The sequence below is a fragment of the Castanea sativa genome, chromosome 9 (assembly GCF_040712315.1).
Source record: "Castanea sativa cultivar Marrone di Chiusa Pesio chromosome 9, ASM4071231v1".
In the NCBI taxonomy this organism is placed as follows: domain Eukaryota; kingdom Viridiplantae; phylum Streptophyta; class Magnoliopsida; order Fagales; family Fagaceae; genus Castanea; species Castanea sativa.
In genome coordinates, this window is record NC_134021.1 from 17,214,743 (window position 1) to 17,286,831 (window position 72,089).

The window sequence follows — 72,089 nt, forward strand, 5'->3', positions numbered from 1 at the left end:
AGAGAACATGGATGATAAGAACAAACGAAAGCGAAGACTGGCTATACATAAATATGAAATGGAGGAAAGTGATTTTATTATATATTTGACATGAAAATTGTTCTCAAATCACATATGATCTAATACAACATACATCCCTCAGTAAAGGAGATCTAACTCCAATCATTTGTGCCGCTGACACAGGAAGAGAAATTGTGGTGCAGATCTTGCAAAATAAGGCTGCCATCTAGCTTGCTCTCTTTGTTGTATTTTTTGTTCCCCCTAATTTTATAAGAAGCCACGCCTTGAGGCTTGATGCGTGGGGCGTGACCGTGTGACTTACCCCAGACTTGTTTGTACCGATGTTTAATTGGTGCTATTATGCTTACCATAAACCAAAAACAAAAGAATTGAACCAGAAAAAAAGTAAAAGAAAAGAGAAATAACACATAAATGGACGAGTTCATATTGGATTCATTATTCACCAAATTAAGGTTACTGTTCCAGCAACCTAAATTGATGAGTTTGAAGTAGGTTCACCATTCACCAATTCAAGGCTACTGTTCCAGTAATCTAACTGGGTGAGTTTATAACCAGCCAAAACAGTCACTGAAAAGCTAAGAGCATTATCCAGTAATCTAACTAGGTGAGTTTATAACCAGCCAAAATAGTCACTGAAAAGCTAAGAGCATTATCATCAAGAGTTTTAAAATTTTTAGCATTTAACACTTAATACATCACTTTACAATACACTTAACATCAAAACTTCTATTTGTTTTACCACTTCATTAAAATATTATTTATTTATCATTTCTTATTCTTTTTGAGAGAGAGCAGAGAGTGAGATCTGAGGGGAGAGAGAGAAGGGGAATAAAAAATAATAGAAAATGAGTAGTAACTTGCTACAATAGGGTGTTCGCAATAAAATCTCACTGTAGCAAGGTGCTAAAAAATTTAAAATTTAGCACCGTTGATGTAGGGGCTTTTTTAGTAGTTTTGTTGCTACAAAAAGCTTTTAGCATTTGTCCCACCTTTGATGAGAATGGTCTTCTAAGGTTAGATCCAGAGCCAAGGAGCAAGGCTTCCAAGGCCATAGCCCGGAGCAACATTCTTTTCAATTATTTTCTGCATCAATTCCATTGCTTTACAAACCAATCCTTTTTGACACAACCCAAATATTACCTCATCAAATGTCTCACATCGTGGACCAAAAAACTTCTCCAACATTTCCTCATACAAAACACAACTTCCATAATTTCATCTTCACCAACAAACCTTTCAGCATGATCCTATATGTCCGAAAGTTGAATTCAACACCCTTGTCTATCAAGTTCCTCACAAGCTCCCTCATCCTACTCAACTCCCCAGCCTACACAAGGCATCCAATATAGTATTACAAGTAATCATATCGGGCTTGCACCCCAACTCCTCCATTGAACCAATCATCTTAATCCCAGCTTCCACACTATTCTGCTCATACAAACCATAAACATACACATTATAAGTATAAACATCAGGAGCCAAACCCAACACAAGCAATTCATCAAACACCTCATCTACTTTCCCAAAATCCCCTTCCACAATAACCCCTTTTAAAGCCACAGTATAACAAACAATGTCAGGCTTAATCCCATCTACTTTCATCTGATTCAAAACCTCCTACCCTCCTTTCACCAAAACCCTTATCACATTAGAATACTCCATTATCCCAGGAAAAAAACCAAAAACTTCCATTCTTTTCACAAACCCCATTACCTCAAAACCACACAAACACTCCTGTTCATACAAAGTTCTCAATATCAAAGGACAAACCTTGGAATCAAAATCATACCCATCATTTATCATACAATTCAAAATCTCAATAACATATCCTACCCTTCGATCCTTACATTCATTTTCCATTCACTGTGTGACTTATGTCCAAAATATCTTTAACATTGAATGGTTTCAGCGCTAGCTTGCAATCTATGTAGAATTCCTAAATGAAACTCTTTTAACTGATAAGTTTGAGACTGTAACAAGAAGTTTATATATCTTATCTTCTCATCAAACATGTAAACACAATAGTCATTTGAATTTAGTAAAAGCCCAATAACAAGCTTAAGTATGGGTTGCACTAGTTCAAGTCCAAAAACAGCAACATTTTTCCTTATATTGTCTTGCCGTTGTTTTCTGTGCAATTTACCATGTAGGGTTTCAATCTAGAAAGTCCTTTTCTTCTTTTGCAATATCAAGGGGAAAATTCCCAAATTAAAAACAAGCTTACTAAAAACTAGCATAATTGAAGGAGATGCCAAATGCAAATTAAAGCTTCAAGCATTCTTCCAGATACCATATGAATAAACTCAACATGGCAAAAACAGCAAATGAATTACGCAAACATGGACCTAGTTACATATGCAAATAGGCATATAGCCATACCACAAGATATTACAGCAAAGCATGTGACATGCAATATCAAAGAAGAATGAACCAACATGCCACATCATGCAAAATATCCATTGTCAAATACAATTTGACAATTCTGAGAGCTCCTGTGAAACTTGCTCAATCCCTTGTGAAACCGAGGCCTATTCTTTAACTTTGGAATACTGCAAACGGTGATTTTCATTGTCTGTAGTACTCTTGCTGCCTTCAGGATTTGTCTAACAAGTTCCATCTCAATCTCGTACCCCCCAAATCCTCTATAAAGACAAGTAGTAAGGTGTGATGACATACATTCAGGAACATTGAGTGGCTCCTCCAAGAAAGGGTTAGGTTTATTAAGATTAGAGCCAAGCAGAAATGAATGTTCAATGTTAAGTTTCTGTAGCTTTGGAGCCTGACAAAGCAAGAGCCGTACTGCATGCCATGCATACCACTCAAACCAAATGCTACCACAAAACTTCAAGGAGGACAAATAATGAAATGTGGGCCTATCTTCATGATTAGAACCATGGCAGAGGATCTGTGCAGTTACTATGCTCAATTCCATGGATATAACGTTACAGAGTTTTCCCATGAAGTCCCATACTCTCTTTGCATAATCATTAATCGAATCACAATCCTCAATTTGAATGACAGATTCAACCACGTTTGGGAGGTTTTCTAACACATCATCCCCGTTCAAATAACCGCTGAAATGAAAGTACTCAAGAGCTGGGGTGTTTATCTTGAATATGTACTTCGACGAAGGCTGAACATTCCAACGTAAATGTAATCTTTTCAGCGTAGCTACAAGTACAATGACATTGAACTCGTTCAAAATTTTCAAGTATTCCTCATCTACATGGAGGGTTAGATCTAGAAGAACTGGGCAGGCATTGAGGATGGTGGAGAGAGAGTCGTGGTTTGCAAATGTAACACAATTTAGTAGTAGAATCCTGAGACAAGGGAGAACAAAAGCAGAGGGTGGATTGAGATGAATTGCAAACCTCAATTTTAGAACCACTAATGAGGTAGAAAAGTAGAGAGTACGGGGCAACTCCATGGGTTGATGAGGAGAAGTGAGTAGGTGGAGATCAAGCTCTCGCAAATCACGCATATTGGTGGCACGGAGGCATGTGTCAACATAGAAGGGAAGACAATTGTAATACCAATGAATGCACAATTTGTGTAGTGGGGGGATTGGGTTGGAAATGGCGTTTCGAAGAGTCCAGATTCTAGACACTATATCCACAAACTTAAAATTATCATTCTTTTCACCAGAATATCTATTTACAAGTGCTACCTGGTTCAAGTTAAGAAAAGGGACAAGAGCCCAGAGAGGCCTCCACCTGCTCGACAAAATGCTTGTCGAGACAGAGTCTCGGATTGGGAGAAAGGAGAGGATGTGGGTGAGGAGAGAGTCTGGTAGACTGCTAATTATGTCTTTGTTGTCATCAGCGTTGGTTTGGGCATTTTGTCGAACAGATGATAGGCAAGTCTCACTGCTCACATTTCTCCCTTCTGCTCTCTCCACTCTTTCAATTCTCTGCCTCTCTCTCCTCTCCCTCACCTCTGTTTCTATCCTCTGCCGCTTCATGCTTGAGTGAGTGAAAAAGGGTTTCAATTTTGGGATGGTATCAGAAAGTAGGTGGGTTTCTACTTTCTACTCGCAGAGAGATACCAATATCATATCATATGGCCATGGGGGCCAAAAATAAAGCAAAACACAAAATCTTCTTCAACCCAGTCCAAAGCGTTTCATTAATTGGCGAGGCATAATACGACAGCGTTTTGATTGGTGATTCCTTTTCTTAGTGGAGTCGATTAAGGTAGTTAACATTTGAATAGGATTTTTTTTTTGAAGCCTACATTTGAATAGGTTTTAAACTTTGTTTTAATTATTATATGTCCATTTAATAAATAAATAAATAAAATATTTACGGTGTGCTTTATATTATCACCGTGAGATTTGACGTATTTATCAAATGATAGTGTCATGATATCACTACCAGGCACCCAACTCAATTTGATTGTCCTGAGTCTTCCAAAAAAAAAAAAAAAAAGAAGCAAAATGTGAGTAAGGTGTATTACAACAAAAGCAATTACAAGTAAATTTGAGGGTATATGGATTGAGAAACACATCAACCGTTATACCGGTGCTTAAAAGAATCTCAAGCTAGACATCTATAGAGGCAAAGTCTTTTCGAAATCAGCACATTCCATATAGTTTATAAGAACCGAAAAGTTCCATTTATCTTAATTCAAAGAGGACATGGATGATAAGAACAGACAAAAACGAAGACGCGTATGCATAAATATGTAATGGATGAAAGTGATTTTATTATATATTTAACATGAAAATTGTTCTTAAATCACATATGATCTACTCCAAGACACATCCCTCAGTAAAGGCGAACGACAGCCTGATTAGTTTGAACCACATTTTTGTCTGCATGCAGTTACCTCATTCAGCTCTGGGCTTCAATTATTTGTCACTCACACAGGGAGAGAAATTATTTGTCAATTCTCCATTGAACCAATCATCTTAATCCTAGCTTCCACACTATTCTGCTCATACAAACCATAAATATACAAATTATAAGTATAAACATCAGGAACCAAACCCAAACCAAGCGATTCATCAAACACCTCATCTGCTTTCCCAAAATCACCTTCCACAATAAACCCTTTCAAAGCCATAGGATAACAAACAATGTCAGGCTTAATCCCATCTACTTTCATCTGATTCAAAACCTCCTACCCTTCTTTCACCAAAACCCTTATCACATTGGAATAATCCATTATACCAGGACAAAAACCAAAAATTTCCCTTCTTTTCACAAATCCCATTACCTCAAAACCACACAAACACTCCTGTTCACACAAAGTTCTCAATATCAAGGAACAAATCTATAAATCAAAATCATACCCATCAAAATCAAAATCATACAATTCAAATTTTCAATAACATATCCTACCCTTCAATCCTTACATTCATTTTCCATTCACTGTGTGGCTTATGTCCAAAATACCTTCAACATAGAATGGTTTCATAGCTAGCTTGCAATCTATGTAGAATTTCCTAAATGACACTTTTTAAACTATTAAGGTTGAGACTGAAACAAGAAGCTTATATATCTTATCTTCTCATCAAACATTTAAACACATTAGTCATTTGAATTTAGTAAAGACCCAATAACAAGCTTTAAGTATGGGTTGCACTAGTTCAAGAAACTTCTGAAGTTTCATTAACATTCAGCCACAAGGACGCCATGAATTTTCCTTTTCTCCTTCCTAATCCCCTCCACTTTTCCTTGAGAATTTAGTCATGTACCTTGCAGACTAGGTTGAAAAACATTGAAAACATAGTTGTTAAAAGGCTGAAAAGGTACCCATTGTATTCATCAAAAAAGAGAAGGTGTGCATTGTATCTTTTTATCCTCTACCAAAGGAGAAAGTATACCATGTTTCGGTAATACCAACTCAGCATATGTTTTGATAATTCCTACCCAATAAATGAGTGACACCTGTTCCAAAAGAACTGCATCAGACTACTTCACTAATCCAAACAAAAAGACCGTCTTGACCCTGAAATTTTCAAAACCATGCCCTTTGACTCCTCTCTTTCTCCTTCTTTCGCTTTTTGGAATCTAATTCACAAATCAACTCTACTCTTCTTTAGTTCCTCCCTACCTCTCTCTCTCTCTCTCTCTCTCTCTCTCTCTCTCTCTCTCTCACCTAAACTCCATTCTACCAGCAACTACAGCTTCCATTTCCTCGCCGCACTGCTCTCCCCAAGCTCCAGTTATGACCACCACAAACTACAGCCATTACCTCCAGTTCCGACCACCACAAAGCACCGTCACTACCTGCGGTTCCGACCACCTCTAGGTATTCTCTCTTTGTGGTAATTTTCTCATATTTTTTTTTTCTTTTTCTTTTTAAAAATATCCATATACACTGATAGCCCTCATCTCTACCTTCAAAATGTATTCAAATGTATAGATGAAGAAAATAGCAATTTGTGGGTAGGTTCGGATTTGGCCAAAAATTTGAAGTTACTATGCTTATCTACTATTTTTACCCATTATATTTATATGAATGTGTAGTCTAGATTTGTAACGTAAAGATCCTTTTATGGTATTGGAGAATTAGAAGACTAAAAGTTACAAAGAAATAATATAATCTGAAACTCTAAGCCCAAATTACATTTGTTTTTACTATAAATTTTCTGTTGATTTTGTTTCCATTATCAGTTATGTTAATAAAATATTTTTATTTTCTGTTGTTTATTTCTTTGGTATTTGAAAATTTAAGGAGTGGACTATCAACCTAACGTGGTGTTAGTCTCAGTAGAGTTAGTGGTACAAAAGAAAAGGTTGTTGCAAGGAAGTTTTGTATGCAGAGAGCTCATTGTAGGAGAAGGTGGGCAGTCAATGGATAATTTTGATAAGAGGAATTAGACATATTCTTTGACAAGTACAATACTTTGTCTTATTTTACTGTTGGTAAAGCCGTAAAGGTATGATATAACACATAACGTGCTTATTAACACGTTTGATGTTCTTAATTGTGTCTTCAATGTCATTGTTGCTGGTGATACTTACTACACAGCTATTACCATTTTCTTTCATGACTGTTTCATTGGTGGATATCATTTTCGTTTTACTGAATATATACATTTCATTTAGTAAAAGTTTGGGGTTTAATTATTCCCAAAATGAGTGAATGAAATTCTGTTTTCTTTCTTTGAATTTGCTTTTGATACCATCAGATTTGTTGGTAATTTGTAGTTGCAAAGTTATTCATATAGTTTTTGTATTTTACTCTACAATTACTAGTACTGTTTAATGCCTATGATTGTGTTAGGTACTTTAATTTCTTATTCTTGTGTGAGTGCCTTTTTTTTTTTTTTTTTGCACAGATAAATCTCCAAGGCTGGAGCTTAAATGCTGTAAAACATTGAAAGAGAATATCAAGTAGCTTATACTGGGTTATTGATGGAAGATGTGATTTGCAAATTGTCTCACTATCTATATTTATGAATGTTGAGAAAAGAAGACATTTGAGGTCTTCTACCTAGGCAATTGTATTATCGCAAGTTGTTTTGAGAGCCATAATTTAAGAAAAGAGTCTTATAAGTAGATTGTTTCATTTCATGTTTGTCATACAACTTTCATATATGAATAGTGGACAATTATATTGTTTTCAAGTTTGTTTTTTGCTGAGATATTGTTTTCAAGTTTGTAATTGCAAATAATATCTTTAAGCCAATTAGGATACAATAAAGCATGCTTGAGTTTTCATCATTATATATAGAGGTGGACCTTGCCCAAATGTGAAATAAAAATTCTGAAGTAAAGACTGATCTAGTTTTAAGCAGAATTTTATGATTGCACAACAATTTACTCATAAAGCTCAAATTCAAATTTGATGTATTAAATTGTTTTGTAAATTGATTATAATTGTTGGATTTGAGAAAAATTGAAGATTGAATGGCTAAACATTTTGGCAACACAAATTAGAGAGCACATCAATGTATTTAGTTCATCTTAATACAATTAAATTTTGCTCATATTGAACAAAAGTCCTTTGTAAGGTTAATTTTAAGCAAAAGAAAATGAGAACTCCGAAGTCATCTCCAAGACTATTTGCAAATTGTCTAGATGGGAGGAACTGTAATCACCCTCCCAAATTATTAGCCTCTCCCTTAATGAATTTTACGACCTTCATTCACAGTTGTCTTATTCAAAGATGCACGTATAGAAATGAACTTTACCATTACATTTAAAAATATTCATCATTTTCATATAGAATTTAACATTTTTGTTTAGCCACATTAGTTACAAAATGTATCCAAAAGAGTTGTTACAAAATGTATCAATTGCCCAAATTGTTAGATATCTCATCTAAAAAACTGTCCAAGTTAAATATATTGCCCAAAAATATTGTCCACTACTTGTGCATATATTTGTGCAGTTTTCTATTCCAAAAAACTGTCCAAAAACGTTGTCCAGCATTTGTCAGAATCTTGTGGTAGACTGGTAGGGCCCTGGAAAAAAATTTTATATGTTAAAGGGCCTTTTTTTCCCTTCCTAATGTAAAAAAGTTTATAAAGTAACATATTGTACCTATTAGAAAGTGACTAATGATTGGAATCAATTCCTCCAGCAAACCGAATAGAACAGAAGCATCACATCCCTGCACCAATGCCAAATTCAAAGAGAGACAGATTAGTTTCAATATCCTGATGAGCTTCTTAAACTCTTTGTTTCACAAAAATTGGGATATATATCAACAATAAACTTCATGTTTAGGCTATCACATCTACAAGAAGTTTCAGGTTCTAGTATTCCTATCTATCTCATTTCGACGCTAAAATGAGCCTTTGCATTATTTTGTGTCGTGATAAGTGAAAAAACCCATCTATAGTTGCAAAGAAATAAAAAGAAACTGAAAAATCGATCTCCTTTCCACACTCAAATGTGCCTCCCATCTTCTAAACTTTTATCAGAAAAGAAAAAAAAGAAAAGAAAAAGTGTCTCCCATCCGTAGTTGCAAAGAAATAAAAAGAAAATAAAAAATTTGTCTCCTTTCCACAGTCAGATATGCCTCCCAGCAGTAGTTTGCAAGTAAATAAAAAGATAATGAAAACGAAGATGTGAAAAGCTATTGAAAAGAAGCAAATAAAAAGGAAAATTATCCCTTTGCGTTGTTGGGTGTCGGAATTGGTGACTGAGAAAATGGTGCAGGTTTTGACAATGATGCTAGAAATAGAATAAATATGATTTTTAGAGATTTTTAGAGGATACAAATTCCAATCTCATAAAAAATATGAGAAAATTACCACAAAGAGAGAATACCTAAAGCTGATCGGAACCGCAGGTAGTGACGGTGCTTTGTGGTGGTCAGAACTAGAGGTAATGATTGTAGTTTGTGGTGATCATAATTGGAGGTTGGGGAGAGCGGTGTGGCAAGGAAATGGAAGTTGTAGTTGCTGGTAGAATGGAGAGAGAGAGAGAGAGAGAGAGAGAGAGAGAGAGAGAGAGGAACTAAAGAAGAGTAAAGTTGATTTGTGAATTAGATTCCAAAAAGCAGAAGAAGGAGAAAGAGAGGAGTCAAAGGGCGGGGTTTTGAAAAATTTCAAGGTCAAGATGGTCTTTTTGTTTGGATTAGTGGAGTAGTCTGAAGTGGTTCTCTTAGAAAAGGCATCACTCATTTATTGGTTAGGAAATACCAAAACAGATGCTGAGTTGGTATTACCGAAATATGGTATATTTTCTCCTACCAAAGTGCTGTCCAAAAGCAGCAGCCTTTTTCCTTATATTGTCTTGTAGTTGTTTTCAGTGCCATGTAGGCCTTCAATCTAGAAATCCTTTTTTTTTTTTCCCTGTTGCTGTATCAAGGGGAAAATTCCCAAATTAAAAACATGCTTACTATAAACTAGCATAATTGAAAGAGATCCCAAATGCAAATTAAATCTTCAAGCATTCTTCTTGGTACCATAGTGTTAGGGACATATTTTTATGTAATTGGCATATCTTTTGACAAAACGCACTTTACTTGTATTTGGGTAAATCTAGGTAGGTTCAAGATGATCATTACAAGTGGTTAAATTGAAGACATGAAGATTACTCAACAACTGCTCAAGAAAAGTGTAATCTGCAAATCTCGATACCTCATCGACTGAACCTCGATCTGTCGAGATTCATTAAAGCTCGATAGATGTCTCGATCTATTAAGCTTACGAGATTCAGACTATAGCCAGCAAACTTTTTATTCTAAAAGGCTATTTGTTTGTGGGTTTGTATAATCCTCATAGGACTAGGAAAACCCAAACTTTGTGGGTTTGTATAATTCTTATTGGACTAGGAAAGCCCAAGGTTTGTGTAAACCTATTTGGAATAGGAGAGCCCATTAAGCTCCTATTCAAAAGGAGGTGGAAAAAGAAAAACCTAATCCTAGAAAGCTTTATAAGGTTTTCTTTTTGAAACCCTAGTCTCCTCCTATAGAAGAAAGAATTCTTGCTGCGTTTCTTGTATGCCTTTGGATTCTGTAACCAAGCAAAGTCTTTTGCACTAACATTGAAGATCTTATTGGTGTTTCTATGTGAAGCTGCTGCAAATCAACTACAACAATCAAAGGGTTGCTGTGGAGCTAGTCACGTACTGAGATTCGTGCAAAGGAGTAAGCCGTGTACTGGGATCCGCGCATCAATTGATTAGTCACGTATTGGGAGCTGTGCATTGAAAAGGAGAGATTGTCACTACAGAACAAGTCCAATTGGGTATTAGGGTAAGAGTTCAACTGTAGGTTGGTATAAGGTACTAGAAATCCTTTACTTGTAACCGCTTGTTGTGATAATAGTGAATTCTCGGGAGTGGTGACCTTAAAATTACCTGGTGAGGTTTTTTTGTTTTGGAGGTTTTCTCTATTCGTAAATAAATCACCGTGTCAACTTTATTTTCCGCTGCATTATATTTAGTTGGTGATTTGTTTGTGCTGTCATGTACATTGCATGTTAATTTGATTAATTAATAAACTTTGGTAATTAATCAATTAATTCATCATAAGGGGTCAATACATTCTTGGCCTATCACATAGGAATAAACTTGACATGGCAAAAATAGCAAATGAATTAAGCAAACACGGACCTAATTACATATGCATATAGGCATATAGCCATACCACAAGATATTACTGCAAATCACATGACATGCAATATCCAAGAGGAACGAACCAACATGCCATATTATATGAAATGTCCTTCGTCAATTACGAATTGACAATTCTGAGTGCCCCTGTAAAACTTGCTCAATTCCTTGAGAAAATGAGGCTTATTCTCTAAGATTGGATATCTACTGGAAACAATGATTTTCATTATCTTTAGTACTTTTGCTGCCTTCAAGATTTGTCTAACAAGTTCCATCTCGTTCTCATACCCCCCAAATCCTATATAAACACAAGTTGTAAGGTGCGATAACATACATTCAGGAAGATCGAGTGGTTCCTCCAAGAAAGGGTTACGTTTATTAAGATAGCCAAGCCAAGATGAATCTTCAATGACAAGTGTTTGTAGCTCTAGAGCCCAACAAAGCAAGAGCCATACTACATGCCATGCATACCACTCATACCAAAGGTCACTGCAAAACTTCAAGAAGGACAAATTATGAAATGTGGGACTATTTTCATGATTAAAACCATGGTAGAGGATCTGTCCAGTAATTGTGGTCAATTCCATGGGTATAACATTACAGATTTTTCCCATGAAATCCCATACTCTCTTTGCATAATCATTAATTGAATCACAATCCTCAATTTGAATGACAGATTCAACCACGTGTGGGAGGTTTTCCAACACATCATCCTCGCTCAAATAACCGTCGAAATGAAAGTACTCGAGAGCTGGGGTGTTTATCTGGAATCTGTACTTCGACAAAGACAGAACATTCTAACTTAAATGTAATCTTTTCAGCGTACCGACAAGTACAATGACATTGAAATCGTTCAATTTTTTCAAGTATTTATCATTTACATGGAGGGTCCAATCTAGAAGAACCGGGCAGGCATTGAGGAGGGTGGAGAGCGAGTCGCGGTTTGCAAATGTAACACATTTTAGTTGTAGAACCCTGAGACAAGGGAGAACAAAAGTAGAAGGAGGATTGAGATGAATTGCAAACCCCAATTTCAGAACCACTAATGTAGTAGAAAAGTACAGACTACGGGGCAACTCCATTGGTTGACAAGGAGAAGTACGTAGGTGGAGATCAAGCTCTTGCAAATCACACATATTGGTGGCACGGGCCCATTTGTTGACATAGAAGGGAAGACACCTGTAAGTGCACAATTGCACCTGGACCCAAAGATAATCACGGGCTCAGGCCCAATGAGCCTTAAACAATGAAATTTGTAGAGTGTGGGCTTGAAATCTAGATTAGAAGTACTGGGAACTTGATAACAGGCTAAAAGTTACAAACACTTGTAAATAATAAACGATAATTGCAAATAGACCTCCTCGGACGTGAGCCGAGGACTACTTTTGTATTATTTCTCTTTCTTTCTTAAAGGTTACAATTCTTCTTTTTTTCTTTTGTTTCTTGGACCTCCTTTCTCTTTGGCCTTCACCCCCTTTAAATACTTCCTTCCTTGATGCCTTTTGGCTAGTGACTAGAAGTTTCAGCCCTACTGTTTAGGGGTCACTTCCCCATTAATGCGGCCAGGAAGGTAGATGCAGAGTCTTTAATGCGGAGGTGGCAGCCTTTGCTCTAGATATTTTCCTTAACACTGGTGCATCGAGAAGGTTCAGTTTTTCCCCTTTTAACCATTGGACTTTCGAGAGTTGTGCTTTGACCTTCATAATGAAGCTTTGAGTTCTCTTGGGCATGTCCGAGGAGAAGCTTGCCCTCGGCTGTATCCTCAGACCCTCGGCGTATGGGCCAATTCGTAGAGTTTAATTCTGGCGCAGGTCGGTCCTCCATGCTACAGTCCAAAGGCCCATATGCCCATTTGGGTCCTTTTATCCCCCACAACACCTATAATACCAACTATGTAGCACGGGTGTGTTTTCGGATTCGGGTGCTGGTGTGGGTGTGGGTGCGGAACTTGGCAATTTTTGAAAAAGTAGGGTGCAGGTGCCACTGGGTGCGGCAATTAAAAAATTATTAAAAAAAATTTTATTTATATTATATATATATTTTTACTATTAAAATATTTTTTTTAAAATACATTAGATTCACAAAACAAAGAAAAAAGAAAGTAAGAAACACAAAACAAAAAAGAAATGTCTTGCAGTCTCACTTAATCATGCCAGGTATCAACAATATCAGATAAAATGACCAAAACAGCCGCATGACTTGGGGTGCAACTAGGGGGTCCAACAGAATACAAAACAAAGGGCATTTTGGGTAGTCACAGTTTATATTAAAATTCAGAGGCTCAGAGCAGCAGTTTCCATAAAAAAAAAAAAAAAAAAAAACAAAGTAGCAGACCCAGCGGCTATCTCTCGTGGGTTTCAACTCAGCAATAAGGCTTAGGTTTCAGTTTTTGGACAGCAAATGCTTTGGTTTCAAGTTTTTGCAGGTGCAATGCATGATCCAAGGCCGATTTCGGCTGTTTTGGTCAGTTTCGGCCACCGGCTGATACGTTCTGATTTGGTCGATACGACCTAATTTTGGCCGAATCGGCCCGGTTCAGCGTGAATCGGTGCGAATCCGAAAAAAAAAAAAAAAAAACTGAGACGCGGCACCAATGCTCGGGCAGCGGTGTCACTCGCGCGTTGTTACGTCGGACCGCGTCGGACGTGGGTGTGGCACCCATTTTGCCGCACCCGTGCTTCATAGAATACCAATGAATGCACAATTTGTGTAGTGGGGGGATGGGGTTGGAAATGGTGTTTCGATTCTTTCGAAGAGTCATGATTCTAAACACTATTTTTACAAACTTAAAGAACGAGGACAAGAGTTCAGAGAGGCCTCCACCTGCTCGACAAAATGCTTGTTGAGACAGAGTTTCGAATTGGGAGAAAGGAGAGGATGTGGCAGAGTAGGGAGTCCGGTAGATTGCTAATTATATTTTTGTAGTCATCGGTATTAGTTTGGGCATTTTGTCGATATAGGCAAGTCTCACTTCTCACATTTCTCCTTTGTGCTCTCTCTGCTCTTTCAATTCTCTGCCTCTCTCTCCTCTCCCTCTCCTTTGTTTCTATCCTCTGCCGCTTCATGCTGTTCAATTTGAGTGACACTGAGTCAAGTAGGTGGGTTTTGACTCAGAGAGATATCGTATTTCACAGAAGTAGCTCTCAAGGCTCAAGCAAAAAAGGCAAATCTCATTGCTAATCTGTAACAGAGCTACCAAACGTAGCGTTCATTTTGCCAGAGACAGCTATCACAAAATGCCATAGCGTTTTGTTTAAGTGGTGTCATTCGTTGATTGGTGATTCCCTTTTCTTAGTGGATTCGGTTAAGCCGTTAAGGTAGTTAGCAGTTGAATTGGGTTTTTAAACTTCATTTTAATTATTATTTGTTCATTAAAAAAAAAGTACATTGTGCTTAATTTTCATCACTATGGCCTTTGATGAATTGCCCCAAAAAATTTAAACAATCCATCGAGTAGCATGTATCAAATCTTATCTCTCTCTCTCTCTCTCTCTCTCTCTCTCTTCGAGAGAGTATAATATGATTCCAATACTATTTTATTAGGTTTCTAAAATCACCATTTTTGTAAGTTGCTGTTGAAGAAGGTGTTCTTGAAGCAGCCCAAGGTTTTCCTATGGTAAGATTTGACATTATCCTTCCAATAGGGCTATTTTTATACTCCTTCTCAAGTGAAGATTTTGGTAACATGCCTTAATCCATAGCCAAGTGTTAATCTTTTATTAGAATACTAGTTTCATCTATTTCTAAATTTTTAAATAGAAGGAAAAGAAAGTCATGGCACCTCTTTAGCAAACATGTTAACATTTAATTACAACATGCCTTAGTGTATATTGAAAGATCTTCAAGTGATGCCTTTCACTTAAGGTTCATTTAAAATTAAAATAATTTTGGTGTGAGAATAATATGGTGAGGATGGACAAATGTAGGGCAGCAATCGTATAAAATAGCCTAGTTCCATTGTGCATCCAAATGGAACATTTAGATGCTGGTAAAAATTTTACTTGGTGTAAAGGGGATAAAATCTTTTCAAATTGAAACTATCCATGAATTTCTTATCCTGCACTATCCATGAATTTCTTATAGCAATGCAGGACCTTGTAGAATTGTAGTTGCTAGCATGCATTTCTACTGGAAGCATCTATGGTTTACAATCTACACAATTATAATATTTATGTAATTTTGGTTTGACTTGTTTGTGCTTCTTTTATTCTTAAAATTCACTTTGTAATTTTTTTTTTAACATATTATGTTTCGCTTATCTCATAGTTCAAATGCTCTTTGCATAATTAGTTGACATTACTAGTTTTGAGGCATGTGTAAATCACCATTAGATAGTGCCATTGTATCATATGTATTTAATCGCCTGATAACTTCCTCCAATAAAAGTGAACTTTATCTAAATAATATGTGAACAACCTTTTTAAAAAAAAAAAAAAACAAAAAATAACTTAAGTATACAATTTAGTCAAGTGGATCTCAAAAGCAAATTCAATGGGTTCTACTACCTGTATTTATCAAATGATAGCGTCAAGATATCACTACTAGGCACACAACTCAACTTGATTGTCCCGACTCTTTCCAAAAATAAAGAAAAAAGAAAAAAAGAAAAAATGCAAAATGTGTGTAAGGTGTACTACTACAACAAAAGCAACACCAGTGCTTAAAAGAATCTCAAGCTAGACATCTATGGAAGTCAAGTCTTTTCACAATCAACAGATCATATAGTTTCTAAGAACCGAAAAGTTCCATTTATCTTAGTTCAAAGAGGACATGGATGCCAATCAAAAAGAAGAAAATGACGGCATGGATGATAAGAACAGAAGAAAGCCATAACATACTATACATAAATATGAAATGGAGGAATGCGAACGACAGCCTGATTGACTGCTTACAGTTACGTTAATCTGGACTCCAATCATTTGTGCCACTCGCATAGGAAGAGAGATTATTGTGCAGAACTTACAAAATAAGGCTGCCATCATGCTCACTCTTTTGTTGTATATTTTGATCCCCCTAATTTTGTTAGAAGCCACCTTGAGGCTGATGCATGGCCAGCATGGGGTGTGAGTGTGTGACTTACCCCAGACTCGTTTGCACCGATGTTTAATTAGTGCTATTATGGTTCCTTTACATCAAAAACAAAAGAATTGAATAACCAAAAATGTAAAAGAAAAGAGAAAAAACACATAGATGGGTTAGTTCATATTTGATTCACCATTCACCAATTCAAGGCTACTGTTCCAGCAATTAACTGGGTGAGTTAAACCAGCCAAAATAGTCTCTGTAAAGTTCAATATAGATCCAAAGCTACGGAGCAAGGATTCCAGGTCATAGTCCTAGGAGCAACATTCTTGCCAATTATTTTTCTGCATACATTACAAACCAATCCTTTTTGGCACAACCCAAATATTACCTCATAAAATATCTCACATCGAGGACAGTTCAAATTGTCAACATTTTCTCAGACAAAACACAAGCCATAATTTCACCTTCACCAATTAAACCTTTCAGCAGAATCCAAAACATTTGAAAGTTGAACTCAACACCCTTATTTACCTGTCCCTAACAAGCTCCCTCATCCTAGATCCTAGTAAACTTCCCAGCCTTAGAAAATGCATCCAATATTATATTGTAAATAACCACATTGTATAACAGACAGTGTCAAACCCAACACAAGCAGTTTTCATCTTGGGTTTGCACTTTGCACCCCAACTCCTCGATTGAACCAATCTTAATACCAGCTGCCACGCTATTTTGCTTACGCAAGCCATAAACACACACATTATAAGTACAAACATCAGGAACCAAACCGAACACAAGCAATTCATCAAACACCCCATCTGCTTTCTCAAAATCCCCTTTCAAAACCATAGTATAACAAACAATGTCGAGCTTAATCCCATATACTTTCATCTGATTCAAAACCACCAGAGCATCAAAACCCTTCCTTTCTTTTACCAAAAACCTTATAACATTAGAATAATCCATTATCCCAGAACAAAAACCAAACTTTTTCATTCTTTCCACAAAAGTTTTCTAAAAAAAAAAAAGCCCTCTTGTTCATGCAAAGTTCTCAATATCAAAGAACAAATCTTTGAATAAAAAAACCCAATATTTATCATACAGTTCAAAATCTCAATTGCATATCCAACCCTCCTAATTATACATAGAGTTTTAGTCATTATCTTAAAAGTTGACCCTTCAACCATTATATTCATTAGCCATTCAGTGTATGGCTTATGTCCAGAATATCTCTAACATTGAATGGTTCCATAGCTAGCATGCAAGCAATATAGAATTACCTAAATGACACATATTAACTAATAAGGTTGATACCGTCCCAAGAAGCTTATATGTTGTCTCATCAAACGTGTAAACACAATAGTCCTTTAAATTTAGTAAAAACCCAATAACAAGCTTGAGTATGGGTTGCACTAGTGCAAGAAACTTCTGAAGTTTCTTTTACATTCAGCCACAAAGAAGCCATGATTTTCCTTTTTCTCCTTCCTGATCGCCTCCCCTTTTCCTTGAGAATTTAATTCCAGAATGACTAAATATATTTGAGACTTATAGACATGTAACGTGCAGACTAGGTTGAAATAATTGATAATACGTTGTTGTTAAAAGGCTAAAAAGGTATGCATTGTGTTCATCAAAGAAGAAAAGGTGTGCATTGTATCTTTTTATCCTCTGCCAAAGTGCTATCCAAAAGAAGCAGGCTTTTTCAATGTTGTTGTCTTGCCATTGTTTTCTATGCAGTTCACCATGTAGGCTTTTAATACAGAAATTGATTTTTTTTTGGTTGGTTGGTTTCTATATCAAGGGGAAAAATCCCAAATAAAAAATATGCTTACTAAAACCTAGAATAATTGGAGAGAGCAAATACAGATTATATCTTCAAGCATTTTGCCCTGCAGCATAGGAATAACCACAACATAGGAAAAACAGCAAATGAAGTACACAAACATGGACCTAATTACATATGCATATAGCCATACCAAAAGATATTAAAGCAAATCATGTGACATGCAATATCCAAGAGGAATGAACCAAAATGCCAGATCATGTGAAATGTCCATCGTCAAATGCAATTTGACAATTCTGAGAGCTCCTTTGAAACTTCCTCAATTCCTTGCGAATACAAAGCTTTCTCCTTGAGCCTAGATAACTGAGTAAGGTGATTTTCATTGTCTTTAATACTCTTGCTGCCTCCAGGATTTTTCTAATAAGTTCCATGTCTGTCATAGTCCCTCTTAATCCTTTATAATGACACGTTGTAAGGTGTGATGACATACATTCAGGAACATTTAGTGGCTCTTCCATGCAAGGGTTAGGTTTATAAAGATTAAAGCCAAGCAAGATTGAATGTTCAAAGGTAAGTATTTGTAGCTTTGGAGCCTGACAAAGCAAGAGGTGTACCACATGCCACGCATACCAGTCAAACCAAATGTCACCACAAAACTTCAAGGAGGACAAATTATGAAATGTGGGAATATCTTCATGATTAGAACCATGGAAGAGGATCAGTGCGGTAATTATGCTCAATTCCATGGATATAACATTATAGATTTTTCCCATGAAGTCCCATACTCTCTTTGCATAATCGTCACTCTTCTCACAATCCTCAATTTGAATGACACATTCAACCACATTTGGGAGTTTTTCCAACACATCATCCCTGTTCAAATAACCTCTGAAATGAAAGTACTCGAGAGCTGGGGTGTTTATCTGGAATATGTACTTCGATGAAGGCTGAACATTCCAATGTAAATGTAATCTTTTCAGTGTAGCTACAAGTACAATGACATTGAACTCGTCTAAATTATTCAAATATTTATCAACCACATGGAGCGACAAATCTAGAAGGACCGGGCAGGCATTGAGGATGGTGGAGAGAGAGTCGCGGTTTGCAAATGTAACACATTTTAGTAATAGAATCCTGAGGCAAGTGAACACACAAGCAGAAGGAGGATTGAGACGAATATCAGCCCCCAATTTCAGAACCACCAATGTTGTAGAAAAGTAGAGACTAAGGGGCAACTCCAAAGGTTGATGAGGATGATAATTACATAAATGGAGATCAAGCTCTTGCAAATCACGCAGATTGGTGGCACGGACCAATGTGTCAACATAGAAGGGAAGACAATAGTGATACCAATGAATGAACAGTTTGTGTAGTGGGGGTGTGGGATTGGAGATGGCGTTTCGAAGAGTCCAGATTCTTAGCACAATGTCCACAAACTTAAATTTTTTATTCCTTTCATCAAGGTATGGCTCTGTAAGTTCTTTCTGGTCCAAGTGAAGAATAGGGATGAGAGTCCAGAGAGGCCTCCACCTACTTGACAAAATGCTTGTCGCGACAGAGTCTCGGATTGGGAGAAAGGAGAGGATGTGGCAGAGGAGGGAGTCTGGTAGACTGCTAATTATGTCTTCGCCATCATCAGTGTTAGTGTGGGCATTTTGTCGAACAGATGATAGGCGGCGGCGACTCGTACTTGTCACATCTATCAGCCATGCCTGATCTCTCATTTTTGCTCTCTCTGCTCTTTCAATCCTCTGCCTCTCTCTCCTCTCCCTCTCCTCTGTTTCTATCATCTGCCGCTTCATGCTGTCCAATTTGAGTGAGTGAAATGGGTTTCAATTTTTGGGATGAGATCAGAGAGTCGGTGGGTTTCTACTCACTCTAGTTCAAACATAAATATTTACGTTGGTAAGGTACACCCCTTTCCTAAAAACCCAACTTTAGCCACTCTATTCTAAAGACAAAAACGCACAATAGCTGAACACATCTTACCGTTGCTGGTGATCAAACTACTTGCCGGACTCACCACGGCGACCACGCCTCACGATTCGACGGAATCATCTAGATGTCGCCGCCTCGTGCCTTGCGGCCTGAAACGTCGTTATTGCCGCCTAATACCTTGCCGGACGTGCCAGTGGCATCTCTAGAGAAACAAGAGATAGAGAGAACCCTCTTGCATGTCCTCAGTCCTCACCCCAAGAGAAGGCTGGTAAGAGAAGATAAAAGTTGGATGAAGTGAAATGCGTGGAGGATATTTGCAGAAAAACGTTGGTGAGGGAAAGAAAATAATAAGTTGACATGCGGTAGGAATAAAACTACAAACTAGCATCTTGAGTTCAAAAGGTCGATTTCAATCTAAATATCGAGTTTCAAACACTCGAATTTCGCTGGCTAATCTGGGCAGTTTTTGCCAGATAGATCTCGAGTCTTATAGACTCGAGTTCTAATTTGGTACCTGAAGACGAAGGGGAACGACGAAGAACAGAGAACAAAGGAAACAGAGAAGAGAGGAAGAACGAAAGAGGAGAACAGAGGAAGAACGCAGACGTTGGAGCCCGATCTGGTCGATTGAACGAAGAATGCCGGTCGATTGAACGCTGGAACTCCGATCTGAAGAGGAACGATGTGCAATGTCGACGATCTGATGAAGAACAGAGAACAGAAGAAGAACTGAAGCGGAGAACAGAGGAAGAACGAAGAACGTTGGAGCTCCGATCAGGTCGATTGAACGAAGAACGCTTGTTGATTGAACGCTGGAGCTCCGATCTAAAGAGGAACGATCTGCAGTGTCGAAGAACGAAGAAGAACAACGCTGGGTCAGAAGAGCTTGAGGAAAATCAGATGGTGAAACTCGAGTCTTAAAAACTCGAGTTTCACGTGGTTCCACGTGGATTTTTCTCCCACATCAGCTACCACCTCTTACAAATTGAGACTTAAAAACTCGAGTTTTATCTTGAAACTCGAGTTTTAGACACTCGAGATGCTAGTTTTCAACATTGTTTTATAACGTGACAACTAACTAAATTTTTTAATATTTAATGTTATTTGAAAAAAAAATTCGAAATGCATGGATAACAAATAAGAGAAGTTAAAAAAATATATAAAAAAAAGAAAAAAGAAAAAAAGAAAGAAAGAAGAATTGGTTTGTGTGGACCGACAATTATTTTTAAATTTTAATAAAAAAATTATTATCCCTTATCATTATCTAAATTATCAAAAATTCTCATAACCTAATTAGATAGTTTATATTCCTCAAAAAAAAAAAAAAAAAAAGATTAAAATTGTAATTCAATCAAATTCAAAAACAAAAAACTAATAGATAAATTTTCTGTAACTTTCCCCAAGAATCTTTAGACGGATACAAATTCCTTATTTATTTCTAAAAAATAAAAAACCTCTAATTCCGCAACTCACAACTTCCCATCCCCCATATAAACTAAACTACAAACAAAAACTCTTCCCAATGGATGCAAGTGGTGTACAAGAAAACTTCCCATTACAAACAAATAATTTTATTTTTTGATTTAGGTGGAAGTTGAATCTAAATCTTTTATTTAACCATCAGAAACACTTATAACGTCTGCTTCTGATGGTTGTACTCTTTATCATCAAACTAAGACACCAATGTGTAGACGAAAATTGAACCTCATATCTTTTATTCAACTATCAGAGACTTTATCGGTTGAGCTATTAGAACCCACGAACGCAATTTTACTTGGCTGTGATAAGGACAAAAGGATTTTATATATTCATAATGTATGAACAATAAGATAAGAATGTTGACTATTATATTAAGAGCTATAAAGGTTTTTTTTAATATTCCGAAAATTTTACATGTTAACAGAGTTCATTATGAAGTGATAAAAGGAAAGCTATAATTTATTATATCAGTGCACTTGATGGTATGAAACTACTTCAAATATACAGCATGCAAGAAATATAATCAATATAACGAAGACTCCGAAATAATAAGCTAGCTTTTAATAATTTCACTTTAACTTGCTTTGACTAGTTCTTATCAACAAATTTCGGTGTCAAAAAAGTAATCCTCTATTTTAATTTGATATGTGATTTTTATATGGCACCTGGTGCTAGATTAGACATGATATATTCATATTTGGTATTACCCTCTATCTTGCTCAACAAAAATACTGATATAAGTACTATAAATTGGAGGTAGGCATTAAGGAGAGATATACATTTCGGCAGGACAAATTAAAAATTAGCAGGTGTCTCAAAGGATCATTTATAATAAATTAGCCTCTGATTAAATGAACTGAATCATCTGATTCTGATCCTCCATATTACTGATGAAAATCCAATTTATGTTCAGTAAAGCTCTTATATGCCTAAAGAAATCACATTGTCACCAAAATAAAATTGATACACAAAACAGCCTTGTGATTCAATCACCTTCAAGAATAATAGGCATTGGTCTGGATTAGCATACATATGGGTTTAGATTCCACCTGTTATGCAGCCTGGATTACAATGCAGCTTACCTAGTCATATAAAAAATCTGCAGCAAGTGTGTTTTTGCAACAATCCGACTCCAACATATGATTGGAAAATCAGAGAAAATTTGAGGGTATTTGGATTCCTCCATGTGAAGACAAATGCACTTGAAACACATCGACCATCACACCAGTGCTTAGAGTTAGAGGAATCTCAAGCTATACTTTTCACAAGTAAAATATTAGACTTCAAAAAGTAAATACCAAAACAGAAACCAATCAGACATCTATAGAGGTAAAGTCTTTAATGAATACCTTTTCATGATAGATATAAAAGCAAATAATTAAGTCTAGAGAGACAATCAATGTGTATCGTATAGTTTATAGGAACCAAATAGTTCCATTAATTTAATGAGGACGTGGATGATAAGAACAGATGAATGGGAAGACATGCTATACATAAATATGAAAATGAGGAAAGTTATTCTATTATCTACTTAACAAGAAAATTGTTCTCAAATCACCTATGATCTAATACAAGACACAGACCTCAGTAGAGGGGAACAGCAGCCTGATCTAGAGTTAGTTTGAACCAATTTTTTTCTGCTTGCAGGTACCTTAGTAAGCTGGATTCCCATCGTTTGTGCTACTCACACAAGGAGAGAAACTATTGTGCATATCATCTTGCAAAATAAGGCTGCCTTCTGGCTCGCTCTTTTGTTGCAATTTCTGTTCCCCTAATTTTGTTAGAAGCCACCTTGAGGCTGATGCGTGGGGTGTGACTTACCCCAGACTCCTTTGTACTGAAGTTTTACTAATGCTATTATGGTACCTTTACAACCAAAAACAAAAGAACCACCAAAAAAGTGAAGGAAACGAGAAAAAACACATAAAGGGATCACTTCATATTGGGTTCGCCATTCACCAAATTAAGGTTACTGTTCCTGCAACCTAAATTGGTTAGTTTATAGTAGGTTCACCATTCACCAATTCAAGGTTGCCATTCTTAACTGGGTGAGTTTACAGTGGGTTCACCATTCACCAAACCAGCCAAAATAGTCTCCGAAAAGCAAAGTTTAGATCCAGAGCTAAGGAGCAGGGCTTCCCAGGCCATAGCCCCAGGAGCAATATTCTTGCCAATTATTTTCTGCATTAATTCCATTGCTTTACAAACCAATCCTTTTTGGCACAATCCAAATATTACCTCTTCAAATGTCTCACATTGAGGACAGAAAAATTTGTCCAAAATCTTCTCAGACAAAACACAAGCTTCCATAATTTCACCTTCACCAATTAAACCTTTCAGCATAATCCTATAAGTCCGAATATTGAACTCAACACCCTTGTCTCCCATGTCCCTCACAAGCTCCCTCGTCCTACTCAACTCCCCAGCCTTACATAATGCATCCAATATTGTATTATAAGTAATCACATTGGGCTTGCACCCCAATTCCTCCATTGAACCAATCATCTTAATCCCAGCTTCCACACTATTCTGCTTACACAAACCATATATATGCACATTGTAAGTATAAACATCAGGAACCAAACCCAACACAAGCAATTCATCAAACAACTCATCTGCTTTACCAAAATCCCCTTCCACAATAACCCCCTTCAAAACCGTAGTGTAACAAACAATGTCAGGCTTAATCCCATTTATTCTCATCTGATTCAAAACCTCCATAGCATCAAAACCCTTCCTTTCCTTCACCAAAAGCTTTATTACATTAGAATAATCCATTATCCCAGGACAAAAACCAAACTTTTTCATTCTTTCCACAAACCCCATTACCTCAAAACCACTCAAACCCTCTTGTTCACACAAAGTTCTCAATATCAAAGAACAAATCTTTGAATCAAAATCATACCCATCATTTATCATACAGTCCAAAACCTCAATAGCATATCCAACCCTCCTAGTTCTACATAGAGCTTTAGTCAATATCTTAAAAGTTGACCCTTCAATCCTTATATTCATTTTCTGATGACTATTTAACAAAACCCGAGGAACCCATTTAAGCCCATCACTTTTTTTACAAAGCACTGAGAGCAAAGTATTGAGTGAGTACACTGTAGGTACACAACTAAACTTGGGTATTTCATAAAACAAAGAAACAGCCTCTTCGAGTTTATTGGCATTGCCGTAAATTTTGATGAGGTTAATGAAAACATATTCGGGTGTTTGGAGTTTTGGGACACGTTTGAGGTGGTGGAGCACGTGTGGAATGTGGTGGAGTTGAGAGGTTTCGGCAAAGGTTTTGATGAGGTAGTTATAGGCAGTTGGGGTTGGGTCACAGTTGTAGGTGTTGAAGGTGTGTATGAGAGTTGAGAGGAGGTGGGGTTGTTTGTTTGAGTTTTGTTCTTCTTGTTGTAGAGGGGGTTCTGTTTTTATTGTTGTTGTTGTTGTGGTTTGTTTTAGTGTTTGCATGGCTTGGTTTTGATTGAAGATTTGGTGCCATTTGGTTTTGTAAGGTGAGTGTGGCCATTTTCTGTGTTTTCTGAGGAAGTTGTTGGTGGAGGATTTGAGAGAGGAGAGTCTGACCATTTTGAGAGTTGGGATGAAAATGGGGTAAGAAGAAATTGTGAAATAGAGGTATGAGTGTATGAGACTCGAGAGAAGAGACTCAGAGAGACATTAAAGACCCAATTCTTAGTTTTACAACCCATGTTCGAAACAAATAGCAACGACTGAAACGTGGCAATTGAGTCTAAGGGTATGTTTGGGAGAAAATGGCCCATTAGCCCTAACGGTTGAAGAATATAGTTAGTAAGCACTTGATTGGAAGTATATGTAAAACTAACATCTCGACTCTTATAGAGTCGATTTTCAGCCTATAAATCGACTCTTACATACTCGATTTATATGTTTTGATTAGATCTGATGTGGCGCTTTTCCAGGTGGCGGCCACCTGGAAATCGACTCTTAGAGAGTCGATTTATTGCAAAGAATTAAATACTATTATATGCTGCCACTTGGATGAACGGGAACTCCAAGTAGAAATCGAGTCTCATAGACTCGGTTTTTATAAAGCAAAATCGAGTCTCAGAGACTCGATTTTCAATGATTGGTCCCCTTTCTGCCACGTGGTTAGGGCAGCTTCTTTTTATCATACCATACCTATTTTTTGGGTTCTGCCGTTTGCCACACCTAAAAACCCAGTAGCTCTCTCTTCCTCTCTCACTCTCTCTCTCTCACTCTCATAGAAAACTTCAAATCAAACTCACCCTCCATTTACACATTCTCATGTCAAGTAAGGTTTTTATACACTCTCTCTAGTTGTTAGTTTTTTTTTTTTGAATAGTTGTTAGTTACATAGATGTAATATTAGGGTTTTTTTATGGGTAATTGTTAGTTAAATATATGTAATGTTAGGTTTTTTATGGGTATGTATCATTAGTTTTTTTGTTTGGTTTGTAATTTTTCTTTATATTTTTTATAGAATGATTTGAATATTTGTGCATTTAGTTTTTTTTTTTTTTTTTTTTTTTAAAATTTGAGTATGATTAATGAATTTTTTTTTTTTGTTTAGAAACAAATGGTAATGATTGAGTATATATGTTAATGTGGGGTTTGTAGATGCATATGATGTAACAAGTTAGTGTATATATGCTAGGCTTTTTATTTTATTTTTTTTATAAGAAGTAAAAAATATTTAAGATATATATTTGTATTGTTAGGCTTTTATCATGGCTATTTTGTTGTTGTTTGGTTTAATATTTGTTATTATCTTTTTGTTAGAATGATTTGAAATTTTGTAGTGGGGGTAAGTGTTGTCTTTAGTTTTTTTATTTGTTTGAGTATGAAATAATAATGATTGAGTGTGTTTGTATGTGATGTGGAGTGAGTATATGCAAATGTGGGGTGTGTTGGATGTAAGAAGTTGTAATTTTCCTACTTTGAGTACATAAAAATGTTTTGTAATTGTGTTAAAATATGTCACTAACATATTATCCTTGACTAATAGGTTCACAATCTCTGAAGAATATTGACATAAATGTATACTACGGTGGTCCCCTTTTCAATCCTGAACAGATTGACGGATTCGCATTTCAAGGGCCGAGTATCGAATGCTATTACATGATGATACGTCGTAAGTTGAAGACATTAAATGATTTGAAGATGAAAATAATGAAAGAACTGAGTTTGAGCCCTACTTGTTATGACATAAATATTATTTATCGTTACCCACAAGAAGTCCTTCATGAGCGGATAAATTACAAGTACATGGCGATCAAAGAAGATAAACATGTAAAGGTCATGTTTAATAGAATCCATAAAATGCCCCAAGTAAATGCTGCTGGGTTGTACGTAAGTTCCGAGCCGCTCGCAGAAGTTGATGTCGAGGAGTTGCAGCAACAAACAACTACATCTTTGCAATTAGACGATGGATGCACTACAATGGGAGGTTACACATTCCCATCTCACGATTATGCTGCCAATACTAGTGAAACACTTCAACCTCAAGAGACATATTTAGGGGTGGAAGACGAAGATCATTTTGTGAATAATGATGAAAATCTCGATGATATGGATGAGTACGAAGAGAGGATTGAGCAAGGCGACTTTGAGAAGGATGTGGATGACCATGAACTTGCTTCCAATTTTGAAGAGGAAAATATGGAGTGCCATGATGAAGGTGATTCGGACGATGATATTGGTGTCCAGCATGTTACAAATACGACCACTGCCTACACACCTCCTGCCGAGTCATTCTCCGCAAATACTTGAGAAAATATGGTTGATCCTTCACGTCTTCAGATACCATTTGTTTCTACTTGGGAAGATGGGATGCATTTTAATAAAGGGTTGACTTTTGCAAATAAAGAGGCGGTGAAGCGTGCATTGATAATATACGTAGCAAAGGATAATAGAAATTTTATAATCCGGAGGTCGACCAAAACTAAATTGTGCGCCGCGTGCATTGACACCAACTGCAAGTGGTACGTTGGGGCATTCATGAAGGCTAAATTAAATGGTTTGTGAATGGTCACGTCTTATGTGGGTCCACACAGTTGTATACCCTTTGGCCTGCAAAGAGACGGTAAAATGATGGATTCTAATTTTGTTGCATCAGAAATTGTGGGGAAATTGCGACAAAATCACACTGCTAGTATTGAAGAGCTCCGGGGCCACATAGATACTAAGTATAATCATAAGCTCTCTTACTATAAGGTATGGGATGCAAAACAAAAGGCAATTGCTAAGATATTTGGAGATTGGGAGGAGTCTTACCAAAGGTTGCGAAAGTTGTTGTTGGCATACTTGGATCAGGATTCGGGTACCCAGTACAGCTATTGGACCATACCTAGCCCTATAGATGGTACTACGTTACTGCGCTATGTATTTTGGGCATTCGCTCCATGCATTGCTGCATTTAGATATTGCAGGCCAGTGATCAGTATTGATGGGACTCATTTGTATGGTAAATATCGAGGGGTGTTGATGATTGCAATGGCAACGGATGCTAACCAAAAGGTTTTGCCTCTCGCCTTTCTTTGTTGTGGACAAGGAGTCGGGGGCTAGTTGGGGGTGGTTTTTAGAGTGTCTCGGGAATTCGATAGGGCATGTGATACCTAACGAGGGCATTTGCATTATTTATTTCGTGACATAAAGGTATCAAATGCGCCATTGCAGAGTGGCCTTTAGGTGATGATGGAAAGTTACAGGTACATCACCGATATTGCCTTCGACATGTTGCTAGCAACTTCAACACACACTTTGATGACCCGACTCTAAAGGCATTGGCCTTGAAAGCTGGATATGCGACTCATGACGCTAAATTTAAGTCCATAATGCAAACTATTAATGATGTCGAGATTAATGCACTGAGGAGGGTAGACCCTGATGATCCCCATCTTGAACGCTATATGCCATACACATATCTAATGAGTGAGGATGTGGAGAAATGGACCCAGTCACATGATGGTGGAAGACGTTACGGGGCAATGACAACCAATATCTCTGAGTGCTTTAATGGGGTACTTAAAGGTGCTCGCGGTTTGCCCATTGCTGCAATGGTTGAGTTCACTTGGTGCAAACTTGTTGCATATTTCCATGATCGACATAAACAAATTACTTCTGATTGCTCTCAAGGTAAGGTGTGGAGTGATTATGCAATGGGGATCTATAACACAAATTTGCAGAAAACTTCAGGACACACTGTGCGGGAATTAAATCATGAAACTGGTGTATATCAAGTGGTTACCCCATACAGCGACCATAGAGGTGGAGGGGGAAACCACAGTCATGAAGTGCACGTATTTGCTAGAACATATGGTTGTGGAAAGTGACAAAACATTAAGATCCCTTGTTCACATGCAATTAAAGTTTTGCAACAATTGCATCTCAATGCGACTAGCTATATTGACCCATGTTACAGTTTGGAGAACGCCATTCACACATATTCACATCAATTTGTGGTGCCAATGTCAGAGTCATTGTGGAGGGACGTTCGCGGACCACGGTGGGTGCCTGACCCAAGTCTGTTGCGGGCCAAAGGTCGCCCTGTGAAGTCAAGAATAAGAAATGAAATGGATGGGGTACGGCGAAAACGGGGAAGCCGGAACCCAGATTCGGACTTGAGGGAGATTCAACCGAGGCAGCGATGCGGAGTGTGTCATGAAGAGGGGCATAACCGCAGAAGATGTCCCAATTCCCTTGGGGGTTCGACAAGCGGTTCCCGTGGGGCTTCGACAGGCGGTAGTGCTACAAACTAGGCAAGTGCCTTTGTTGTTTTGATATAATATGCTCAGAATCTTATTTGGTTTTTGTTCTTCGCATTTAGGAACTAACAACTGCATTTTAATGTTTTTCAGGCGAGCGGAGGCTCGATTTTGGAATGGCATTGTACGTGGGAGTTGTAGTTATCTTCGGTATGGACAAGTGCTACGCGACCATGTTGTATCAGTATGGACAAGTGTTAGGCAACTATGTACACTATGTTGTATCGACTTAGTTTTTATTTTGTTTATTACTGAATGTTGTTGTAATTAAAGCAGTAGCTATCCATTGTACTCGTTACATTAGTTGCGTTGTGCAGCTTTTTTGCCTATAATGCCAGCAATCGTACTACTTCGGCATTAGTAGCACTTACTTCGGCAAGTTCAACCACAGGGGCCTTGTTTGAAGCAATGATAGCTAGTTATCAAATTGTATGCCTGATGTACACGGCCTTAAATTTGTATGGTCTGTACCTAAGAGGGCAACTATATTGCCCATGCCCAGTAACTAATTAATGTTTGTATACATTGCCCATGTGTTGTGTTCTAGATTTGGTTTACAGTTGCAGGGGGGAAGGAAAAAAATTTTCTGGTATACTGCTGCAGGGCATGCCAAGGCCTTGGCTGCGTGCCTTGGCCTTGGCTGCTGCGTGCCCATGCCTTGGCCTTGGCAGTACGCCCATGGGGGCTGCCTTGGCCTTGGCTGCATGCCCTACCTTGGCCTTGGCAGCACGCCCATGGGGGCTGCCTTGGCCTCGGCTGCACGCCATGCGCCTTGGCCTTGGCTGCTGCATGCACATGGGGGCTGCCTAAGGCCTGGCTGCCTTGGCCTTGTGCATGCCTTGGCCTTGGCAGCGTGCCCATGGGGGCTACCTTGGCCTTGGCAGCACGCCCATGGGGGCTGCCAAGGCAGCCAGGCCCTAGGCAGCCCCCATGTGCATGCAGCAGCCAAGGCCAAGGCGCATGGCGTGCGCAGCGTGCCAATGGGGGCTACCTTGGCCTTGGCAGCACGCCCATGGGGGCTGCCTTGGCCTTGGCTGCATGCCCTGCCTTGGCCTTGGCAGCACGCCCATGGGGGATGCCTTGGCCTCGGCTGCATGCCATGCGCCTTGGCCTTGGCTGCTGCATGCACATGAGGGCTGCCTAGGGCCTGGCTGCCTTGGCCTTGTGCATGCCTTGGCCTTGGCAGCGTGCCCATGGGGGCTACCTTGGCCTTGGCAGCACGCCCATGGCTGCCTTGGCCTTGGCTGCGTGGGCCTTGGCCTTGGCAGCACGCCCGTGGGGGTTGCCTTGGCCTTGGCTGCTTGCCTAGGAAGACTAACAGGAAAAAAAAAAAAAAACAACCCAGTAGAAATCGAGTCTTATAGACTCGATTTCTAGTGCAAATCGAGTTACAAAAACTCGATTTGTATACGACTTATTTACGAAAATACCACTGAGATAGAAATCGAGTGTCAGAGACTCGATTTCCACTGGGAATTTTTCCAGTGGCAATTGCCCGTAAATATTTTTCAACTCTCTGTCTGGCGTACTCGCTGGTAGGGAACTCGAGTTCCACTGATGGAAATCGAGTGTCTAATACTCGATTTGTATACGACTTATTTACGAAAATACCACTGAGATAGAAATCGAGTGTCAGAGACTCGATTTCCACTGGGAATTTTCCCCAGTGGCATTTAATCGTAAATATTTTTGAATTCTCTGCCTGGCGGACTCGCTGGTAGGGAGGTCGAGTACTGAATATAACTCGAGTTTCTAACACTCGATTTACAATTTAAATCGAGTGTTTAATACTCGATTTATGTAACTTATTTTTTTAATTTTTTTTAATCGCAGAACTATAAAAAGATGATGTAACGAACTTCTGCGAAATTCTATGTAAAGAAATGGAGGTGATGTGGAATCTGGTGCATGTCAAAAGAGTGTTCAAAAATAAAAAGGTTTTCTTAACACCTTGAAAATTGTTTAAAAAATAATTATAGGAAAAATATAATTTATGCACCTTAAAAAAAATGGAATTTGTAGAATATATGGTTGTTCACACTTAAACTTTTATTGCCAAGACTCCAGATAACAATGAAGTATGACAATTACAAAATATCGAAGTATGAAATTCCCAAATAAAAATTTGTTCAACGAAAGGCATAGATCCTACCATTTGAAAGATTTGAAGCCATGGGTTCTCTTGTAGTTGTAAGTTAACATTGCCTCCGTAATCATACTTTTTGTGTTTCATTTTATATTCCACCATCACAACTTACCACGAATTCATTTTAGTTTTCTTATAACATAACCAGAGTTTAAAATAAAAAATCAGAAACATGATATTCCACAATTTGTGGAAGATAAAGTGGAACACAAACGGTAGAATAGAGGAGTGTTATCCAATTTTCGTGGTGTGGGGGAGTCTTATAATCTACCCAGTCAAGTGTGGTAAGAAGACCAAATCTAGAACCAATCAGCTGCAGCTACTTTTCCTACTTCTCAGACTGATCAACGTTTTTGAGTTAAGGGTAACCAAGGCAGTTTTATGTCTGTTAAATGTGAGACCCTAGCTATCCTTCAAAAGATTCAGCTCTAATAATCAATTTCATCCCGTTAAGTTATAAATTCGTACTTTTGCATCATTGGTGTGACTCAAAATTGTAGACTTCAAGGATTTATTGGGCCCTTTGTGATGATTATGTTAAGTACTTTCAAACCATTTAAACTGACCTAGGAAAAGAAAAATTAAAAGCCTAGTAGAAGATAGACAAGATTGGGTATTATCAGAATTCAAGTTCTCCCTTTAAAAGAAACTCAGGGTACACTAACAAATTGGTGACCTCTTGTCCCATGAGAGAAGAAATAACAAAAAGATAATACAAATCTCGGCCAATTGGTTAAAAGATCAAACTGCATTGGGGCTTATGTAAACTACAAGGATAAAACAACCCTCTGCTAGCATTTCTAGATTTGGAAATGGTACAAAATAAAAATCCAATAGAATAAAGAGTACCAGACATAAAATGAAAAAATTAAGTCCCCCTAAAAAGCAACTCCAACTTAAAATAGAAACACCATACAATTATTATTGCACCCCGCTCCACCTAGCCCAGTCCACAAATTGCATCCCACCATATACATTGTTGGCAAATCGCACGCCAACTGTGAAAGCCATTGCAACGGGTGGAACCTGCTTTGCTATAGGAGATGCTTCTACCAGATGTTCCAGTCCATTGATGACCTGATAACGGGTGTTGGAAGAAACTGCAAGAAATACACCTGCAAGATTGGAGAGAAAACCAAAACCAATCAGCAGAAAAGAGTAGATACATGACAATTAAACCTCAAGTTATCGCTGAGAGCACAGGCTATATAGATGGCAGTGTGTTTGAGAGGAACTAAAGATTTAGTTATTAGCAACGATAAAGGTACTGAAAGAACTTTTAATGTGTTACTGAATGAAGCTTTTCTCTAGGTAAGGTGTTGAGTCAGACCATAGAATTGTCTTGCATTACTAATTACAAAGGAGGAATGAGGATAAGCCTTTACAAGATTGTAAATGACACAATGGAAGGGAGGTTCAAAGTAATCAACAATGAAGCATAATGAAAAATGATTCCATTAGTGCGAAAAAACTGAGGTTTTATACTGAGTTCTTCTATTGCATTTACCATGTAATTCCAAAAAACTATCATAGACCATATGACATAAGCCATGTCTAATTTATAGGTTAAATTTTCCTAATTGATAATTGGGCCATTCAAACTCATGCATGTACCTCCTGTCATGATATTTCATAGAAAATACAATTAGTGAAACAAGCTCAAGTCATGCACAAGCCTAATGGTTACCACAGTAATGTCATACCTTATCAGTCTTCTATCATTTTTGCTGTTGGACCATACTGCTTGCAAGGAATTATCCTGGAAAATGAGCAACAGAGTGTCAGACCTAATGACCAAAAGAGATCAAACACACAACCAGGTCATTTTATCAACCATATTAGACAAACTTACTATCAAATCAGCAAGAGCAGTTTCAAAATTGTATACCTCCGGTAGCTCCATTAACAGATCAGTATCTGGTGTCAAGTCCCACATATTCTGCAAACCAGAGAAGTTCATCACATAGTAAATGACAACCCTTGATCAGGCACATCTATTGGTGAAAATAAATTCTGCAACTAATAATTTAAAAAGCAAAAGTACACAAATAAAAATGCAAACAGACTGCTTACCTCAAAGGCATGAGCAGTCTCACCAGACGCATCCTAATTCAAAATCAAAACCAAGTAAAAGCATCAACAAGTAAGCATAACCATATAAACAAAACCTCCATTACACTAACCCTCTATCTGGTTGCTTATGCAAAGGAGTTACAATCTAGAAAAAACCAATTTTACAATCTTATTAAATAATTCATAGATTCAAAATTCAGAAACTCAGATAGAGTAACCCGTATAACTGTATTTTTCTAAATTCAGTGTTAATCTCAAATTTTTTAAGTACACCAAAGAGCCCAACACTTCCATTCCCTTTCCTTTGCCACAACCACAAAGCAATCAAACAGGGCAAGAACAATAATGCAACTCATACTCACATGAAGCTGTAAAATGTGACACTTATGAGGCTTAAAACTCTCAAACTTTGGAGCTATCTTGCTTCAAGCCAGTGTGTGGCGATTGAAGAGACCATCTATGTGTAATTGTAGTCACATGACTTTTTTTAATAATCATGTGACTTTTTTAGATAATACACATGAATAGTCTTATAAATCACCATGTAATGAGACTGACAACTTGTAGCAACTACAATAAAGTTAGTAAAACATCAAGGAAACATACCAAACCAAAACCTTTTGGATATTCTCAAAACTGATGGGGAACTAGTTAAGAACAATAAAAAATGCACCAGTTCAGAGATACCAAAAACTTGTATCAAGATCATACTTAAGGCAATGAGACTGACAACTTGTAGCAAATCTAAACAGTGAAGTAAGGCATACCCCACAGAGCAGCACTCTTCAAAAGTGGTGGCACAGGAATGTCGTCTTCTGATTTTTTTATACTCCTGACATATGGAGAAAAACTATGGTGAGGGAATGTTCCACTAGAAGAAAATAAAACCGCATACACCAAAAGATGAAATGCCACTTCATTCGGAAAAAAACCACAAAGTAGCTATTTCTTGTAAAAGATACTGTTCTCAGGCAGAAACTTGATGTGACATGATAGAGGTTAAATTGGACAAAATTATTCTTACCTATTAATTTTTCATGACCAATTGGATTGGATATACTAATCCCTTTGGAAATTTTAATCTTCCATGTGACATACATAACAACACAAGGATGGAAGTGGTATAATTGTATACAGCATGTAAAGATAATCTGTCACCTATCATTTTGTCCAAAAGTTGCAATTTGGACACCTTGAGGTCACCACAAACGATCTCAAGATTACTGCTGATCACTAAATCTCTCTGCCAGCAGAGAATTACCAGCCATGTGAGTTCGCCATCTTCGGCCAACTGCTGTGCACTTATGCTTGCTGGTGATAGTTAACCAAGAGTGATTACTTTCTTTTTTTTAAAGAAATTCCTTCCAAATCCAATATCGACCACCACCCACAATCCACAAGCAGAAAAATTCAGTAAGATATTCTCTATTTAATATAATCAAAGAATTTTCCAAGCACGGTACAGAAAATAGTCAATTCAATTCAATCCAATCCAACCCTTTACATATAGGACCAATCACAGACTTAGATATAATATCCATAAACACAGGACATGAATTACATTAGACACAATAGTGGATACTTTACATATCCACTTTTTAGTTCAAGAAGAAATGGTTTCTAGGAACAACTCCTATATATTTTCATCTTAAAACATATTTCATTACACATTTCAGAGAATAATTTTAACCAGTAAAACTTTCAAATGCATTTAACCTGTACAAATTAGTAGTCTCACTAAAATTACCAGCAGGTCTATTACCAGTCACATGGTCATTAATATGTGCACAAGATAGAAGCCTAAAGTGAAAGCATAGCTTCTTAAAATAACATAAACCTGCACATAAGACATAGAACAGAGAAACGGGCAAAGCAAAGCAAACATGTTCTTCCATTTCCCTTAAGTGGAAGAAGCATGATATGGCTTATCATGGATTACTTGCAGCAAAAAGCACTGCCACCGGGTTCCTAACTTAGTAACTGCCACATGAATGATGGCATCAGTAATGCACCATACCAAAAAGTGGAAAATGCCCAAAGAATACAAAGATTCTCAAATAAGTGATGGGAACAAAAAGTAAAATGACTACATACTAACCACTATTTAAAATTGCTAATAGAGCAAGAGCAGCAATTAGCATGTGACAGATATAAAGGAAGCATGTATATAGGAAGTATACCGCTTGGCTGTCATGATCAAATTTGCAATCCCTTGACCAATGATGCCACATCCGAAGCCAACTATTCCATACAGGATACCCTGGAAACAGACTTGGTTAATCAACAATAATAAATATGTCTGAAGTTCCACTATGTTTCAGAACAGATATGTATAAGTTACCTTATAAAAATATGTACCAATTCTGTGCTTTACAGTAAATCTACATCCTGACTTCACAGTAAAAGTAACTTTCAAATCATTATAGAAAAATCTTAGATATGGCTCTCAAAAGACTCATTGGATTGTCAACATACCTAGCCATATAATTGGCCACACTAGGCAATCGATGTGCATGCATGAATGAAGACCTTGCTTCATAAACCTTTTCAATTGACTCCATACGAATGAAAAAACACTTGACAGATGAAGAAGTTGGGTCTTTTTTCTTTCCTTCTTTGCCTCCATCCTTAAACACTAATCAATATAAAGAAAACATAAATTACACTAGATCTTTTAACAAGTCAAAATTGAAAAGACACATGTTCTATCGGTTAACATGTCACTGGCAACAAAACGATTAACTTGAATGATGTAAGAAGCATGAACTATATTGGATGATGAATGTGAAAGAACTTGATTGAAGGCATCAAGAACTATCCATTTGAATCTTGCCTCAAGGGAAAAGAGCTTGTCAAACAAAACCACAGTAATTGTGGAAAAGTTAAACATGTGTCAAAGTTGCTTACAAATCAATTGTACTTTCTAGAATTCTTTTCACACTAGCTGCACATCCTCCACACGTCATTCCCTGCCATACACACACAACACAAAAACACAACCAATAATAAACATAAGACAAATATATGAAGTATGTGCCTATATAACATAGAAATCTGTGTCTCAGTTCAGTGTCTAATTACCTTTTTTGAACCTTACGCCGTCGCGTATAATAAGGAGGAGGTCTTGCATGTCCTTCGTCAGATGCCTCAGGCCCAGCATTGTGTCCATGTTTGTGCCCTCCTGTCCCACAAGGAGGTGCCTTTGCTATGCGTTTCGGCCGACCTCTTGCCTCTGCAGGTAACCCAACAGGCTGCTCAACGTGAACATGGGGTGGGTCAATGCCCGAAGAAGGGCCAGTGGATGTACTGTGGGAGGGTGGCTGCAGGTGCATGTCAGGAGGGGTTAGATCAAGACCCAGGTCGAAGGAAGGAATGGGTGACAGCTCAGGAAATGACCGTGGGGTGGGTGGACGGATGTCAGACCCAGGACATGGATGTGGAGTGGGTGAAGGGATGGTGGTGGGGCTAGAGGATGGATGTGGGATGGGTGAGGGGATGGTGGGGCTAGGGGATGGATGTGGGATGGGTGAGGGGATGGTGGGGCTAGGGGATGGATTTGGGGTGGATGGGTGGGGATCGGGGGTAGGGACAACTCTCGGGGTAGCAACAGATGAACGAGACCCACGTCCGACAAGAGCTCTGCTTGTGCTTGGGCTTTGAGTAGGCGCTGCCGCAGGAGTAGCTGCCTCCTCATTCGGGGCCTCAGGGATAGGAGGTTGTACACGGCCAATCTCCTGCACTGCATTTAGCACATCAGTAATGTCCTTGTGGTCCTCGGTGCCCACTGGGTGACGCCTCAACAAACGGGCATATCCTTCAATCTGACATGAAAAAACCAGGTATATTAGTAATGCAATACCAGGTATATTAGTAATTCAATCGATAATAAAATAAACATTGGTTTCGAATTGGTTCTGCTAGTAATAATTGCAAGTTATAGAGTAGACAAAATGCTAATTAAAAATTCAACAAATAGAAAAGTTACCATTATAATCAATTTAGCACCGAGGACATTGATGAACCTCCGAGTTACCCTTTTGTACCAACCGAAGTACTTGTGTTGTGGAGGCATATCACCAAGCACTGCCTCACAACGCTGTTGAAGGCGACTACCCCACTCTGTAATATGCGCAGCATGTTTCCGCATCCAATCAACACCAACCTTCCCCCTCAAATCAATGGCATGAAGCGCTGTATCGGTGTCAACATTACGGGGAATTTCTTGGATCATCCCGAATTGACGAACGACACGATCCGGTGTATGTTTCTCTACTAGGTGGAAACATACAAGTGGCACCGTTGCCGTCCACACGGCCCTCCCTGCAACGCACCACGGCGGAAGGTCCTCGAATTCAGCTTCATACGGCTGCCACACCACCTACGACAGCCAAAAAACAAGCAACACATTAGGCAACAATGTTTATATGTCAAAGTTCACCAAACCTATATCTTGTTCCTAAACATATTAAATAAGGCATTTTCATACCTGGCCTGGCAACATTGAAGCTATTTGCTCGCGGTACCTGTCCAGAAAGATGTGGGCGGGCCTGTTTTTCTTGTTTGGGACCCACAACCACCTACAACCCAGAACAAGGGAGCATATTAACCGATATAACTTAGGAAATTTGACACAAAATTATAGTGTATAACCTCTATTTCAAATTGTTTAATATAGACTTAAATAATTCCTAGAAGCTTTTAAAATAAATAAATTGAAGTTACATGACGTGTATGAGGTAAAGACTTACTTCAGGGATAGTGGACCACGAACTGGAGGACCATAAGCATCCACTGACGGGCCATTAGTGACTGTCGGGCACAAATATGGGAACCTGGCCCATGCCCAATATTGGACCAACAACAAACACCCACCAATCTGATTAGCTTTCTTATCGCTTGCCCTGCATAACTCTCGGTACAACCATGCAAGGCAAGCACTTCCCCAGCTGTACCTTCGTGGGTTGCGAAGGTCTTCCAACTGCTGCACCCACATTAGATGCACCCTATCGCCGGATTTGTCCATGAAGATTGTGTCCCCTAGTAGCGCTAGGATGTAGCATCGTGCGTACTTATGCAACTGATCCTCTGTGGCATTAGGCGGCAATGGATTGGCAACAGCTTCCAAAAGCCGTTGGATGAGAATCCTCTGGCCATGAAGTTCCTTTCTCTGATTATTTACAGGTCGAAAGCCAAGGAATTCGTCACACACATTCTCCCATTCTTTCTGCGTGCTCCCAGTAATGACCTCGCCGTCAACAGGAAGCCCGAGAAGAACCTCCACATCTTGCAATGTGATGGTGACCTCACCATGTGGCATGTGGAAGGTGTGAGTCTCCTACCGCCATCGCTCCACTAAGGCCGTTATCAGGCCGTGGTCAATCTCTCTACCCGGGGTCCTGAGGAGTCCCTCCAAACCAAGTGCCTTAATGATGTCAACGACTCGGTCGTCCACCATTGGCTCTCGGTCGGAGAACTCTTCAGTGCGGACACGGCATTTAAGGGACCCTGGATCCTGCACAGAACAAAACCATGGATTAATATATGACAGCAAGTGTGTGTACATTGTATGAATCAAATGCGTGTACATTCGTTAAATATTTAGTGTTGTGCTTTACCTGCCCATTCCAAATAGCTTCTGACCGATGGTTGGCCTGCAACGTTAACACCGACTGGTCAATGGGGCCAGGCTGTGCGTGGTCAATCTGTCCAGCATTTGCAGCAGCCATACTGCAAAAGAATGATAAGCAATTAGCACGTAATAGACATTGAAAACAAAAAGAAAAACATAGATATATGAATTGGTGCTGCACTTGGAATTTATTTCAATTTTTACAATGAATCAATCATTCTTAATTAAATGGAAGTTGTTCCTATTATGTTCACTTTCTTGGTAGTGGTTCTTGTATAGGTGAGTATTGGGATTGAGCTATGGAGACATAATAGCAAATACTAGGCGCTTGTTGAATGGTGATGCTATGGAGCCTATGGATCCATGGTATAAATGGTTTAAAGGAACTATTGACAAAACTGCTGCAAAGGAAGGAGGGAATAGCTACATTATTTGTGGAACTATAGAGGAAGTCAATGAGACAACTCTAAGGATAACAGAGCTACCAATCCGTAGATGGACACAAGATTACAAGGAATTCCTGGAATCTATTTCTTCTAGTAATAAACAATGCAAAGATCCTTTCATTGAGGTAAACCCAGCATTCAACAAGCGCCTAATATTTGCTACATATTGAGGTAAACCCACTAGCTGTATAATGAACTCGCTATATAAATGGTGAAATTCTAGGAATGTCAAGCAGCAATTTCTACATATGGTGGAAGTATAGAGAAAGCTACACTGCTACAATGCATAACCAAAATTAACTGGAAAAGTTAACTTTTGGATTAATGAATGAATGAACAAAATTTTTCAGAGACAGTCAAGGAAGAGGAAATTGAACATTTACGTTCAGTTCTCAAGCAAACAAAAATGCTTTCCACTTATGAGAAGCATACAAATATACATACACATCAACTCCAACGTTCAAGCACTTGACACAATTTGATGTCTTCCCTCCATGTCTCAAGCACCCCCGAATCAAGTGTAACTGATAAAGTATTCATATCCAAGTCTTTACAAGGTTCAAGCACCTAACACAAAATATGATGTCTTCCCCTCATGTCTCAAGCCCCAAAATCAAGTTTCACTATGAAAGAACTTCAAACAACAATAATAATTATGCAGGAGCCAACCCTGACATTTTTTCTCAATATGTTTGGAGGTAGAGGCATCACCAATCAACTTGCTGGAAAGAGGAAACAATACAATGAGGACTATCCCAAGATTGATAACCTGAATCCTGATGGAAGCCTACAGGCTTTAAGTTAGTAGAAGGAGATCATCACTTAAAACCTTGATTTTTATAAAGGACAAAGCAAATTCTTAGTGCTGGGAATACAATCCTATGTCCTTCCTGTAGTGTTTGACTGACAGAGGCTCATTTGAAGGTCCAACATCCATGCTATTTTGCATGTATGAGATCAAGGTTGAGGTACTCCAAGTAAAATTTTGCCAGCTCTTTGAAAGCCAGTTAATCAGCCCAAGTTTGGACTGGACCAGTGGACCTATATTTTCTTTTGAAATTTCGCACTAAGAACAACTTCTACCATCTATTATTGATTAAAAAGATATTTGGGTGCATCTCAAATGGTTATATAGTTTCTTTTCATAGAATGTGAAGACAAGGCTTAGCTTGATCCTATTAGAAGTTTTTTTTTTTTTTAACATACTGTTGGGTGTGAGTCTTTAGATCTTTGGAAGAATCATTTAAATCTTTTAGGCAGAACGGCAAATCAGAAAGTCACCAGTCATAAACTCACAGGCCCTATCCAGAGAGGAGAAAGTAGAGGGGAGGTTTGAGAAAAATTTGGAGCATCGAATTATTTTTTCTTGAAAACTGCAAAATCTTTTATGGAGAAAATGCTAGTGAAAGACTTAATTGGGGCTTTCTTTTGGAATGAAAATGATGAGCTATAAGTCCTATACCAATCGGAAACTTGTTAGATTGAGACCTATGAAGATAAACACAGCAAATTTACTTCATGCACGAACACATAGACATCTCAATACACATTGAGCAGGTATATGGATAGACAATAGACAGATATTGACAGAGAGAGGCAGATAGATTTATAGAGATGAGTAATTACTTAATTTCAATAGAAGAAACTGCTTTAGAATAAGTAGTACACAAACAGTGGCTGAAGATGACAAAATACTCCCTGCAATTATCGTTCAATCCATTTTCTTCAGAGCCATAGATGCAGAAACCAAATCTTTAGCAGTCACTGGCTTGTGCAGCTGCATTCATGCACAAAATTTTAAGTAAGGTGGCTGGAAGAGCCTGTGAAACCCTTTTACTCGATTAATGTCAACTAAAGTTAATGGTATTAACTATTAACCACAAAATAATCACAGAAGGTAGGAACAGATTAATAAAATTCATGGGATTATTAATTTAAGAGATTGCCGAATTGTATCTTATACTCAGGAACTGACAAAGGTTGAAATAAGGATGGTTAAGCTACCAAAGAAAAATACCCTGAATGGAGAGTCAAACCAAAATGCTATTCAGCTAGTGTTGTCTAGAAAACAAATAAAAATCGAAACAAAAATAAAAAAATGAAATAAAGAATAGAAGCACCAACCGTTTTGACGCCAGTGAGAAGCACCACTAGCGGCAGTGGGTGGAGAGCTACGACTGTGAGAAGGTGGAGAGCTTGTGAGAGAGGGAGAGTGAGAGGGTGAGTGACAGAGAGTGGAGAGAGGCGCGAGAGAGAGGACAGGTCTGTGCGAGAGACTTGGCTTAATTTTGAAAAACCCCTATTAGAAATCGAGTCTCAAAGACTCGATTTCCAGCACTTCAATAACTTCCACGTGTTGTCACGTCACATGTAAACCGAGTATTTAAGAGTCGATATATAAATCGACTCTTAGAGACTCGATTTCCAGGTGGCCGCCACGTGGAAAAATCGCCACATCAGATGTGATCAGGCCATGGAAGTCGAGTATATAAGAGTCGATTTATAGGCTCAAAATCGACTCCCTAAGAGTCGAGATGTTAGTAATCTATATACTTCTAAATCGCTGCCTACTAACTATATACTTCCATAAATATGGCTAATTGCCCATTTTCTCCGTATGTTTGGATAGAACTTATTGCTGAAAATTGAAAACTGAAAACACTGTAGCAGAATAATTTTTAAATGAGTAAAAAACACTGTCCATGCCAAAAGTTACTGTTCATTGGCCTAAAATTACTGTTCATGGCCAATGAACAGTAACAAACACGCGTAAAAAAAAAAAATTTCTGGACGTGGACGTGCGTTTGCCTATCCAAACGCCCTCTAAGACTGGGGATGCTACGACACCGTTTAGGATAGGAAGGGAAAAAGCGATGAAAAAGAACTATTGGCAAGAGCTTTGTTTTGAATGACACTAATCATGAAGTAATGTAAATTGAAGAATGCAGTTCATTCCTTAGTTGCATCACTCAAAAATATAAAAAATTTATTTATTTAATTATTTTTTTGAGAATTGGGACAATTTAAGCTAAAGATCACAGGAAGAAACTTTTGTAATAGACCACTGCCATGGGTCTTAGGAACTCATTTTTTTACAAAGTTCCCTCAGTATTATTACACCGTGACATGTTCACATTGTTGTTCAAGCACTGCCCTCGTTAGATCTGGGCCTTTCGAGCAACATTTTGAGTCATCAACTAGATCCACATTGCCATTTGAGCACTGTACTCATTAGATCCAATTGTTTTAAACATAGTTTCAAGTCATCAACCACACCATCACTCAAAAGATTTGAACTTGATCCACTTGTAACCTAGATTTCTCATTCTATTTAGGTTACTCTAGATGGATCAAATTACATTTGTTAGGTCCAACTCAATTCTGTGTCAGTTTTCTCAAGGGGTGTAACTTTTTTTTTTGAGAAAGAAGGGGTGTAGCTTTTGGTTGTATGTCACTAACAATCTCAAAAGGCCTGGCTAAGTCAAATGAAGCCTTCTAGACACACCTCATTGAATGGGATAACAATCACCATAAAATCATTACTTGATTGGTGCAACATTTGTATTCCTTTTATCTTAACATTGTTTAGTTGTTTTGATGCTGAAAGTGAAAGACAAATTGGACTTGTTCAACATTCATAACGAACAAACCACTAATTATACATAATTCATAATTCATAACTGTCAATTTATTGACAAATCTAAAACTCCAAATGATTCACCAATTTTTTCACATCTTCCATTATGTTTTTGTCTTGTGATAAGTCCAAATTGAGTGTGTTTTCTAAGAGTAAGAGTGATGTTTAGTTCACACACACATTGTGGTACATAAAGTACACATGCACGATTTTGCACAGAACTCGTCACTTCACATGTTCTGTGTGCACTAGTTATTACTTATTACCCTTTTAAAATGCATGTGAGTGAGATGCAAAAGAGTCTATACAAAATTGTGTTTCCCTAATTACAGAATTACAATTTATTTTACCCAATCTGTTGTCAAGATCAAGATGTGGTTTGGGGAGCTATATAGTTTTCGACCACGTCAAAAAAAGATCCTTAGACCACGACCTACAAGATTGAACGAGATCCTTTCAATCCATTTACAGGTTGAGACTTAAAAGCGAGAGAATGACTAATAGTCTAATACAAGATGACTCAAGCCTGCCAGATTAGACATTGTTCCTTTTATCTTAGAGGAATAAACTTTCCACTGATTATACTTAGTCAAGTGAAAACGTCTAGGTTCTTATCTTGGTTCATGTTAGAGCATATGAATGCAAACATTTGTCTTCTATTCTTATTTGTAAATTGTAACCACACAATTGACCATTTATCCATGACTAATTCACAATTTTTCCACGCTTCTTTCTTGTTAAAGTCCTAAATTAACGGAAGTAATGTCACTTTCATGTGAATTATAAAAAGAGTGTTGCTAGAGTTATAAGCCTTATGAATTAATGTGTTAACAATTTTAAGTGACATCAATTATATTATTGTCACTTAAAAAAAAAAGATTGGTCATAAATTTTTAGCAAAATTGATAATAATTTAAACATTTTTTTTTATAATATGAGTTTAATGAAAATTTTGTGTGACAAAATTTATTGAATTATACATGCTTATGCAACTAGAAAACTAATCAATTCCAAGAAGTTTGTAAATTGAATCCGTCTCATATGTGGGGTGAAAAAAAAAAACTATCATCATACTTGACATTTGATCACTTGAAAAATTCCTAGGGGCATACTGCAATGTGAACATATTCTTAGTCGTGAATTTTGTACACAAAGGGATGGGACCCCATTGCATATAAATAAGAAACTTCAATATTTCTTGGCACAAACTTACCAATAACTAGATAGAACATACAGTTATAGAACACCTAGAATGAATCTTGTACAGGGTGCAGGCCCAGGCCCGTTGAACTTCGGGCCATGGCCCATGACCCGACGCACGGACTCAGGCCGTTGGGCCTTTGACCTTAATCTGAACACATCTTCAGGCCCAATTAAAGCCCAAATACCAAGACAGGCCTGTCTCCCTTTAAACGTGTCAGAAACACATTTATGTCGATCACGCTACTCCGTAAACGGGAGGAGCGCATGCCGAGAACGCCTTACATTCTCGGTTGCCTGGTACTGCCTTGGGGAATATCGTTGCCGGATGGGCTTTTGGAGGTGTGATTCAGTTCCAATGCCACTACCACTTTCCCACCAGAAACCCACCTAAAGATGATAGAATTGGACCCTCATTTACACTAGCAAGGGGGAGTAATCATGGCACCTCCACTTATCTAAGGCTATAAATAGGAGAATGAAGAGAGAAATGAGGGTTGGCAATTCCGGAGAGAGAGAGAGAATTGGTAAGAAGGAACGACCAGACTAAGAAAGGAGAGTGACATTGTGAGAAAAGGGTTTGGAGAAATAGAAGAATATTTGGGTCATCGAGCACAGGACTACCCATAATAGGAAATCTAAAACCCACAATACAAATATATTGTGAGCCCAAGTAGAGGTTAAGCCCAACAACCATATTTTGGGTACGCATAATTGGCGTCGTCTGTGGGAATCTCCCATGAAGCTATGGTTCTATTAGGACGTGCACGGGAAAATGTCTGGGGGTCAATCAGGGAGTTATGCTAAAAGTGGCTCTAGGAGGTCCTCTTGGGGCTCCACCTGGTGGAAAAGAAGGCAGAAGAGACACAAAGATAGGGAGTATGAGGAGGAAGGGTAGTTTGCCCTGGAGAAAGGTCATTTCAAACATATCGGACAATGTTCGGTGCTTTTTGGCGTAATCGTTTCGACGAAAAGGATGAAGAACTTGAGTGAAGGGACAAAGAACTTGAACATTTACGTAGGTTGGTGAGGGATTTGGAGATGGAAGCGAGAGGCAGGCGTCAGAGAAGGGACCATGAGGAGCGAGGAGAAGGGTCGACTAGTGTGGGAGGTCATTATGGACACCGGGATCTCATCGACACCAGGATCACTCGCGAGAATATGCTGACTGGGACTCGATTTCCTCAGAGGAGCGATGACCCCGAAACGCTGCCATGGACGCTATAAGCCGGGCATTGCATCGAGTTGCCTGATCACTATTTTCAAGGAACATTGAAGGGCCCCTTATGCCGAGCAGATTTACATGGCTGCCGTTCAATTCTTACGATGGAAAGATGGACCTGGTAGAACATGTAAGCCATTATATTCAAATGATGTCTTTGCACTCTCATAACGATACACTGATGTGTAAGGTATTTCCTTCGAGTCTTGGTCCCACTGCTTTGAGGTGGTCCAATGGACTGAGGAAAGGATCAATCCACAGCTTTTCCGAGTTGATTTAGGAGTTTGGTGTCTGATTCATGACCTGCAGCCGAGTTCCATAGCTTGTGGATGCTCTGTTATTAATGAAAATGAGGGTTGGCGAAACCCTTTGTAGCTACGCTAATTGGTACTGGGAGTTGTACAACGAAATTGGTGGAGGTAATGAAAAGATTGTGACAAGTACTTTTCGGATGGGATTACCCGAGGATTTTGAGTTACGAGACTTGTTGACAAAGAGGCCTCCCGAGGATATGAGGCAGTTAATGAGGCACATTGAAAAGTATAAACGGTTAGAGGATGACTGATTGCAGAGCAAAGGTAAGGCCCCGGTCATAAATACGCCTCGGCTGAATGGTTTTCAAGCAAAACCCTGGAAAGATTTAAGGATCCAGGGGCTGGGCGCGTAAATCGGGGAAGTGAATGTGACATTCAAGGAGCCGGTGCATAGGATTATGGATCGGATAAAAAATGAGCCATATTTTCGGTGGCCAAATAAGATGGGGGGAGATTTGTCTAAGAGAAATCAGAATTTGTATTGTATTTACCATAAAGATAAGGGGCATACCACCGAACAGTGCAGGGTGTTAAAAGATTATCTAGAGCAATTGGTGAAGGCGGGATACTTGAAAGAATTCGTGGTGGATCCTAAGAATTAGGGAGCTGGGTAGGGCGCTCGGCCTTGAGGGAATCATTTCCCACCCCCACTGGGAGTGATAGAAGTCATCCACTCAGCCCCAAGAGGCATTCAGGTGTCCAGCAGAAGAGGGGTATTGGCCGTGGTACCGACGAAAAGTTGCACGGGTGATCAACCCACCGAGAAGAAGTTGAGGTATACTTGGGAGCCTATCGCCTTTAATGACGAAGACCTGGAGGGCATGATTCAGCCACACGATGATGCTTTGGTGGTTATAGTCCGAATAAATGATTTTGTAGTAAAGAGCGTAGTGATAGATCAGGGGAGTGGTGCCGAGGTGATGTATGCAGACCTGTACAGGGGGCTTGGCTTGAAGAAGGAAGATCTGTCTAAGTACGATACGCCACTGATGGGGTTTGATGGCCAAATGGTGATCCTAGAAGGGCAGATCTCGCTTCCTGTAAATATGGAAGGCAAGGAGGTGGTGGTAACATTTATAGTGGTTGCTTCATTTTCTCTTTACATGATGATCCTAGGGAGGCCGTGGATTCATACAATGGGGGAAGTATCGTCCACTCCGCATGTGAAGGTCAAATTCCGCACAAAGCAAGGTATTACCATAGTGAGGGGTAACTAGAAGTGGCTAAGCAATGCTTGGTAGCCGCAATTGGCCAGGGAAAAAAAAAGGAGTCAATCGAAGAGGCTCCCTTATAGCAATTACAAGAATCCCAAATGGAAGTGGGGGCTAGCTGTGTTGAGGACTTGGTATGAGTAAGGATATTGCCGAATGATGATAGGATATTTCTGATAGGAGCAAGTGTGGAGAACAAAGAAAGGGTAGAGATGCTTCTGTCCCTTGTGCAAAATGTGGACATGTTCGCTTAGAGCCCGTATGAGGTGCCCGAGGTGGATCTTGAATTCATAGTTCACAAACTTAACGTGGACCCCTTACACCCCCCAAGAAATAGAAGCCGAGGAGATCGGCTAAGGAGCACGTTGAAGCTGTCAGGCAAGAGGTTAAGCGACTCAAGGAAGCCGGGGCAATAAAGGAGATATTTTTTTCTAGAATGGCTTGCGAATACCATCGTGGTAAAAAAGAAAAATGGCAAGTGGAGGGTTTGTGTTGACTTCACTGACCTGAACCGAGCATGTCCGAAGGATCCGTTTCCTATGCCAAAGATTGATCAGCTGGTAGATGCCACTTTTGGGCACCCGAGGATGAGCTTTCTAGACACTTTTCAGGGTTATCATCAGATCGCCTTGGCTGCTGAGGATCAAGAGAAGACGGCGTTTATTTCACCTGGCGCTAACTACCATTATACCGTGATGCCATTTGGGTTGAAAAATGCTGGGGCCACATATCAACCGATGATGACAAGAATTTTTAGAGATAAGATTGGGCACACAGTTGAGGTCTACATTGATGATATGGTGGTAAAGAGCAAACGGGAGATGCAGCATATTGGTGACCTCAAAGAGGTGTTCGAAGTGCTTCGATGGCACAAGCTGCACCTCATTGTCGAGAAGTGTGCTTTCGGAGTAGGGGCTGGCAAGTTCTTAGGGTACTTAATCACTAACCAAGGAATAAAAGTCAACCCTGATCAAATTGAAGTAGTAAAATGCCTCAAACCACCGAGCAATCCAAAGGAAGTTCAAGTACTAATCGGTATGTTAGCTGCCCATAACCGGTTTATTTCTAAGTCTATTGATCGATGCCATCCATTTTACCAACTTCTAAAAAAATAGAAGGGATTCTAATGGAACGAAGAGTGTGAAAGGGCTTTCTAGGGTTTGAAGGAGTATTTGACATGAGCCCCTCCGTTGATAGCCCCAAAGCCTGGAGATGACTTATACATGTACCTTTCAGTGTTTGAACATGCAGTAAGTGCCGTGCTATTGAGAGACCAGGGTGTACAACAACCTATATTCTATATCAGTAAAGCCTTGGTTGATTCCGAGACGAGGTATTTACCTTTAGAGATGTTGGTGTTGGCATTAGTTTATGCCACGAGGAAGCTACCCCACTACTTTTAGGCTCATATTGTTTACATATTGACTGAGTATCCTCTGCAGTTGTTATTGAAGAGATCTGATTTCATAGGAAGAATAACTAAGTGGGGAACTTGGCTAGGCTCTTTTGATATTAGGTATAGGCCTAGAAGCTCGGTGAAGGGTCAAGTCCTCGTTGATTTCATTGCAGAGTTTTCCTCGAGGGTGGGGAAGGAGATGGTTTGCCCCGTTGAGGTAATCCCATGAAGGGTATTTGTGGACGGTGTGTCTAGCGCATTAGGAACCGGGGCTGGGATCGTAGTCATCACCCTAGAAGGAATAAAATTAGAGCATTCCTTTAGGTTGGGCTTTAAGGCCTCCAATAACGAAGCTGAGTATGAGGCCTTGCTGGTCGGATTGAGAGTTGTTTTAGATCTTGGTGCTAAAGAAGTAGAGGTCTACTTGGACTCTCGGTTGGTGGTCAATTAAGTATAGGGAAGCTTTGAGGCCAAGGATCCCCAGATGATGGAGTACTTACGATTGGTGAAACAAACTATGGATCGCTTTCTAAATGTTTGAGTGGTTCAGGTAGCCAAGGGGTAGAGCCGGCACGCCGATTCTTTGGCCATATTGGCATCATCCTTAACGAGGAAATTCCTCGGTTAATAAAGGTGGAGCTAGTAGCAGAACCGAGTATCAATACAAGAGTAAGTGTTTCGCTTATGACAACGGTTGAGCCATGTTGGATGGACTCGATCATCAACTTTTTAGACGAGGATCAAGTGCCTACTGATGAGAAGGAAGCAGAAAAAGTACGCCGGACAGCTGCTCGGTATTGGCTATCGACTGATAGCAAGTTGTATTGAAGATCTTTTGACGGGCCTTTCCTACAGTGTTTGCACCCCATTAAGATTGAAGAACTCATGGTCAAGCTACATGGGGGAGTGTATGGCAGTCACGTGGGGGGACGTTCATTAGCGCACTAAGCAATGACTCAGGGATTTTGGTGGCCGCAAATGCAAGGGGATGCTACCGAGTATGCACGAAATTGTGAGCAGTGTTAGAGGTACGCCTCGATGATCCAACAACTGGCAGGGAGCTTAAATCCCGTTATTAGCCCTTAGCCCTTAGCCTTTTGCGCAGTGGGGGCTAGATATCGTTGGTCCATTCCCCCGAGCTACAGGAAACCGAAAGTTTGTTTTAGTAGCCGTAGATTATTTCACCAAGTGGGGGGTTGGCTAACATTCGAGATGTGGATGTTAAGAAGTTTGTATGGAGGAACATAGTAACAAGGTTCGGGGTACCAGAGTCTCTAGTGTCAGACAACGGGTTGTAGTTCGACAGCTGAGGTTTTCGTGAATTTTGCGGCAGTCTTGGCATCATAAACCGGTATTCTACCCTGGCATATCCGTAAAGCAACGGCAAGAATGAGGCTACAAACAAGGCCATTATGAACGAGTTAAAGAGAAGACTAGAAGGTGCTAAGGGCAGGTAGGCAGAGGGGTTGCCTAGTGTTCTGTGGGCATACTGAACAACCTCGAAAAAGGTCCACGGGAGAAACCCCATTCTCTCTAACATATGGAGCGAAGGCAGTCATACCAGCAGAAATAAACTTGTGTAGTGCCCGGGTTTCAAGCTTCAACCCTATCGAGAATTCGGAGTCAATGTTGAAACAGTTGAACTTGTTAGAGGAGCGCTGGGAATCGGCGACTATACGGTTGGTAAAATATCAGCAAAAACTTGCCCGGAGATACAACAAGGATGTGAGGAAAGGGGAGTTTGGAGTAGGAGATCTAGTACTTCGGAAGGTAGTGGGGAATAAACGGGATATCAATGTAGGGAAGTTAGCACCGACCTAGGAGGGACCTTATAGAGTCACCGCCATTGCGGGTGCAAGGGCATATTATTTGGAAGACTTGGGCGAAAGACCATTTCCCTGGCCATGGAATGCTCACAATTTGAAAAAATTCTACCATTGATTATCAATACGTGGGGGTATGGATTGAATGTAATGTTATATGTGCATATTATTAAGTAATATGAAAGTGATGATTGTCCATGTAGGTGAATTTGTACTTATAAGTTTGTTGTTAACCCATTATCTCCGGTCAACAAATGTGAGAACTGAAAAATTATTCTAAAGTCAAAAACCTGTTCTCGGTTTGATCTTCATCACCGAGTAGGTGGAAACCTAATCTTAAATTTTATCTAAAGATAGAAACCTGTTCCCGGTTCGATCTTTACCACCGGATAGGTGGAAACCTAATCTCAAATTTTATCTAAGGACAGAAACCTGTTTCTGGTACGATCCTAATCACCGAGCAGGTGGAAACCTTAAGCCTAAAAAATTTCTCTAAGAACAGAAGCCTGCGCCCGGTTTGACCCTAATCACCGAGCAGGTGGAAACTATAAATTAAAACATTCATGGGTAGAAACGCACTCCCGGCTGGACGTTAACCGCCGAACAAGGAACAGTGTTTTCAGCATGAATAAAATCAAGTGTTGGGGAGGCGCAAACCTAACGACCCTTCCTAAATGTAGAGACCCGCCTCAGACCCAGTTTTTGGTCACCAACATAGTCCGTCCCTCTCGAATGAAAGGGTAAGCTTTTATTATCAAACTGGGGTAAACTTCGATGTGTATACCCGACCATCATAAATGAGAAAGTAAGGTATGATGAGCAAGTTGACAACCACAATCATTTATAAATTCAGCAATTATTTACAAACATAGATATATAAAAAAAAAAGGAGAGAAAAGAGAAAAGCGTCCAGTTGCCATCTTAAGACGACTAATCAAAATAATTCAAAGGTTAAACCATTGTTTTGTCACCACAACCCAGCAACCTAGGCATACCGAACACATAAAAAGTAAGAAAAAATGAACAAGAAAAAAAAAAGGGTTTAATACAAGCGAAGCATCAATAATCATACTGCAGGATCGGTAGGCAGAAGTTGGGCAGTAGGTTGTTCTAGTGCATCCTTGGTTGGTTGGGTTGCTGGGGGTGTCCGGGCTTGGACATCCTCGGCGGCAGCATAAATGTTGCTGGTGACTTCCAGATCGACCAACTCCATATGAGAGCCAGTCGGCTGCACCAACTCCCTCATGCTAGGGGTATCTTCCTCGTTCGCGACACCGGCTTGACTTTGAATGAGGGGAGGAGGGGCTGGGTAGGGAATTTGCTCAGGATTCCTCAGTGGGGAATCCTCAGCCACCCCTATTACTTGTAGGGCTGCCAGCCACCCCTCCCCAAACCCATAATGCCCGCTTGGTAGACAATGGGCTCCACAGAGTTTTCGGCCTCCGTGATGCCTACGTTATACCACTTGTCCTCACAGGCTTCAAGGGTTGTTTTCAGGTCAGCGTTCTCATCGGCTTGGGCCAAGTTTAGGTTATTTGACTTCACCAATTTGAGCTTCATTTCCCCCAGCTTAACCTCCATTTCTGTCAATTTGCTCTCTGCCGTCAACCGCGATTTCTCGGTAGTTTACGCCCTTTTCTCGGAGACTTAGTAGCTTTGCCCCTCTCCTCCGCCATGGTGACAACAACGTCTTTTAGTGCCCTCTCCCATTCGGTATCCTCGGCAGCCTCCTTTAACCTTTCGTCAATGACGTAGGTCAGTTGCGCGACTTGATGACGCCACAATAATAAGATGGTAAGCGAAGGCGAAGGAGATGCACATGCGTTGCTACAAATGAAAAAGGATGAGATAGTAAGTTACCACTATGGTATGCCACTGTAGCCGCCCAGCCAGCGACTCATCAGCCCCGTCAGAGAAGAAGTGAACATCCTCGGGCAGTAGGAGACCCCGTGCCAAACTCTGGGCGATCCGCCCCCCTTCGCATTGTGCCCATATCCTCACACTGGCAGACACCAGCAGAGGCTTATCACCTAGTCTAAAGACGGTTTGCCAACCCACCTTAGACTGAGAAGAGGACGCCACATTGGTCCTGACCTGGACGGTTGGTCGAGAACCACCAATTGGCTCCTAGATTGTGGGCCCACCAGATACACAGGGAGGGGTCCTCGAGGGAGCGTCTCCTGGGACCCAGGGTGGTTTCTCAGCAATGCGCTACCTTTTTCTAGTTTGACTAGCAGGTTGAGGAGGAGGAATCTGATCCTTGCCTTGAGGGTGTTGAGGTTAAGCCACAGGGTGGATGCTAGGCAAAAACGGGTCAATGGTCATCACTCTCTTCTTCACTATCCTTTCGCCTTGACCAGCCTCTACGCTCGAAGAATTCATCGACTTGGCTATTTCTAGCTTGGCTACTTGGGTGGGGGCTTCGGGCTCTCCAATGGTCACATGGGTTTTACGACTCTGAGAAATGATATCAGTTGAGGCGTCCCTTATTGGTGCAAGATTGTCTGCGGTAGTGTACTGGGGGCCAAGGTCCCTTGCTTTGCCTATCGTGAGAGAGGGGGGGAGCAAGTTGGCGTGCTTTATGTCTATGTAAGACAGTAGGGGCCTGTCCACTAACAAAGCCTGGCTGAAGTTCTGCCAAGTAGTGTACACTAGATGAACGCTGAGAATCAGGTGAGATGCTCGGAGCTGTCTATCCGTGTGCACAAATATCTCCGATTTGAGCACAAAATTAAGGTCTCTCACGTGCATAACTCTTAGGTCAGGTTTGAACCTCTTGCTTTCTACACCAAAGGAACATGGGAACCGATTAATAAATGTACAAGTAAAATAAGCAAAGAAGAAAGATCCAAAGCAGATAAAAGTGCTTGGTATCAACCAACATCCCGTGGCGATGGTGGGCAGGGGAGCTCATCGGCAAACCAATTGCCGCTCACCCGTACGAATTCTCCCGCTGAATTTCTGTTGGAGTCGGGAAGGCATGATATGAGCTGTACCAGTACATCCCTGGCTTTTAAATAGTAATCGGAGCTAATGTTACTACATAAACTATACATGAAGTTTATGTCGTGATGGTTTAGTTGTAGCTCGTATAGTTGGTTCAACCTACTCACACAACTAATGATTCGGAAAAAATTGGGTGGGAGTTGGTTGGGACATAAGCCGTAAAACCTGAGGGTGCCAAGTATGAGGGGGTCAACAAGAAACCTAACCCCACCCTCCAAAATGGCCATTAAAGGGAAAAACGCTACGTTTGGGTCAGAACGTCACTAGAGAGCAATATCGCCCTTGTGACAGTAAGCGATACTAACGTCTCCAAGGACGCCATAGGCTGCCCTAAAGCTAGCCAAGGCCGCCTCAGACTTAAGAAGGTGAGAGTACCCCATGTCTAAACTCTAGAACGAAGAAAAACTGAAAGAAGAGGAGAAAGTAAAGAAGACTTACTTTGGGCTCTAGGAAATGATGATCTGGAGTTGTGTTTGCGCACAAGATGAGTATGCTTGGCAGAAAGGAAATTGAAGGAAAGGATGCAAAAAGTGAAATGAGAAATTTGAGGGTACTATTTATAGGACCAAGGCATTTAATGAACAAAGAGGCGGGAAAGTCCCTCTGGCATCTTTTCGTAACCCTCTACATGCGCGGGCACTGATCACGAACCGTCGGGTTATGGAAACGGTGAGATTTGATAGCCTGACAGGGCACACCTTTTGAGAAAGCATTTATGACTATCTTGTTTGTTTAAACAACTGGCAGTTGAGGGTCCCCGAAAGGTCACTAGCGCCCATCGAGTTATCCTTGGTTCATTCTTGATAGCCGAGCATGAACCAAAGGGGGGCTATTGTACGGGGTGCGGGCCCGTTGAACTTCGGGCCATGGCCTATGACCTGATGCACGGACTCAGGCCATTGGGCCTTTGACCTCGATTCGAACACATCTTCAGGCCCAATTAAAGCCCAAATACCAAGACAGGCTCGTCTCCCTTTAAATGTGTCAAAAACACGTTCATGTCGATCACGCTACTCCGTAAACGGGAGGAGCGCATGCCGAGAACGCAAGGCCCGGTATTGCCTTGGGGAATATCGCTACCGGATGGGTTTTTGGAGGTGGGAGTCAGTTCCAATGCCACTACCACTACCACTTTTCCACCAGAAACCCACCTAAAGATGATAGAATTGGACTCTCATTTGCACTAGTAAGGGAGCGTATCATGGCACCTCCACTTATCTAAGGCTATAAATAGGAGAATGAAGAGAGAAATGGGGGTTGGCAATTTTGGAGAGGGAGAGAACTGGTAAGAAGGAACGACTAGACTAAGAAAGGAGAGTGACATTGTGAGAAAAGGGTTTGGAGAAATAAGAGAATATTTGGGTCACCGAGCACAGGACCACCCATAATAGGAAATCCAAAACCCACAATACAAATAGATTGTGAGCCTAAGTAGAGGTTGAGCCCAACAACCATAATTTGGGTACACACAAATCCCATCATGGCACAACTGAGTGCACCACAAGCTTATCCCCTTTGGGTGATTAGCCCTTACTATTGTGCTCCTTACCCTGTGGATCTTGGAATTGTCAGGAAAGTTTTGACCGTAAGTGATAGCAGCTTTGTTGTCACGGATACTAATGGCAACACATTATTTTCATGGTACAAGTAGTCCTGTTAACCCTTGTTCATCAAAGTCGGATCATAGTGGATGCTGCTGGAAATCCTATTGTTACTATTCAAGATAAGGTAAATTGCCAACCTCTAATTAGTGATTTGTTCTTAGATCAAGAAAAAAATATTATTGATTTGTTAGCAGTGAGAAGAAAGCTGGCTAAGTGCCCGCTTCCTTGCCTCGAAACGTATATTTCGTGGTTTAAATTTCATTTTTTATACAAAAAATCTTGGGACAACATTTTTTTTTCACGATTGCTGACATGGTAAGTTGCATATAAAAAATGCAGAACCCAGTCAACATTAATGGTGTGCTATTGGCAAAACTTTAAATTTTTTAATTTTGATATCTAATCCTATGTGCACACGTTGTCACATCATTTAAAATTTAATTTACATAACAATAAATACATCTTTATATTTATACTATGAAATAAATTTATTTCAGATAGAGAATATCATTCCCTCTAATAGGAATAAACAAACATGATTACTTAATCTCATTAAAAAAACATAATTAATTAACTATCATATATTTATATACTATATAACGAATTAACGATGTTGAAAGAGCATTTTGGTGGTGAAAAAGTTTTTGAGAATGATTACAAACAAAACACATATGACAAAGTCTCTTTTGTTGAATGTTAACTGCTTTTTTCCTTAATGTAGGTATTAATTGCACATAACAGATGGCAAGCTTTTAGGGGAGAAAGCACAGATTCTAAAAATTTGCTTTTCAGCGCTAGGACTCGTTCCATGCTTTATCTTAAGACTAAATTAGATGTGTACTTAGCACATAACACAACAGAGAAGGTTTGTGATTTCAAGGTTGAAGGAAGTTGACTCGATCGGTCTTGTGTCATTTATGCTGGGGGCTCTTCCACAGTTATTGCCAAAGTAAGATATTCACTGCTTAATTACACATGCACAAAATCTCTGTTAATTGATAGAAAGCACATCATAATAACTAGCATCTACACGCTTTTACGCACGTGCTCAAAGACTATTTTATTTTTTTTTTGTAAAAATTAATAATTTACATTCATTATAATTTGAAATACTATATTTTTCAATTACAAAAAATTCCTAAGAGTGTGATGAGTAATATGTGTTTGTTTTAAAATACATTTTTTTGTTTTTGTTTTTGATTGAAGAGTTTTTAAACATTTAGTTATCCACAAATTTGTAAAAAGATATGGCCGGGGTAGGCTTTTTTGGATAGAATGTGGGATAGTGTTTTTTTAATTTTTTTTTTCAAATTAAAAACGTGGGTTGATAACTTTTTTCTTAACAGGGTAGATAACTTTTTTTGATAGAACATGGTTTTTTTTTATTAGGTTTCTTGTTTTTAATTTTTAAAAAGAAGTTAAAAGTAGTTTAAATTGTAATTAAACTTGTGTATATCTATTTAGTTTTTATTTTTTGGATAAATTGAGGATGTTTTTTTTTAAAAATGATTTGAAGATAAACGTGAGAATGTTTTTTTAAAAGAAAAAAAACAACAACAAATGTATAGTTGCTTTGAAGAAGTGGGTTAGTAGAAGAATAATTCTATTTTGTAGGAAATGTTTTACGTGAGAGCTAGAGATATATTTTTACAGTGTTATCCTCAAGTTTTGCCGCTACTTAAAGGTAGGCTGTAGGGGTATTTTGGAACAAAAAAAATCTGGTCTAAACAGGGGAAGCCCCTTAAATATTAGTATAGATAATATACGATTAATTTAATCAATTACCCTGGTTGGTTTGGATAGATGTATTTAAAGGATAAATTTGGATTGCAATTTTCATTAATTCTAGAGCCATTATAGTAAACATAATATCTTACATTACGTATTATGATTACTATAAAATAAGAATGGTGTTAGTAATAAGTGTAAGTGAAAGTAATGTTATTCCAATCATAAAAATATTATCATTGTGCAATTTCAATACACAAATATTGGGAAGAACTTTAAACTAATTCAATTGGTAATTGTGGGAATTGCAGATGCATAAGAAGGATGCGGTTCAAAGCATTTTGATTGGAAATGATAACTTCATAGTGACAGTTTATCCTAACATCGATTATGCATTTATAAATCCTAACATCGATTATGCATTTATAGTTGCCCTTATTGTGATTCTAGATGAAATTAACAATTCCTCTACGACGGACATAGTAGCTGTACAAAGTTAACTACCCATCTACGAAATAGTGGTTGTACAATGAAATTAAGATGGTTGGGTAGAAGCAATAAGTTTGTATGATGTATTACCATAAATGAAGTTTGCCTTGATCTTGCTGTCATTTTTTTTTTTTTTTTTATTGTATTGTGCTTCAGAGTTTTTTTATTACTAGTTGAGTTCCTTCATGATGTGCAATGCAACTAGTTATTAGTTTCCTTCAATATTTTAATAATTTTTGCCTAGAGCCTTGTAGCTTAATTAATTAGTACGTTCTAGTGTTTCCAACAAAAAATTCAGGGTTCAAATCCCTCTACCACCAACTATCAATGTATGAAAAAAATTATTTTAATAACTTTCCTTGTAAAAAATTGTAATATTTAGTGTTCTATTTTATAAATAAAATAGAAATACAATAAGAGTAGTGTAGTGATTTGATCATACTATAAGTGTTTACAAATTTGAAAATTGCATGAAATAATGAATGATATAGATACACATGTTTCATGCTGATAGGCCAAAAATGTATTGATCCCTTTGGTAATATTAATCAATTAATTAGCCAAGTTAATTAATTAGATTCAATTTCATGCAATAAGTGTGGTAACACAAACAAATCATCAACTAAAGTAAATGCAGCGGAAAAATAAGTTTTACATAGGTGATTTGTTTACGAATGGTGAAAACCACTAAGGCAAAACCCCACCGGGTGAATTTAAGGTGACCATTCTCGAGAATCCACTATTATCAAAACAAACGGTTACAAGTAAAAGAATCTCAGTACCTTATACCACCTACAGTTGAACCCTTACCCCAATACACAATTGGACTTGTAATGTAGCGACAATCTCTCCTTTCAATACGCGGCTCCAAGTACGTGACTAACTAATTGATGCATGGATCGCAGTACGCGACTTATTCCTTTATACAAATCCAAGTACGTGACTAATACACCAACTTGAGAAAGATGTTAGTTGCAAAGTTCTTTAGTTCATCCAAATGATAAAGATCAAGAAGCTCCTTGGTGACAAAACCCTTGGCTTTAAAGACGCAGTAGCTTCTTTAAAGAATATGATGAACTAGGTCAACTTTTGTCTACGGTCACACAATGCATGAAGAAACCCTACACAAATACACTTGGATATGTGTGAAAACAGATCTAGAAATTTGACTTTCGTAATTCTCGATAGATACTGTTTTTGTCGAGCTGCTGTCGAGCTATTTGTCGAGATTTAATGAACAACACTTTCTTCACTTGTTTTTTGGACAGTTTTGCATGGCTTTAATACTAGACTTGAACTTTTGTTTTTTGAAGTATTAAACCCATCCTAGATCTACCTAATTACAAGTAAAGTGCGTTTTGTCAAAGGATTAACCAATCTTACATAATATATGTTCTAACAAATTCCACATATGTCCTAACAATCTCCCTTTTGGCAATTTGTGATAAAACCACAACAAACAAATAAAATATGAGAGAAGTCATAAATCACTAAACTCATAATCACTTGTTGAATACAATAAAATCTAATCCTGACACAAACTCTTGAAAAACTTTGCAAGAAGAGAGTTCATGGCATGATAGATTTTGACAACCTGTCTTTTTGAAACACTTTAAACAAAACTCATCAAGGCATCTTAGTGTGAAACAGAAATAAAAGATTGCATACATAAAGAAACATGTGTATAAAGAGAAAAAAGAAACAGTACATGGAGAGATAGGTGAAAAAGAAACATACATCATATATATATATATATATATATATATATATCAAATAAGAGTACAATGTATGTAATTGAAAGCTCACAAGACCAGTGTACAAGAGGATAACGTAACTAGATAAAGAAAAGAAAAGTACATATAAATCCTCACTACATCTCTCATAAAAGTAAACACTTCCCCTAACAAAAAGAGTCTTATGCTAACTCTCCCCCTAAATACATGACTACTCTCATCCTAAAACTACTTCCCTTTTTTTTCACGAGTGACAAAGGGTAAGTCATTACTGAGTGGTCGTTTCATCATCACCAAAAGAGCTAGCATCCTCTTCCTCATCATCATTACCTGTACCATCATCAGCATCCTCATCCTTAGAAGCCTCTGGAGAAGGAGAAGCAACAAAGCCACCCATCTAAGCCTGTCGTCGAGCGATATGGACAACACGAGTGTTCATTTGATACAATTCAGTAGTGAGAGTATTAAGGCAAGCATCCATGCGCTCAAGTTGAGCCATGATGGCCTCAAGCGTCACCCCACCCCTAAAAGAAGAAGGAGCGGAGGTGGATGGAACAGAAGGGGCTGGAGGAGTTGTCATCTCGGTTCGTGGCCGCTTTGATTGAAGCTGGACCTCACTTCGTTGAATAGACGCTGCGCTAATAGCTCCCATGAGAAGATAGAAGGGAGGGTCAAGAAGAGGGATAGAAAAATGGCGAAGAATCCATATGATAGCTAAAGGAAAGATGAGCTTATCACGGGTTATCGTATCTCTATAAACATCGATAAGAGAAAGAATGAAGTGAGAAGGAAAATCTATAGAGAGGTCCTCAAGGAGGGATAGCAAAAATCGAGCACGAGGCTCTTTAATGAAGTTATAGTGAGACAGTGGATAAAGAACAAATGTCATCACCATGTTGAGGAATCTCGAAGTTCGAGCATGGGATGTTTTGACGACCACCCCATATGGAAAGTCTCACAAAAGTGAGAAGAGAGCTTGTCTTTGGACACAGTCCTCAGATGCTGATGAGCGGGGTAGTCGAGATGTGCTACCTGTGGAATGTGTAGTATCTCGGATACAAGATCCTGAGTAACTAAGATACATGTACCTTTAATATGCGTAGCAAACTGGGGTATAGAGGTATCGATACCATGCATATTGGAGTAAAACTCCTATATGATCACGATAGGACAACTCAAGGGTATCTCACAGAGAGATTCCCATTCCTGACTGTGAATGATACTGGGTAAAGCAGTATCGAAAAAAGCTAATAGAACCACATGGCACTCAGGATGAATGCCACGTTTAGAAAAGTTTTCCAAGAAGTCCTTATGGGCCTTCTCATCGTGAAACCAAACGTGAGAGTGATTAGGATCAGAAGAAGATGTCCCGGAACGAAGAGGGTTCCCAAATGGAATGGATTTGTGGTTAGGAGCCATGCGTAGTCTATCCAAGAGAGAGAGAGGGAGAAAAAGAAAAACACCATCACAATAGAGTACCAAAAGAAGAAAAGAGAGGGTACGTATGCATGAAATGTGCATGAGCATGTGACGCGCTAAAAAATAATTGCATCATGGGTTTTACCCAATCCAAACCTATCAGCACGCAATTTTCAATATATAAGCACACATCTAAATGCATGAAACATTGTGAAAATGCAAATTGAATGCAATGCATGATCATATAACATTATATAAGCAAAACCCAACCCAAAAATTTCACAAAATACTCATTAATTTTTAAAAATCCCAAAAATTTCAAGAAATCCAAAACCTAGGTCTAAATGCATGAAATGCATGGTAAAAGAAGGATTAGAAGAGCATACCAGAGGGAAAATACAAGGTCTAGGCCAAAATCCAAGAGAGGAAGGTGAAAGGGTTAAATGAAAAGTGTTTGGGAGAGAAAAGAAAGCTTATTTGTCAAGGAGAAATGAGAAAGAGTGAATTTGATTTTGCGTTGAAGCTATTTAAAGAAACATTAGCCAAGAATCTGTTGACGACAAAAAGGCCTTGATGGGTCGAAAAGCTATCAAGAAGCTATCAGCCAAACATAAACTTTCTCGATGGACTAAATCTCGACAGATAGAATCTGTCGAGGTGCTGTTGAGAATTTGTCGACGACAAAAAGGCCTTGATGGGTTGAAAAGCTATCAAGAAGCTATCGGCCAAACATAAACTTTCTCGATGGATCGAGAAGCTATTGAGACAAATTCCAGATTGCTCGATGGATCAAATATGCGATAAGATCTGTCGAGAAAAGAAGTCCAAGACGCTCGATAGATAGGAAGCTATCGAGGATCTGTCGAGAAGTTGTCGAGCTTGATAAAAAGCTATTTTTCAAAGAGAGGAAACATACATAGAGATGAATGCAAACAAGCAAGCCACTTAACCAAAGATCCAATCAACATGTTAAGCTTTTAAAGACATCTCTTAACAAAAAAAAATCAAAGCATTCATAGATCCAAACACACACACACACACACTAAACAAGTCTAACCAATTTTATATATCAAAAACAAGTCAAGATAGTTTAGTGAGCATACATTAATACATGTATCCCTTGTGATGGCCAAATCACATTGTACTTGCACATGTATCAAAAGTAGCAAAGAATTTGTGTGTTGTGTGTGAAAACATCGTAAGATTGTACAAGTTTCTCATGTTATAATAATTTGAGATATGAGAAAGTCAATTTAACTCACACACAATCATAACTGCTTGATGGGGACTATCACATTCGAGGTACATCTTATAATTCCCACATCTCCTAAAAACACGCTTGCAACCATATTTAAAAGCATTTTGATTCTTTTTGCTTTTGATTTTTCTTTGCATATATATATATATATATATATTTTTTTTTTCTTTTGAGTATATCATGCATAGGCATATATAGAGAGAAAAGAAATGCCCAATTATGTTAAGCCAAAAACATCAATAATTTTGCTATGCTGAGGCATACAGATGTTATTACATGATTGACCGACTTTAGTGATGAGATGGTTATTTATGCCTTTCTCTTAGGATTTTTTAATTATTCCTGTAAAAAAGAGTGATATGAGTGTTAAGTATAAGAGATTACTTAATTGTACTCATCACAAACATGAGCCACAAAGCTCACTTGCTTAGTTATGCATTAAAATGCTCATCTAAGCTACAAAAGATACAAAGTTTAAAAAACTTTGTTTAATGGCCATCCAAGGTACACAAGTACCAATGTACACAAAACACACACTGTTTTTGTATATTTTTTTTCAATTTTTTTTATTTTATGAAAAAAAAGCAAAACTAAAAACAAACAAACAAAAACATATTAAACAAAGCATAGAATAAAACTAGACTGACTCAAAAAAAAAAAAAAAAAAACAAGAAGGCAAAACACACAAGTAATTCATAAACAAAAAGAGGGAGAGAGAGAAAAAGTGACTAAATCACTTTGAGCCTTTTTCATTCCACACATTGGAAGAACATTTTCTTTGTGCAAACCCTTGAACCGGAGGTGAGGAGGAAGAATTTAAACCGTTCAAGTTCGAAAGGAACATGAGGGCCTTAGAAGATCTCCAAGAAGGGCAAAAAAGGATGGAAACTGATTCTGGTTTCTAGATGAGTTCATACTATTGCTTTGTTGAGTGGCTAACCATTTGTAGCAAATTGGACGAGTATGCCCTGAAACTCCACAATGATGGCAGAGATGTGGCTTCTTCGGTTGAGACGTTTTGTTGTTAACCTTCTTAGTCCTAGGGTTTCTAGTTTCTTTCTTCTCAATCTTAGGGGGTGCTCCTAGAATATATTTTCCCTTGTCTAAGTTCTTACTAGCTATTTCAAATTTAAGTTCATTGTTCTCAGAATTAACATTATTAGTAGGTGAGACAAAAATAGTTCTACTAGAAGAAGCAATATTAGGAGAAGAGAAATCATACCCCAAACCGGTTTTATCCAAAGCAGATTTTTGGGAACTTAGCATCTCATCAGCAAGGAAGTTGTTCTCGAACCGCAAAGCTCCAATGGTTTGATTTGCTTCATCAACCTTAGTGGAGAGCTCTTCCCGATCAAGTTCCACTTCACTTAGCTTCTTGGTGGTCAGCCTGTACAATTTCTCATGCCTTATAGAGATCTTGTACAACTTTGCATAGGCTATATGGATGTCATCCTGCTTATCCATCTTCTCAAATTTAGATTCCACCAAGTCCTTTTCTTCATCCACCTTTTCAACAATCCTTTCAGTAGGATTTACTGTGGCGGTGAAGGCATTCAAGATTCCCTCGTCATCATTGTCTTTTGACTCATCATCAGGCTCAGTGTCACTCAAGGTAGTAGCAAGGGCCTTGCTTTTCCCAATGGTCTTGAGATAAGTTGGACATTCTTGTTTCATATGTCCAAAACCTTGACATCCGAAGCACTTTAATTCGGATGGAACAGTGTACTGACCACCATCCTTAGCATCCTTCTTTCCTTTATCTTGATTCTTGAATTGAGAGGAGCTAGATTGAGAGGAGCTAGATTGCTTACGGTCCTTGTCAAAGCCTTTCACTTTGGCATTCTTCATGAACTTCTTGAATTACCTTGTGATGTAGGACTTCATCATTGAATATTCATCATTAGAGGACTCATCTATATTACTACTTTTGGCCTTTAATGCTATGCTTTTGTTCTTGCTCGATTTCTCAATCTTGGTCAAGCCCAATTCATAGGTTTGCAAGTTGCCAACCAGCTTTGTCAAAATAATTTTGTCAATGTCCTTTGATTCCTCAATAGCGGTGATTTTGGCATGAAATCTCTCAGGTAGAGATCTGAGCACCTTTCTTACAACCTTGGGTTCAGGAATAGTTTCCCCAAGATTAAAGGCAGAGTTAACTATGTCCTTCAGCTTGTCATAGAACTCATCAAGCAACTCATCCTCCTCCATCTTAATTTCTTCAAAGCTCATAGTAAGCCTTTGAAGTTTTGAATCCTTAACAGCCTTAGTCCCTTCATAGGTTGTCTAGAGGATGGTCCATGCTTCCTTAACAGTTTCAGTAGAGGATATCTTCTTGAATTCCTTATTGGTGACCGTACTAAATAAGGCATTCAATGCTCTACTGTTGAAGTTCGCCGCTTTGATCTTGGCATCATCCCAATTAGCCAGTGCTTCCTTTGGCTTAGTTCAGCCAATCTCCACAGCTTGCCACACTTTCTCATCTAAAGACTGAAGAAAGCTCTCATGCGTACTTTCCAGTATGCATAGTTAGTGCCATCAAATAAATGAGGTATAATAAGAGATTGTCCTCTATCCATGACAAATAGGAGTCAATGGATAACACAACAAAGATTAACCTTAATCAGAGTGTGCTCGCTCTGATAATACTTGATAGGCTAAGAATGTATTGACCCCTTTGGTAATATTAATAAATTAATTAGCTAAGTTAATTAATTAAATTCAATTACATGCAATAAGCGTGGTAGCACAAATAAATCACCAACTAAAGTAAATGCAGCGGAAAAATAAGTTTGACACAGGTGATTTGTTTACGAATGGGGAAAACCATCGAGGCAAAACCCCACCGAGTGAATTTAAGGTCACCACTCCCGAGAATCCACTATTATCAAAACAAGTAGTTACAAGTAAAAGAATCCCAGTACCTTATACCAACCTACAGTTGAACCCTTACCCCAATACACAATTGGACTTGTAATGTAGTGACAATCTCTCCTTTCAATGCACGACTCCAAGTACATGACTAACCAATTGATGCACGGATCCCAGTACGCGACTTACTCCTTTGCACAAATCCAAGTACATGACTAACACACCAACTTGAGAAAGATGTTGGCTGCAAAGCTCTTCAATTCATCAAAATGATGAAGATCAAGAAGCTCCTTGGTTACAAAACCCTTGGTGCAAAGATGAAGTAACTTCTTCAAAGAATAGATGAACTAGGTCAACTTTTGTCTCCGGTCACACAATGCATGAAGGGATGCTCTGATTCCTTGTGTGACGGCCTTTAAAATAATCCTTATATATGTCTAGGGTTGTGAGGAAAGAAATCCGATATAAATACACTTGGATATGCGTGAAAACAGATTTGAAAATCTGACTTTCGTAATTCTTGATAGATACTATTTCTATCGAGCTGCTGTCAAGCAAACACATTAAACCTCGATAGATATTATCTATTGAGCTATCTGTTGAGATTTAATGAAAAACACTTTCTTCACTTGTTTCTTGGACAGTTTTGCATGGCTTCAATACTAGACTTGAACTCTTGTTCCTTGAAGTATTAAACCCATCCTAGATCTACCCAATTACAAGTATAGTTCGTTTTGTCAAAGGATTAGCCAATCTTACATAACATATGTTCTAACAAGTTCCACATATGTCCTAACACATGCCTACTTAAGAATACATATATTGTTTTGATAAAATAAAAATGCAAATATCTTTCAATTATTTTTTTATATTCTTGATTATGTATTATTAAAATTTTCCCCTTTTGTTGGACTTTGTTTTAATTGTTGTAAAAGCAACTAAATTTTAGCAAGAATATCATATTTCAAACCAATAGTTTCTCATATAAATTTTAGAAAAACAACATCAAAATTTCATTATACTTTAATAATTAATGCAAAACTAAAAATAATTAATTGAAAAAAATAAATGTATTTATCCTTTTACTAATTGTGTACATAAAAAAAAACCAACAACGGCTTTGTAAGGTTGATATGAGATCTACACAACTAATTTTTAAAGAAAGGGAAATAATCCACAATGGGAAGTCTAAGCAATAGATTGATGACAAGAAATGACTAAATCAAAAATATATATGCTTGGGAATGTTGTTCCTAAGATACATAAAATCAATTTAAAGACAAGAAAAACTTAGATCTATTCCTTAGATTTCTGCCTCTATTTCTCTTTCTTGTTCTTGCTTAAACATTTTCTCTCTAATTTTTAGAACCCAATTTCCTTCTCCTTTTATAGACCTTTTTCTTTTCCCCTCTCTCTTCAGTTGGCTTGTTCTTAGCGCTGGATTTAGGGGATACTTGTCCTATCATCCCCCTAACCTGCCACTTTTTGATCTTGAAAAAGGACTTTTAGGGAGTTTCTCCTGTACAGGTTAGTCATTCAACATTTGATGTGTCAGAGATTAGGTGGGAAACCTCATTGATGCAAAGGTGACTATTCCATTTATCCTTACTTGTTCTCTATGCTCCGCGAGATGTATTGGAGGAGAAGTGGCGTCTCAGATTAGGAAGGGATGAACTTGCCGTGGTTCCTTTATTACTTATTAAAAGAGAAGAATCCGCCCATTGCCTCGGTAACAAACCTCTGTAAAGGAAGTTTGCCCCGATCTTCCACGGTAATGGACCTGGGCAGATTTCCTTCGTCCAACAGTCTATTTCTTCCATATGTCTATCTTGGGTTGGGCCCATTTTCTTTAAAAATGATATACTGGGCTTTTCGGTCCTCGTCTTGAGCTCACATTCATCCCCCCCACAGTAATCTTTTTAATTACATAAAATAAATATTACAACGTTGGTTTACACACACACACACACATATATATATATTAGTTGGGTAAATTATCATTTTGGTCCCTAACATTTGTCCTATGTGTTAAAGTGGTTAGTGCATTTCAAATGTATCAATTTAGTTCCTAACCGTTTGATATTGTGTCAAAATCTCTATTGTTAAGTGAAGTATGGAAAAATTGATGTGGCTAACAATGATATTAGAATAATATATTTTTGTTGAGTGGATGACACATGGAATGCCACCTAATTTTATTTATAAAATAAATAAACAATCATAATTTATAGGTTACATACTTTGCTGCAAGCAATGCTACTAACACAATTTGGCAAGGTTAAACTGAATAACTGGTTCTCATTTAGGCTCACCACTAATATTACTTTTTTATCTACCATTAACAATTTGCCACAATAATAGGTGTGAAAATTTTTTTGTGATAGACTTTCTCACTTCTCCATTGAATGCTCCTCTTTAATAAAGTCTATGGACACAAAAAATTCATAAACCTTGTAAAATAATTCTACCATAATATGCAACACATTTGCCTCCAAAATTTATTGTCAAACTTTATGTAGTCCATAGTAGACTCACCATCTATAATGATGTATGACAGTATATAGAGGGTTAATCTTTATCTTTTGTTAATTTTTGAAAAAAAAAAAATGAGGACAAAGTTTAGCTACAAAATTGGTTGTAGCTACAACCTTTTTTAATAAAATAAACATTACTACATATTTTGAAAATCTAACCGTTGAATTGCATGTTCTTTACAATCTTAATACATATGTCAAATTTTGTGTCAATCAGATATTATTTACCATATGATTTATAAGCTTATATTTTATGCGTAATTTTAAAATACAAAAACTTGCAATTTAAACAATTTATTGATGACATAGCTATTGATATTTAATTTTCTAGAAATTTTGTAAGTATGGAGAATATAAGAAGAAGATTTCATCCAATTGTGAATTTGTCAAAATTCACCTTCAATAAAAAAGATATTGAATAAGGTTGTAGTCTTAGGGTATAACCAATTTTGTAGCTAAACTTTGTCCAAAAAATTTATAATTTTAAGATTTAGGATTTATTTCTTTGATTTTAGTTGTACTAAGGGCTTTATTTCTAGTCAAATTAGAGTCCTATTCGGTATTGTATTAATAAGGATATGTTAGGAATATTTTGATTTCTAAAATGAGCATTTTGGATTATTTTGATTTCTAAAATGAGCATTTTGGAGTCTTTTCTCCTCTCGTAGGAGCTTTCTCTCTCACCTAGGGTGAGCCTTCCTTTCCATAGCAACTAGCAGTGGAAAACGACAACCATGGACTCTGAATTCATCAAGAAACTACAACAGATAAAGCTTACGGAGGAAGAGGGTGAAATACTATAGGTTCGGGCAACACGGCGAGAGAAAACTTTGGAAGAATGTTCACTTAGCTCACTAGGGTGGTTCCTCACTTCTCAGCCCTACATCCAGCGAGCATCTAAGGCTCTTTTTAAGGTCTGCATGGAAGCTCGGTAATGACTTACGGATCATTGATGTTGGTGACGGACTCTTCCAATTTAGATTCACATTGGAAAGCCAACTGACATGGGTCCTAAATAATGGCACGTGGAGCTTTGATAACTGATGATGCAGTAATCGTCAGCCAAAATGATCGTCTAGAAGGGGAGTTGACCAAGATCGTCCAGATACCTGCAAGAATGTAAGATAAAAGGACACTAGTGCGGTGCTGGCCACAAAACCTCCGATGGTAAAGTCAGATAATTGAGAGAGAAGGAAATGCGAAGTGTCAAAGTATCAGAGATTTTGTGTTGGAGTTTTTTGTACCTTCTCCAGTTTGAGGTTCTGGTATATATATACCTGTTTTCTTCTTCTAGCTGTTGGAGGTGTATTGATGGTGGCCTTCAATGTGTTATCTGTAACGCTATGCGAGGTGTTAATGGTGAGGTTTCAAACGCTTTGCTATTGATTACGAATGAATGGTCCTTTGTTCGTCAGGTGGAAGTATTCATGGACAAGGACTGGGGCTACCCTCGTCCATAGCCTATTTTTCTGGACGAGGATATTGTTTGAGCCTATCAGTCGCCCCCCTATTCCGAGGTCGTCCAATTTTGGGATGATCGTGGGAATATGAAAAGTTTTTTTTATAGTGGTTATGGTGCTTGGGGTTCCACCTCCCGCAATAAATGCTCCGTGGCGGTGTGGCATGCATCGTGGCCACGTGTCACCTCTAGGCTGGCGGGGAGGTTTCGTTTTCGATGAGACCTTTCAGCTTTCCTACGTTTTTCAAGGCAAACCTTTTTAACTGTTGCCTTTTCCCCCTTCATTTCTTTATTTTTCATATGTGCTAAGTTTTCTGTCTTCACAGCTTCTCCCTTGCCCTTTTTGCGTTTTTGATCTTTGACTTCACATCTTCTTCCTTCTCTCAGGTACGCCCCTTTTTACTCACTTTTTCCTTTTAGAGTTTTTATTTCTTCCCTTTTTCTGCGTTCCTTTTTTCCTTTTAGAGTTTTGGCCTTTCCCTTGATGGTTGATCATTATGAAATTAGGCACATTTCCCCTTCTGTCGCCTTCTTTTTTGCTTGCCTGGGTGCGTTTTTAGGTTCTTCCAGTGATCTATGTCTGTGGGTTGGGGATTTTGTTCAAGGCGATAGTAGTTTAGGTCTAGTGTTGGGTGACTTATACCCATTGTTGCGCCAATCCTTGGATTGGTTTGGGTCTGTGTGAGAGGCTTTAAGGAGGGAGGTCATGGGTTCTAAGGTTAGATCTAGCGAATTAGAGAGAGGCCCGTCATCTAGTGCTGACATGGCTGGGGCCGAGACTGACACTGCCACCTTCGTACCTTCCTCTTTACCTTCGTCTTCCCATCCTTTTGCTCCTGCACCACCCTGAGTGTTTCATGCCCTCAATGAAGAGTGCTCCTAGAAGAGAGATACCTTTAGGAGGTTTAGGGATAGGTTCCAGTTCCCCGATGAGACCCGGGTCCGTCTTCCTAAAAAGGGTGAGAAGTCTTGTGCTTTTGCCCATGGTGAGGTTTGTTTCTATGAGGCTGCGTTCTTGTGTGGCCTTAGATTTCTCATCCATCCATTAATAATGGAGCTTTTACATCATCTTAACATAGCTCCGGGACAGCTTATGTTGAATTCATGGAGAATCGTCATAAGCTGTATGGTGATTTGGACGACCATAGCTGATGGGGATATGATCACGTTAAATGAGTTCGTCCATTTTTAACGTCTAAAAGAATCTAAAGAGTTTAGGTATTGTGAGCTCGTGCCTTGGGATAGGAAATCTCGTCTCATCATCAACATCCCTTCGTCCTTTCGTTATTGGAAGTCTAGATATTTCTTTGTGTCGGGCGATGGTCAGGAGACCCTTTCTGACGACTTTTGGGGGGATGTCCCTAGGCTACTGCATTGGTGGGAAACCCCTCAGCTTGGTGCATTTGCCTCCTATGAGATGTTTTTCTTTCAGTTTATTAGTTGTATTGGTTGTCCAGTCTAACCTTGTGTGATCTTCTGTTTTGTAGTGAAAGAGCGCCCTGAGCTTGAGAGCAAGTTCGAGGAGCGTGTTCAAGAGGCTATTAAGTACGCTAGTACTATTGATGATTTTGATGAGTTGGTTGATCCATGGACTTTGGCTCGTCACTGTTTGGGACCAGAGCTTTCTTCCTACGTCCTCCGTGCTATTGATTGGGAAGAGAAGAAGAGAAAGTTATCTTGAGGTAGGGGTGTGCAGAAAACCCATTAACCCGCCAAACTCAACCCGACCCAACCCAACCCGCCGGGTTGGGTCGGTTTTTAGGACTTGGTGGGTTGGGGTGGGTTATAAATTTTTTTTTTGTAGTGGGTCGGGTTGGGTTTGGGTTATAAAATTACAAACCCGCCAAACCCGACCCGACCCGACCCACCCACATTTTAATATATATTTAAAATATATTATATATTTAATAAATATTTTTTTTTAAAGTTAAAACCTAACTGTAGAGCACTTCATCAATTCCTACAAACATATATAATATAAAATCCTATTACTTTCTTTAATATATATTTAAATATATTATATAATTAATAAAAAAAATATATGAGTTCAATTTAATAAAAAAAAAAAATGTCCAACCCATGGGTCCAACCCAACCCAACCCGACCCATGTGGGTTGGGTTGGGTTGGGTTGGACATATGTGATGGGTTGGGTTGGGTCGAATTTTTTTTGACCCATCATGGTGGGTTGGGTCAAAAAATTCCCTCAACCAGACCCAACCCGACCCATGCACACCCCTATCTTGAGGTGAAAAAATGGATTGCCTTCTCTTCCTTTCGCCATCTTTTTCTGGCTTTTACTTCATTTTTTATTTTATTTTATTTTTTTTACAGAGATGACAACCAAGTTTAACTAGGAGTTGTATGCTAAAATCAAATCGAAGAAGAATGAGACTCTCTCCAGCATTGGTCAGCGGAGGGTGAAGGTTGTTGAGGGGCAAAAAGAAAAAGAGGTGGCAGAGAAAGGTTCATCCACCCCTACCTTGGATGAAGGAAGGGTTGCTTCCTCGGACCTTTCCCTCGAGGAGGTTATTCCTCGTGCAAAGAAGCGCAAGTCCGGAGACAAAGGGAAGATGGGGGCCAGCGTCTAGGCGGATGCTGGGATGGCCTTGACTAGGGCAAATGAGGTTGTGACGCCCAATGAGCTGAAGGAAATTTCTGGCGAACCCTTTCACAAGATTGTTAGTCGCCATGTGCATAAGCTCATCCAGGTAACTTTCTTCCATTTTCCCTTTTCTTTAATCTTTAAGTATTAATATTTGGTCTTTAACCTTCTCTGCTGGTCTTTATTGTTTGATTCTGATTGCCAAGTGTTGGGGGAGACAATGCACATTACCTTCCAATATTTGGCGAATGAGGAGAAGACAGTGGTGGCCACTTCCAGGATGGAGGCACTGGAGGCTGAAACTTCTAATTTAAGAAAAGACTTGATAGCAGTGATGGACATTAACAATACGTCCAAGGAAAAGATCAAGGCTTTGTCTGAGCAACTGAGCGCGGAGAAATTGCTAGTGAAACAGAAGGAAGAGCAACTCGTGGCTGTCGACCAAAAGATGAAGAGTGCTATTGCCAAAGTCATCCATGCCTTTCAACTTACGGCCGAGTACAATGCCATCCTATCTGGCTGGTACTTCAAAGGCTTTGAGCTGCTGAGAAGGTATTTGGTGAAGCATGGGCCACAGACGGACCTGGGTATCTAGACTTCGAGGCCATTGATAAGGAAATTGAGGTGGATGAGGTGGTGTAGGCAACCCAGGTTGCTGCAACTACTAGCGAAGATCGTCCAGAGGTTGAGAAGGATGGAAATGATGCTCCTGCTGAATGATCTTGTTTCCATTTTTTTTTTGGTGCCCTGCATGTTTTGGGGCTATTGAACACTTTATTTTGGGTGCCCTGCATGTTTTGGGGCTATTTGAATAGTTTGCAATCTTTTCATATATTCATGCGTTTACTTTCTTTGTGCTCATGTGGTTTGTGAATGATTTGTATCTCTTGTTTTGCTATGATTTTCTTTGCTGGGGCCTGCTCTTCGTCCACCTCAAGACTTAATTTTTTTTTTTTTTTTTTGCTGGGGCATGTTCTTCGTCCATCTCAGGACTTGGAAAATTTTTTACTATTTTACTTCGCCATTTTACCGCCTTGGCCTTAGTTTCGAGTCATACCTTTTCTGGGGAATCATGTTGCCCTTGGATGGTGTGGACGATGTACATCCTTTTATGGAATCTTGTCGTTTTTTCTTTGTGGACGATGTACATCCTTTTAAGGAATCTCATCGTCTTTTTGTGGACGATGTACATCCTTTTAAGCAATCTTATCGTCTTTTTTGTGGACAATGTACATCCTTTTAAGGAATCTTATCATCTTTTTTGGTTAAA

General features: G+C 38.8%; 6 protein-coding genes and 3 pseudogenes across 6 annotated transcripts; 1 reads left to right on the plus strand and 8 right to left on the minus strand.

Moving 5' to 3' along the window:
* Positions 1-2,257: 2,257 nt before the first annotated feature.
* LOC142610406 (F-box/LRR-repeat protein At4g14103-like) lies at positions 2,258-4,200 on the minus strand. Its single transcript, XM_075782226.1, has one exon. The coding sequence runs from the start codon at positions 3,980-3,982 to the stop codon at positions 2,465-2,467; it is 1,518 nt and encodes a 505-aa protein (XP_075638341.1). The 5' UTR covers positions 3,983-4,200; the 3' UTR covers positions 2,258-2,464.
* Positions 4,201-11,137: 6,937 nt separating this feature from the next.
* LOC142609803 (FBD-associated F-box protein At5g60610-like) lies at positions 11,138-14,104 on the minus strand (annotated as a pseudogene).
* Positions 14,105-15,835: 1,731 nt separating this feature from the next.
* On the minus strand, positions 15,836-17,257 carry LOC142609528 (uncharacterized; annotated as a pseudogene).
* Positions 17,258-17,693: 436 nt separating this feature from the next.
* LOC142609861 (putative FBD-associated F-box protein At3g50710) lies at positions 17,694-20,131 on the minus strand. The gene is made up of 2 exons (XM_075781582.1): positions 19,834-20,131; positions 17,694-19,647 (listed from the first exon to the last, which is right to left on the minus strand). The coding sequence occupies exon 2, from the start codon at positions 19,644-19,646 to the stop codon at positions 18,102-18,104; it is 1,545 nt and encodes a 514-aa protein (XP_075637697.1). The 5' UTR covers position 19,647; positions 19,834-20,131; the 3' UTR covers positions 17,694-18,101.
* A 2,628-nt stretch (positions 20,132-22,759) lies between these two features.
* Positions 22,760-24,897, minus strand: LOC142610984 (uncharacterized). The gene has a single exon (XM_075782977.1). It carries the CDS (start codon positions 24,841-24,843, stop codon positions 23,302-23,304), a length of 1,542 nt encoding a protein of 513 aa, XP_075639092.1. The 5' UTR covers positions 24,844-24,897; the 3' UTR covers positions 22,760-23,301.
* A 6,980-nt stretch (positions 24,898-31,877) lies between these two features.
* On the minus strand, positions 31,878-35,801 carry LOC142608846 (protein RETICULATA, chloroplastic-like). Its single transcript, XM_075780508.1, has 5 exons — positions 35,784-35,801; positions 35,582-35,632; positions 35,421-35,500; positions 34,008-34,072; positions 31,878-32,282 (listed from the first exon to the last, which is right to left on the minus strand). Exons 1-5 carry the CDS (start codon positions 35,799-35,801, stop codon positions 32,089-32,091), a joined length of 408 nt encoding a protein of 135 aa, XP_075636623.1. The 3' UTR covers positions 31,878-32,088.
* A 516-nt stretch (positions 35,802-36,317) lies between these two features.
* On the minus strand, positions 36,318-37,312 carry LOC142609697 (uncharacterized). The gene is made up of 2 exons (XM_075781357.1): positions 37,226-37,312; positions 36,318-37,061 (listed from the first exon to the last, which is right to left on the minus strand). The coding sequence occupies exons 1-2, from the start codon at positions 37,310-37,312 to the stop codon at positions 36,318-36,320; spliced, it is 831 nt and encodes a 276-aa protein (XP_075637472.1).
* Positions 37,313-37,984: 672 nt separating this feature from the next.
* LOC142608847 (serine/threonine-protein phosphatase 7 long form homolog) lies at positions 37,985-38,557 on the minus strand. Its single transcript, XM_075780509.1, has one exon. The coding sequence runs from the start codon at positions 38,555-38,557 to the stop codon at positions 37,985-37,987; it is 573 nt and encodes a 190-aa protein (XP_075636624.1).
* A 16,047-nt stretch (positions 38,558-54,604) lies between these two features.
* LOC142608848 (protein LURP-one-related 10-like) lies at positions 54,605-56,956 on the plus strand (annotated as a pseudogene).
* The last annotated feature ends 15,133 nt before the right edge of the window (positions 56,957-72,089 follow it).

What these genes read in the sequence shown, in the direction of transcription:
- LOC142609861 (XM_075781582.1), bottom strand. Translation starts at nt 19,646, where the DNA reads ATGAAGCGGCAGATGATAGAAACAGAGGAGAGGGAGAGGAGAGAGAGG.
- LOC142608846 (XM_075780508.1), bottom strand. An exon ending in TTGGTACATATTTTTATAAG is followed by an intron (nt 35,501 to 35,581) that starts GTAACTTATACA and finishes GTCTGTTTCCAG; the next exon opens with GGTATCCTGTATGGAATAGT. An exon ending in TTGATCATGACAGCCAAGCG is followed by an intron (nt 34,073 to 35,420) that starts GTATACTTCCTA and finishes TCCATATGTCAG; the next exon opens with GAGTATAAAAAAATCAGAAG.
- LOC142610406 (XM_075782226.1), bottom strand. Translation starts at nt 3,982, where the DNA reads ATGAAGCGGCAGAGGATAGAAACAGAGGTGAGGGAGAGGAGAGAGAGG.
- LOC142610984 (XM_075782977.1), bottom strand. Translation starts at nt 24,843, where the DNA reads ATGGTCAGACTCTCCTCTCTCAAATCCTCCACCAACAACTTCCTCAGA.
- LOC142608847 (XM_075780509.1), bottom strand. Translation starts at nt 38,557, where the DNA reads ATGCCACATGGTGAGGTCACCATCACATTGCAAGATGTGGAGGTTCTT.
- LOC142609697 (XM_075781357.1), bottom strand. Translation starts at nt 37,312, where the DNA reads ATGCCTCCACAACACAAGTACTTCGGTTGGTACAAAAGGGTAACTCGG. An exon ending in GTGCTAAATTGATTATAATG is followed by an intron (nt 37,062 to 37,225) that starts GTAACTTTTCTA and finishes TTTTCATGTCAG; the next exon opens with ATTGAAGGATATGCCCGTTT.